The 71,401-nt window shown below is 37.3% G+C and overlaps 6 protein-coding genes and 2 pseudogenes across 8 annotated transcripts in view; 1 reads left to right on the top strand and 7 right to left on the bottom strand.

Annotated features, from left to right (window-relative positions):
* LOC114271140 (uncharacterized) overlaps positions 1-13 on the top strand; it is a 4,176-nt gene extending 4,163 nt beyond the window's left edge. Inside the window, exon 2 of the mRNA XM_082885582.1 lies at positions 1-13. This exon is cut by the window's left edge and continues 418 nt beyond it. Within this exon, the coding sequence (XP_082741708.1) occupies positions 1-13 (13 nt within the window).
* A 17,402-nt stretch (positions 14-17,415) lies between these two features.
* On the bottom strand, positions 17,416-18,766 carry LOC145798108 (EP1-like glycoprotein 4). Its single transcript, XM_082885581.1, has 2 exons — positions 18,118-18,766; positions 17,416-17,495 (listed from the first exon to the last, which is right to left on the bottom strand). The coding sequence occupies exons 1-2, from the start codon at positions 18,764-18,766 to the stop codon at positions 17,416-17,418; spliced, it is 729 nt and encodes a 242-aa protein (XP_082741707.1).
* Positions 18,767-20,203: 1,437 nt separating this feature from the next.
* LOC114315033 (pentatricopeptide repeat-containing protein At2g41080-like) lies at positions 20,204-31,822 on the bottom strand. Its single transcript, XM_082883580.1, has 2 exons — positions 31,091-31,822; positions 20,204-21,682 (listed from the first exon to the last, which is right to left on the bottom strand). Exons 1-2 carry the CDS (start codon positions 31,757-31,759, stop codon positions 20,357-20,359), a joined length of 1,995 nt encoding a protein of 664 aa, XP_082739706.1. The 5' UTR covers positions 31,760-31,822; the 3' UTR covers positions 20,204-20,356.
* A 1,108-nt stretch (positions 31,823-32,930) lies between these two features.
* On the bottom strand, positions 32,931-43,427 carry LOC145788905 (ATP-dependent zinc metalloprotease FTSH 2, chloroplastic-like; annotated as a pseudogene). The gene is made up of 5 exons (XR_014338318.1): positions 40,524-43,427; positions 35,247-36,458; positions 34,869-35,173; positions 33,842-34,083; positions 32,931-33,466 (listed from the first exon to the last, which is right to left on the bottom strand). The product of XR_014338318.1 is annotated as an ATP-dependent zinc metalloprotease FTSH 2, chloroplastic-like (transcript).
* On the bottom strand, positions 40,538-41,977 carry LOC145798107 (G-type lectin S-receptor-like serine/threonine-protein kinase SD2-5). The gene is made up of 3 exons (XM_082885580.1): positions 41,467-41,977; positions 41,205-41,424; positions 40,538-40,889 (listed from the first exon to the last, which is right to left on the bottom strand). Exons 1-3 carry the CDS (start codon positions 41,975-41,977, stop codon positions 40,538-40,540), a joined length of 1,083 nt encoding a protein of 360 aa, XP_082741706.1.
* Positions 43,428-44,357: 930 nt separating the features above from the next.
* On the bottom strand, positions 44,358-46,601 carry LOC114299582 (pentatricopeptide repeat-containing protein At2g41080 pseudogene; annotated as a pseudogene). The gene has a single exon (XR_014338319.1). The product of XR_014338319.1 is annotated as a pentatricopeptide repeat-containing protein At2g41080 pseudogene (transcript).
* A 6,966-nt stretch (positions 46,602-53,567) lies between these two features.
* LOC145798106 (cold-responsive protein kinase 1-like) lies at positions 53,568-54,023 on the bottom strand. The gene is made up of 2 exons (XM_082885579.1): positions 53,826-54,023; positions 53,568-53,741 (listed from the first exon to the last, which is right to left on the bottom strand). The coding sequence occupies exons 1-2, from the start codon at positions 54,021-54,023 to the stop codon at positions 53,568-53,570; spliced, it is 372 nt and encodes a 123-aa protein (XP_082741705.1).
* Positions 54,024-54,242: 219 nt separating this feature from the next.
* On the bottom strand, positions 54,243-58,681 carry LOC114282043 (G-type lectin S-receptor-like serine/threonine-protein kinase LECRK1). Its single transcript, XM_082885578.1, has 4 exons — positions 58,404-58,681; positions 57,858-58,084; positions 57,257-57,314; positions 54,243-54,588 (listed from the first exon to the last, which is right to left on the bottom strand). The coding sequence occupies exons 1-4, from the start codon at positions 58,679-58,681 to the stop codon at positions 54,243-54,245; spliced, it is 909 nt and encodes a 302-aa protein (XP_082741704.1).
* Positions 58,682-71,401: the final 12,720 nt, after the last annotated feature.

Here is a 71,401-nt window from a genome sequence, read left to right as displayed (position 1 = left end):
AATTACAGTGTGATCATAAGTAGGTATGACCCAATCACTTTCTTAGTAACTGAAGAATATACCTGCATTTATTACTGAAACTGTCGCAATTTTACACTAGGCCAACAAACTTTAGTTTGTCTTGTGGCATATAAATCATAACACCTTAGATATGCTATACTTCACCCAAATGACCACATTCTTAAACATTGACATTTTGAAGGCGACAAAAAATTAGTTATGGTTCCTGTCAAGCATGATGGTTTCATTACCGAATGGAAATTCTTTTTTTCTTTGGTTTTTTATTTTCTTTCCATCAAACCTATGGTCCTTCTGCAAACTTGAGCAAATAATTCAACTAGATTCACATTACCAATATGACTAAGAATAATACATAAGCAAAAATCAATCAATATTAAACAGCCTCTGTTGCCAAAATCTTATTCCACGATACTGGAACCTCAGCTCTCATAACTTCAGAGTTGCAAAGTTCTTTCCCCTATAATCCCCTACAACTTAAACTGGAAAAAAAATTTGGTTAGAAACTGGAAGCATTTGAATGTCTTGACATAACTATGGTGGTTAGTGCACTTTGTCTATACACATAACGGAATTGATGGAAATGTAACTTCAAGTTTTTAATCTGCATATGGCTAGGGTTGAAAAATATACCAACTGATGGAGTATTGTGCAACTACTCTGTTTTAATCCCTTGCAAAGCCTTAGAGGCTTATTTGTTCCTAAGGAGGGCAGCGTTGTTTAGATTGCACTAGTCGCCAAAAAAGAAAGACAAAAGGCAAACTGACATTTTGTTGCATGTATTATGGGTTACACTCATTCCATGAATTTTGCATTCAATTAAGCTCGAAACATAACACTAGATAAGGGCGAGTGTTGTTCTTTACTTCTATGTTTTTTCTTTTTCCTTTTATGATCTTATGAGTAATTGGTTTACAATAACATATTTGTATACCTTTTTTCAATAAGGTACCAAAAAAAACTGATTTTCAAGTTGCTTTAGCTTCTTTTTTGTGTCTTATTTTAATTGTTTATCATTTCTCATCATACTGTTTGAAGTTTTACTTAGTCATTTTTCTCTTGTCCTAGGTACTTGAGGTCTGATTGGAGTTCAAGATCTTTGTCGACTCAGCAACTATGTTATATTCTCCTATGCTTTAATTTCTTTTTGTTTTTTTCCCCCTTTGTTTATGTTTTTAGTTTGTCTCAAGCATGCACTTTTCTCATCTAAATGTACTTCAGGAAGACTATGGCTTGCAATGGCTATCTATCTTGTTTTATGCTCTAAAATAAGTTCATATGACTTGCAATGGTTCCAAACAAGCTGTTGCTGTAGAACTTATAATCTTTGTTGTGTTTGTTTGGAGGTATAAGAGAATGGGATTAGATTATATTCTAGCCAATCTTGAGGTCTGATTGGACTTAAAGATATTTGTCCAATCCACAACTATGTGATGCTGCAAATTATTGATTTGGCCGCGTGTTACATATATGATCCTATCCTTTAATTTCTTTTCTTTAATTTTTTTTTTTTTTTATGATTTTATGTTAGTCTCAAGCAGACATTCAACTTTTCTCATTTAAATGTACTTTTTTAGAAGGCTATCACTTGCAATGGCTATTCTGCCATTTACTCTAAAACAGGTTCCATAGTTAAGGATGTGACTTGCAATGGTCTAAACAAGAAATAACTGTAAAACTTCTCATAATCTATATATATGTGGTGCGATATAAACTAAGATATGGTTTGTATGCATTATGTTTGCTTGTAATAATTAGAGAAATGTGAAGAATACTATCTAAACTCAATTAGTTGGGATGAAAATTTTGTTTTTCTGATGATTTTTGTTGTGTTGAAGCTGTTATAGACTTGATTGTTTGTTGTCTATTTTTTTAGTTGGTAAGACTAGTTTGTCTATTTGCAAGTTTCAAGACCTGTTGATGTATCCTTTTTAAACTCTCTACTTGTTTGAAGTTTATATACTTTGGGCCAAATAGCCTAGATTTCCTTTTCAAAATTTATTGAATTTATTAAATACTTACAGAATTGCATTCAAGTGCATTGATATTCAGGATATGGCAAATCTGACATTACCTTGGTTTCTTACAGTTCATTTGGATTAAAAGGTTTGGTGAACGAACATGTTTTTACGTAATTGCATAAATTTAATCAAAACCAATTACACTGGTGCACAAGCAAATACCAATTATCTTACATCTACAGTTTAATGTCACCACACTAGTAATCCCATACATTATCCTAGTCAAGCTAATTTGATAATCAAACATAACTATAAGTTTAAAAGATTAAAGGAATAAAAACTGCTTGTTATTATTAGGATTTGGGACGAAAACTTCCAGCTTGGGCGCCAGTACTTTAGTTCCAATGAAAGTAAGTTTTGTTTACTCTCCAAAACCAGAGAATTCACACCCAATAACAGATCTATTAACTTAAAAACTAGAGAAATCAATTACGTTAATTACAAGAATCATCCTCTGAAGTCTAAAGTTTGAAAATCATTTTAAAATATATATATTGGTAGTTCATATATATATATATATGTTCAAGTTCTAATTGTTTTTAATCTGAGTATATATTTATCTTTGTCAGTAGTTGGAATGGAATTCCTTCCATTTGCTCATTCTAACAAATAATTAATGATTGCTTGTGGAAAAAGGGGAATGAGTTCAGACCATTTTACACCACTAAGTTACCAAGTTCATAATAGATATGATTAAGGAGTAAAAATATATATAATAGTGTTTTTAAAATTGATACCTCAAGAGCCATTGTTTATGGGATAAAGACTTGACTTATGGCAACCTGTTGCCGTCTTTTATCCAATCTAACTAAAATTTATTGACTGATGTCAACTTATACGAAAATACTATTTATATAGAATTTTTTAACAAAATGATATAGCAGTGACAATTTTTTGTATTACTAAATGTTATTTTGATAGAGATTTTTAATTTAAAATGATAAGTCACACTACAATCCTGTCATTTTAAATACAAATTCCGTAAATTTTTCATGTTTGTATACAAATTGTGTAAACTTCTAGAAAAATTTGAAATTAAGGGGGTTGGGTAGGATGACCATGAATGGACAATAGTGGATTTGGGGGCTTTAGTTATAATGACTCAAGACATTTAGGGTCTTTTATCATATATGAGATCATCTACCATTCTTAGTCTTATATTTTTTAATTATTGATGTGATGATGTAATACAAGATCGAAAAAAAAGTGAGACAGAAGATATGTACTCCGTTAATTGTAGAGAATAAAGTTTGAGAATAACAAATAAGATGGTGAAACGTTAGGGCAGAGAGGTTGTTGTTGTACTCACGAGGCACAGTTGTTTGTTGTACGGTCTTGTGTGGGCTTTTTTCGAGATTACTTTGATGATTCAAATCGTTTAAATTGTAAAAATTTTCAAGTAAATTATTCATGAAAAAAAATAGATCAATCGAACATTTGTAGTCACATAACATCACATGTATTTAAAAAAAATTAAACTGCAAGCGGAGGTGAAACTAAGATGATTGTGCAAGTAGAGATTAAATTTAAATTTACCTTACAACAAAAAAAGAAGAAGATAGTTTGCGCGTAAGTTTAAATTAATTTTTTAAATATACTCAAGGGTCTAATTGATGTTTTTTTGGATAGTTTGAAGGGTAAAGTGAAGTTTCAAATTACATTTCGGTGTCATATTAGCAACTTCTATTTGATTATACACGGTAGCTAACAGTGAGGGTGAAATTAATATAAAATCGAATAATTTAAGTATAAAATTATTATTAAAAAAACCTGGATTAAATTAATTTTTAAATGATAGTTTGGAGAGTAAAACGAAATTTCATTTGATTTTAAATTTAATAAAAAAAAGTTTAAGTTTATGTTTGGATTATAGATTTGGATAGGAATTTGAAAATTTAAAAAAAAAAACAAAAAAAAAAAAAAAAAAAAAAACAAAGATTTAGATTGTGGGGTGGAGATTGAATCAGTAGTGTGAGTTCTAGAATGAATTTAAACTATGGATTGATGGCAAGTGCATGATCTTGATCATGATCATGACTTTTTTCCTGCAGGACTGACTGACTTCATTGTTGGGTTCTTTGACTAAATGCAGTGAGAGATGGGATTGATCAAGAAACCATTAAACCTAAAAAATATAAAATAAATAAAATAAAATAAAAAAGTGATTTAGAACATTGAAGACAACACTATTTCCCCAGATGAGTTTAATATTAGTTTCAACAATGTCATGGACTTTGTTTCAGTTCGTGTTCATGTAGCCGGGAATGAGATGGATCGGCTAGCATTGCTCTCATTCAAGGCTCAAATAACCAGTGATCCATTTGGAGCTCTGAATTTGTGGAATGAATTTGTCCACTTCTGTCAATGGGCTGGCGTAACATGTGGCCGTTGCCACAAGAGGGTGACTCTGAATATAGACAGTATAGCGATCCCGGTTATCCCCTTACTGTTTTGTTGTTTTCCGGACGTAGTTCCGTGGAGTTGGTAGTTGTACCTATCGTGTTGTCAACCTTTAAACTCTTTTATTTGAGTTTTAGAATGTGTTGGGCTTGGTTGTTATAGGTTGGTAGAACTTTAGCTCCCTTTGTTGTTGTCCAGTTTTTGAATGGTCCGCTCAAGCGGGTCTTCTTGCGCTCGAGCGGGGTTTACACACGTCCAGTATTTCGTGCCTCTACAAAACTTCTGCAGATGTGTTTTCTACGCTCGAGCAGATTCCTTTACGCTCGAGCGGTAGAGCTCGAGCGGGCAGTCTGGCGCTCGAGCGGGTAGTACTTTTTGGTGTAAGTTCTGGGAGGAGGAAATCTACGCTCGAGCGGACTGGTTTCCGCGCTCGAGCGGATGTACTTTATTCTTGTGTCTTGGCGCTCGAGCGGGCCTTCTTGCGCTCGAGCGTACCTAGCTTTTTGTCCTTGACGCTCGAGCATTGTGTTCTCCGCTCGAGCGGGAGAGTCGTATATCAGTTGGCAGCTAGGCTATTTCAAATCACTTTTTACATTTCCTTTCTCTCTCTTACTTTACCAAAATCGATTTTTGAGAGCTCCTCACTCTAAAACCTAACTTCTCTCTAGGGTTTGATCTAGTAAGAGTGTTTTCCTCACCTTGAGCCTTTGTAAGAAGTGTGTTGATCATTGAGGGCTACATCTTGATCCGAAAAAAAATTGGAGTTTGGAGCACTTTGAGTTTGGTTCTTTCCTCCATTTGAGCTCTAACTTCGAGGTAGGGATATCCTACTCCATCTTATGAACTTTGTCTTTGAATTCTGGCATTTTGATATGATTGGAGTCGTTGGGTAATTTTGAGGAAGTTTTGGTTTTTGTGTAATTTTACAAAGTTGGGGTTATATTTATTATTACCTATGTGCATGTTGGGCATAGAGAAATGAGATGAAAGTTGGATTGTTGATAGAAACGAAACCTTAGGGTTATTTTGTTAATTATGGAAAATGCCCTAATTGCATTGTTAAATCAATTTGTGAAATAAATGTGAGAAATGAGAAATGGAATTGAAAATGTTGGAATTAGGAATGTATGGGATTAAAGGGTGCAGTTGGGTTAACCATCACTCACAAAAATTGAAATGTCAATATTTTATCCATTTGGCGCATTTATTCTCTGTTTAGAAATAACTGCCTGGAGCTATCGGTGGAGGATAGTTTGATTGTTGTAGACAATGCATGATGATTAGGTACATTAAAACTAATCGATTAAGTGTACTATTGAATATAGCGATTGGAATAATACCTTAACTTAATGTATTGATTTGTTATATATGATAACTGTTTGTATACATTATTTGTGTGGGAGAAGAAAAGGGCTGTACTCCACGGTTTATTGGAAGAAAGGGGCTGGACCTCTAAACCGGACGGTTTATTGGAAGAAAGGGGCTGGACCTCTAAACCAGAAGGTTTATTGGAAGAAAGGGGCTGGACCTCTAAACCGCAACTTGAAGTGTAGATACAGCTCATATGCTTATCTATTGAAGTGCAAATATAGCTCATATGCTTATCTATTGAAGTGCAGATACAGCTCATATGCTTATCTATTGAAGTGCAGATACAGCTAATATGCTTATTTGTTGATGTATTGATATAGCTTGTATGGTTACCTGTTGATGTATTGATATAGCTAGTACGCTTACCTATTGCGAAATGTAAATGCTTAATATGAGTGTTTGTCTCATATAGGTTGTTTGACCAGGCTTTGAGTCATAGTTATGAATTGAGAATTGGTTAAGAAACGGAAGGTGAATGTAATATGGGCATGATTGTCATTAAATTGTAACCAGTATAAATTGGAATATAAGTGCGGACCACCCATTGAACGCTATTATCTTAGTCATTGTTTATAGTTGGTTTAGTGTATTTCTACTGGGTTGTGGCTCACCCTATATGGGACACCATTTTCAGGTACAGGAAGCATGCCACTCCCAAGGGCGTAGTTTGGGAAGCAAGAGGCAGACAGACTGCCTTTGTTGTTTTGCTTTCTTTGATGTATTATATGTAAATTCAAGCCAAGGGCTTAAGATGTATTAAATTAGTACTTTTCTCTTTTTGTGACCAAGTGTTAACTTGGAAAGCTGTAAGCCCGTAGGGCATTTGTTGGTTAAGTAGCTTGTAATATTTCTGTAAGAACTACTCTGATTAATAGAAAGATATTTATTTCTCGTACATCATGGCATGTCTAAAATGATGGGTTTATGTAATATTTTGAGGGCGTGACAGACAGGCTCCATTTCGTCTCACATTGGAAATCTGAGCTTCCTTAGGGAACTGTGGTTTCATAACAATAGCTTCACTCATCCAATCCCCCCTGAACTCGGCCATCTACGAAGACTGCGAATATTGAAACTAGGCAATAATTCAATCACTGGTGAAATTCCCGCCAATATATCTGCTTGCTTTAACCTTGTTGCTCATGAATGTTATTGCAATAGGCTGGCCAGAAAAATTCCTGTGGAGCTTGGTTCTCTGTCTATGTTCAAGCGACTGTTTATTGACATCAATAAGCTAACAGGAGGCAAGATATTGTTTCCCATCATACTTTAAACAGTAAAGTTTGTCGTTCTCTAAACTTGTTTTCTACAAAGAATTATTTGTAGAAGGTACATTACTATTTGTTTATATGATTCTGACCAAGCATCTTTACAATTGTATTTACTTTGTATTATACATGAATTATAGGGTATGGTACGGGAAATGAGGTGATGACATTGGAGATGTTTACAAGAAAGAGATCTACTGATAACATGTTTAATGATAATCTGAGTCTCCATAACTTTGTTATGATGGCTTTACCTGAACAAGCATTGTTGATCCAACACTATTTCAACAAAGAGAAATTGGGGAGGCAAGCTCAAGCACCAACAATACTCGGAATCAGAGCTCTGCTACCAATCAAAAAAATCATGAGTGCTTGATTTCTCATTAATATTGGAATCACTTGTTTACAAGAACTACCAAGAGGTCAACCAGCCATTAATCATGTTGTTACTCAGTTGCATGTGATCAAGAACAGTTTTCTTGGAACTGATGGGTTCATGGAGGAAGAAGAGCTAGAATTGCAGTGTGATCATGAGTAGGTATGACCCTATCATTTTCTTAGTAAATGAAGAATATACCTGCATTTAGTACTGAAATTGTCGCAATTCTACACTTGGCCAACAAACTTTAGTTTGTCTTGCAGCTTTCATAAGGTCTTAGATCTACCATACTTCACCTAGATGATCACATTCTGCAACATTGACATTTTGAAGGTGATAAAAAATCAACTATGGTTTTCTATCAAGCATGATGGTTTTCATTATCAAATGCAAATTCATTTTTTGCTTTGGTTTTTTGTTTTCTTTCCCTCAAACTGGGATTCTTGAGTAAAGGAACTTAGCTATGTTAACGGTAGGAGCAAGTAGCATCAATTCAATTACTTCTCCACATAGACCTCTATAGCTATTCATAAGCCAACTAGATTCACATTACAAATACATTTAAGAATAATACAGTCAACCTCTATTGCCAAAATTTTATTCCAAGATAGATGAACCTCAGTTCTCATGACTTCAGAGTTGCAAACCCTTAATGTCCTGAAACAACTATGGTGGTCAGTGAACCTTGGCTATTTATATTTTTAAAATGGAATTAATGGAAATGTAATTTCAAGTTTTTTAATCTTCACATGGCTAGGGTTAAAAAATATACCAACTAATGGAGTTTTGTGCAACTACTCTGCTTAAATCCCTAGCAAAGCCTTAGAGGCTTATCTGTTTCGAACGAGAGCAGCATTGTAAACATTGCACTAGCTTCCCAAAAAGAAAGAAAAAGGCTAACTAACATTTTGTTGCATGTATTATGGGTTACACCCATTCCATGAATTTTGCAAGTAATTACGCTCGAAACATGACAATTTTTTTTTCCCTTGTTTTTTGATCTTATGAGCATTTGGTTTACAATAGCATATTTAGATACATTTATTCAATAAGGTACCATAAGAAATGATTTCAGGTGCTTCAGCTTCTTATTTGTGTCTTCTTTTAATTGTTTATCATCTCTCATCTTACTCTTTTGACATTTTAATTAGTTTTTCTCTTCTCCTAGGTACTTGAGGTCTGTTTGGACTTGCAGATCTTTGTCGACTCAACAACTATGTGATATTATTTTTCTCCCTTCTTTTATGTTTTTAGTTTGTCTCAAGCATGCATCCAACTGATGCAGAGTATTAAAAACTCAAGGAAGAATAAATTTAAAGAAATGGCTATATTTAGAAATTGACATACTTTAAAAGAAAAACAGATAGGAACCATTCATAATTATGTTTCTAGTATTATTTTAGAGTCTTATTTTATGATTATTTTATATTTTCTAGAATTTTTAAATCAGGAGTATTTTGCTAATTTTATAGTTGCTGACATAGGGGTCGCCCGTCTTAGGTTAAGTTATTTAATTAGATTTTATTTATATTTCTTATTTGGTCTTAAATTGGTTTTGGAAGTCAAAGATATTGTAGTAGCTTTTTTTTTTTTTTTTTTGTTCTAGTTGGTTTAGAAAGTCTCCTAGTTCTATATAAAGCCACGTAATGCTTATAATTTAGGATTTATTACACTCTATACCCCTCAACTATTGCTAATTTGTCTACTTAGTTTCTAAACTATCGATTGAGTCTATTAAGTCTCTAAAGTATATAGATTAAAGTTTATTGAGTCCCTAAACTATCAATTGTATCTAGTAAGTCCCTAAATTATTTAAATAAAACCTACATACTCCCTGAAAATGGTAAAAAAATAAAATATAAGCTCATAAGTGTTATAAATTAGTAAAAGACCCTATCTAATTAAAATTTTATTTCAAAAAAACCTTTAATTTTTATTCCGTCTTTAAAAGGTAGGCGTTAGCTCTTGTGGTGAATTTCCTTTAGAAGGGTAAAGATAATTATCTATAGTATTTTTACTTATATTATAAAATGACTATGTGTGCTCACCTTTATCTAGTATTATATGTTAGAAATAATTTCTAATTGATTGTTTTTAAGTTTTTTGCTAAGTTTTTTATATAATTTAATTAATATATTATTTTTTCTATTATTATTTGTAGCAAAATGTTATTATTTAAACTATCTAATTCTACTTTTTCAATATATCTAATACTCATATAATTTTATTAGTAATGCTAAGAAATCAGACTCTAATACTAATTTAAACACACAACGAAATAAAACACTATTTAAAGACAGTAAAAATTTTAAATTTTTTTGTAATAAAATTTTAATTAGTTAGGCCCCATTTGATAGGACTTAAGACTAGACTTGGTTTGGTTTGGTTTGGTTTGATTTGGTTGAAAATTTTAATTAGTTAGGGTCTTTTACTAATTTATAATACTTACGGGCATATATTTAAATTTTATAATTCTTTTAGGAAAGGTTTAAATTAAATATTGTAGGGATTTAATAGATTTAATTGATAGTTGAGAGACTAAATAGATTTTGATTCATATACTTTAGGAATTTACTAGATTCAATCGATAGTTCAGGGACTAAATAGACAATTTGACGATAGTTCAGGGATAGAAAGTGTAATAAACCCTATAATTTAATAGAGTTAATATTTTAGAGAATTTTAAAAACTTTTGAACCTTCTTCATGAATTGTGTGATGCAATCAAACCCTAGGTGTGATACTAAAGGATTTTAGGAGTGATTCCTAAACCTATCTTTTTCATTCTCTTCTCTTTCTTTCTTTTTTCAATTTACTATTTTCGGATTACTATTCACAGCCCTCTAAAAGTGCGCTTTTCAACCTCAAAACCCCATCCAATCACCGCCAAATCAACCCCAATCCCTTTCTCTACCTATTAGCCTTCAATTTAATCCTTAAAATCCTAAATTACTCATTGTTTAGGCCGTCAAATAACCTCTGTTTTCAAATTCCAGCATTGTCCCTACTCATCCTACATCAGCAACTTTTCTCATTTAAATGTACTTTAAGAAGGTTATGACTTGTAATGGCTATCCTGTTTTATATTCTAAAATAGGTTCATATGGTCCAAATAGGTTATAGTTGTAGAACTTATAATCTTCTTTGTGTTTGTTGTGAGGAATAAGAGTGTGGGACTGGATTATATATCCTGGTCAATACTGAATTTTCACGTTTAGATATAAAAGTGGACTTTTGGATTAACAGTCCTCCCAAACTATATATCCTCCATTTAAGGGACTATTGAGTCCCTCAAGGACGGTGGGATACAAAAATGGGGGATTGACGGGGGTCTAGATTTAGCGGTTAAAATATCAAAATATCCTCAAACTATAGTCAGCACACCATGTAATCCATGTCTAATGATTTCAAATAAACATGGGATATGATATGATTCTATTAATCGCTTCTTAATCCAAGAGCATTCCAGACATCGGATAGAACATATAATCCTAAAGGATTAGTAATCAAAGAACATTTAATCATGGACTAATAGTACCATGTAATCTAGTCCAACTTGTCCAAATAATCAAAATTCAGAACTGAGTTACATAAGTTACTTGGTTACCTTAATTTCTGCTTTCATCAAGGATTAGAAAGAACTAAAGCTGATGGTGTTGTGGAAGCATGGTTGTTGATTGTCGAAGAAGATGCGGTTGCATATGTAAAGTTGTAGTTGATGTTTGTATCCACCTCCATCAATCCCTCCAAAACCTTAACCACAAGAGACATGGAAGGCCTTCTCGACTGATCATTCTGCAAGCACCAAGCTCCAATCTTTATCATCCTGACCACCTCCTCGGCATGATATTGCTTGACTCCATCCATGTTTTCCACCATATAGTTGATACTCAGCTTTCTCCTTCAACACTTGAAGCAGATGTTTTCTAGATTCTGACTGTGCTGTCAAAGTTTCTCTGGCCACTAACTATCTCAAGAAGAACAATTCCAAAGCTATAAATATCAGCTTTGATGGTGACTCTTGTTGCTAGTCGCCACTCTGGAGCAATATATCCAGGAGTTCCTCTCACTGTGGTTAGAACATGGCTTTCGTCTCTATTTATCAACTTGGATAACCCAACATCAGAGATTTTTGGCATTAAAATCTCCATCCAAGAGAATGTTTTGTAGCTTTATATCGAGGTGAATTATTCTCTGCTGGCTTCATGCGGGTAAGCCAGCTCTTTGGCTATGTGAAGTATAATCTTCTTCCGAGCTTGCCAATTGAGGCAAGGTCTCTGGTTATTCCAGAAAATCCAGCTATCCAAAAGCCATTAGTCATATACTCGTATACTAGAAGCCTGCAAGCTTTTTTTGCACAAAACCCAATCAACCTCACAAGATTAGCATGGTGTATGTGTCCAAGTATCTCAACTTCAGCAAAGAATTCCCCCATCCCTTGGCCCAATTTATCCAAACGCTTCGCTGCAATCTGAGTGCCATCTTCCAACATCCCTTTGAACACAGACCTCCCAATCTCTCCTTAAAATCTTATGTTGCAACACATAGATGTTCATATGAAAACCTCACTAGACTTCCTGGAACTTGCTTCATACAGTCCTCCCCGTCCTCAGAGCAGCTTGGGCGCAACATCACAAAGCATGTAACAATTGTAACAAGAAAAAGTAAAAGGGCACCAGCACACGACAATGCCATTATTGCTTTTAAATTTCTTCGATTTCTTGAAAGTGAAGCAGGTGGAGAAGTGTCAGGCACAGTGCCTTTACTTGTCCGTTTGCTGCCTTATAGGGAATTTGACCTTGACAAATGTTGCAGATGCAAAACTGCGGTTTGGGATTTGCCCTTCTCTAATTGTCAATACCGTGGATGGGATATAACAATACCCATCTGCAACATTATTGTTGTACCTGAAAAAGACTGCACCACAGGAACAATTTAGCAAACAGATCTCTTTGCATCTCTCTATCACTGATATTTGGAAATACAGCATCTTCGTCGATGAGGTTGAAGCAGCTTACATTTCTAAGTTCAACAAGATAATGCTTCTGCTCAAAGGGTGGTGGGCAAGACAAAGAAGTAATCCTAAAGCAACCCATATAGGGTATTTGAAGCTAAGTCTGTTGCTGATGTTTTCCATTTTGGCTCTGTGTCTGCTCAAGATATCAAACCCAATTAATGCCTATGGGACAACTACACTGGCCTTGTCTGCATAAGCCATATTCACCACAGTGGCGAGGATGTTGACATTCACCTAAATCATGGGTAATCATATCAACAATTTCTCTCCACCCAATGGCATTACTATGATGGAATATCTTCAAATGCCCATCACTACCTAATTTTACGTATGCAGTGCTAACAGTGGAGGACAATTGATGGGATTTATTTTAAACATTGATTGAGATGTACCAAAATTCACAAGGAAACCTTGAAGCTTGAGTAATCAGCTTGAGGGTTTGATAGAATATCATTCCCTATTTATAAATGAAGATTAGGGTTTACAAGATGAGACAATTACATGTCGAGCCCTGAGGGCATAGAATAATTACAAACCAAAAAAAGGCTCAGATAATAATATAATATGCTAACACTCCCCCTCAAGCTAGTGCTAAGATATCTCTCATGCTCAACTTGCCTAATATGTCATGAAATGGTTTATTCCCAACCCCCTTGGTGAGAAAGTTAGCAAGTTGTTCACCAGACTGGACAAAAGGAGTACAAATGGTACCACTAGTGAGTTTCTCCTTAATGAAGTGACGATCAATCTCAATATGTTTTGTCCTATCGTGTTGAACTGGATTGTGAGCAATGTTGATGGCGACCTTATTATCACAGTATAAGCGCATGGAATCCGTCTGATCAAAACCTAGATCACTCAACAATAACTTGATCCATAAAAGTTCACACACCCTCTGTACCATAACTCTAAACTCAGCTTCTACACTTGACCTGGCAACCACATTCTGTTTCTTACTCCTCCAAATAACTAGGTTGCCTCCAACAAAGGTGCAATATCCTAAAGTCGATCTCCAATCAGTTACTGATCCAACCCAGTCAGCATCTGTATAGGCTTCCACACGAAGATGATCATACTTTGAAAAATAAACACCCTTACCAAGAGCAGACTTCAAGTATCTCAAGATTCTCATGACAGCCTCAAAGTGAATCTGATGAGGAGCATGCATAAACTGACTAACCACACTAACAGCAACAGCAATATCAGGAAGGGAGTGAGATAGGTAAATGAGCTTACCCACTAATCGCTGATAGCTCTCCCTATTAACAGCTTCTCCTCCTTTATCATCCCCCAATTTCTGATTGGGTTCCAGTGGAGTGGCACATGCCTTGCAGCCAAGCATCCCAGTTTCCTTCAATAGGTCAAGCACATATTTTCTCTGTGAGATAAATATCCCATCCTTAGAGTGAGCAACTTCAATTCCCAGAAAATACTTCAAGCTTCCCAAGTCTTTGATTTCAAACTCATTAGCTAAATATTTCTTCAACAGAGGTATTTCCCCACTATCATTGCCGGTAAGAACTATGTCATCTACATAAACAATAAGTGTTGTAGTCTTATCACGTGAGGAATGTTTCACAAACAAGGTGTGATCTGCCTGACTCTATTTGAAGCCATATTTGAACATAACCTGAGTAAATCTCTCAAACCAAGCCCTTGGAGACTGTTTGAGACCATATAATGACTTTCGAAGCTTGCATACTTTTCTTTCTGTCTGATGATCCTCAAAACCAGGAGGAATGTCCATATATACCTCTTCTTCGAGATCACCATGGAGAAAGGCATTCTTGACATCAACCTGATAAAGCGGCCAATCTAGATTAGCTGCTAGAGAGAGATGTACTCTGATTGAATTCATCTTAGCCACGGGTACGAAGGTCTCTTGATAATCAATGCCATATGCCTGAGTAAACCCTTTTGCCACAAGTCTTACCTTGTAACGCTCAATAGACCCATCTACTTTGTGTTTCACAGTATATACCCATTTACATCCCACAGGTCGTTTGCCCGTAGGTAACTCAGTCAATTCCCAAGTGCCATTCTTCCTAAGTGCTTTCATTTCCTCAATCATGGCTAGTTTCCACTCAGAGGTAGCAAGAGCATCCTAAAAATGGTTAGGAATGCTAACAGATGAAATATTGGACACAAACGCTCTATATGAGAATGACAAATGAAAGTAGGACACAAACTGTGAGATAGGATGTTGAGTACAAGATCTCACACCCTTCCTTTTGACAATAGGAACATCAAGATCAATGGACTCAAGAGATTCAAAGTTACCTAGACTCTCATCAGAAGCAGGAGATTGTAGTGAAGGAGCAGAAGTGGTCCCTTTTATCCAGTTAACTTGTTGTCTATCTATGTCCCGGACATAAACATGCCCGTCCTTATCCTTTGTGACATTGGGTTCTATAGTCCCAGTAGAAGAGGGTGGTGCAAGAACAATTAGTTCCACCATAGGAAGCACAGGACTCACTTCATACCAAGGCTCCCCCGAAAATGAGGACGGTGACACCGGAGAGGACAAGAAATAGGACTGGGACTCAAAGAAAGTAACATCCATGGACACAAACCACTTACGAGAAGAAGGGTGGTAACATTTATACCCCTTTTGAGTAGGAGAGTAACCAAGGAAAACATACTTGAGGGAGCAAGGGTCCAACTTACCACAAGAAGGAGAGTGATTATGAACAAAACAGACACAATCAAAAATTTTGGGAGGAATAGAAAACAAGGACTGAGAACCTAGGAAGACGTGAAGAGGAGCTTGTTTTTGCAAGACCTGGGTGGGGAGACGATTAATAAAATGGGCAGCGGTGAGAACAACGTCGCCCCAATAGGGCCGAGGCACACTCATAGAAAAACACATGCACCGAGCCATGTCAAGAAGATGTCGATTCTTGCGTTCTGCCACCCCATTTTGTTGAGGGGTATTGGTGCAAGAGGTCTGATGGATAATGCCATGAGAAGAGAAATATAGTCCTAACCCAGAATCTATGTATTCCCCGCCATTATCAGAACGAAATAGTTTGACAATGGCCCCAAACTGAGTACAAATCATCTTATGAAAATTGCGAAACACAGAAAAAACCTCACTCTTATCTTTCATGAGATACACACAAGTAGCACGAGAAAAATCATCAATAAATGTAACAAACCATCGATGACCTTTCGCAGACATAACACGAGAGGGACCCCAAATGTCAGAATGTATTAATGAAAAAGGAACTAAACTTTTATTCAAACTAGGAGCAAAGAAGCTCTGTGTTGTTTTCCAAGTTGACAAGACCCACAAAGAAAGTCCGACACATGATGATTTGCGAAACCAGATGGAAATAAATGCTTAAGTAAATAAATAAAAAAAAAGGATGCCCAAGACGCCGATGCCACAGCCATAAATTAGCGGGGGTAGTAGAAGACGTGGTGGAAGACTAAGCAAGTTTGTCTGGTTGATTTAGGAAGTAGAGACCATTTTCTGCACTACCACTACCACTACCAATCATCCTCCTCGTGACAAGGTCCTGAAAAAAACAATGATCAGGGAAAAACGTCACACTACAATTCAAATCCTGGGTAAGACGACTCAAGGATAACAGATTAACAGAAAATTTGGGAACATGGAGAACAGAAGATAAATGTATGGTAGGAGTGACTTAGACTAAACTTTTTCTAGAAATGGAAGAAACAGTACCATCTGCAATCCTAACTTTGTCCTGACCTTAAAAGGGTTTATAGACAGAGAAAAGATCAGAGGAGCCAGACATATGATCGGAGGCACCGGAATCAATAATCCAAGGCAAAGACTTATGACACAGGAAAACACAAGGAGAAGAGGCTAAGTTACCTGAGCGGGCAAAGGATGAGGAAGCTGTACTGAGAGCAGTAGAAGACCGGCGGTCCAACAATTGGCGCAAAGCATCCTCTAGCTCAGTATCAGAAGCTTGGCCAACAGAAGCAGAATTAGAATCAAATGTATCAACAGCACTAGACTGATGAGCCCGAGAATAGGAACCACGGCCTCTAGACTGGCCAGACCGACCTCCTCGAGAACCAGACCGATCACCTCGACCCCCGGATGGAGTCCCATGAAGCTTCCAACACGTCTCACGAGTGTGCCGCGACTTATTGCAATAACCACAGAATACAGACTCCTTAGCAGCAGACGGAGGGATGGGAGTCAGACTAAGGCCATCTCGAGGAGTAGACAGTAATGCTGAGCGGTCAGTAGAGACAGGGGACATCATAGCAGACCGGCGACTCTTCTCATTCTGTACATAGGCAAATGCCTCCTGAAGTGAAGGAAGAGTGTCCATATCCAGAATTCGACCCCTAACTGGATCATACTCCACATTTAGGCCTGCCAGAAATTTAAAGACCCGTTCCCGTGCGATGAACTTCTTGTACCCGACAGAATCAGCAAGGCAAATGGGCTTATAGTCTTCCAGGTGGTCAAGGCATTTCCAGCCGTTAGTGAGGAAAGTGAAATACTGAAGAACAGTCTGCTCCCCCTAAAGTGAGCTCTCAATAGAGCGGCGCAACTCAAATGCCTGTGAGAAATTCCCTTTGCGGGAATAGGTGGCAGCCACAGCATCCCAAACATCTTGGGCAGTCTCCATAGACAAGTAGCCCTCACCAATTTCAGGAACCATCGAATGAATAAGCCAACCCATAATCAAAGAGTTAGTAATCTCCCATTGGTCATAACCAGAGTCAGTGGTATTAGGTGCCTGTATCCTACCATCAACATATCCCATCTTCCCTCAGCTCTTCAAAAATATAGTCAAACTTTGAGATCATGCTAGGTAGTTCTGACCATTAAATAGAGAGGTGGTTATTTTCATACTAGGGTTGGGGTTCTCAGTCATGGTACTAGGTATAATGAGATTCTCACTCCTCAGTGTTTGAGAAGTAGGGGACACACTGGTGGAATCTGCCATGGGTACTATACTACTGAACCCACAACAAAACTAGTGGCAATCACAAACCCAGAAGGTGGTGATGAAAGAACAGGCACAATGACCACTATAAAAGCATAACAAAATTAAGAAATCATTTTTTTTTTTTTTGAGTTTTTTTTTTGTGTATTTATTTAGTTATTCATTTATATATGTATTGGTACGGTCTATATACACGACATAAGTATACCAAACAGTGATGAGAGTATACCAGAGAGAGATCGACGAACTGCTGGAAGATCGACTAAGGAGGTCGACAGGCTGAGACTGAGGAGGTCGACGAGCTGAGGAGATAGACCGAGGGAGGCGGCTGCGTGACGATCGCGACAGAGGAAGGCGGCTGAGTGACGATCGACTGAGAGATGGCTGAGTGGCGATTGACAGAGGAAGGCGACTGAGTGACGACGGCGAGCTGAAGATCGCAGCAGATGATCAACCTAGGTAAGTTTCGAACCCTAGAGTCGTTGGTGCAAAGGTTGACCAACAAGGGTGAGCCGAAACCCTAGAGGTTTTGCTTTGATACCATGAAGCTTGAGTAATCAGCTTGAGGGTTTGATAGAATATCATCCCCTATTTATAAATGAAGATTAGGGTTTATAAGATGAGACAATTACATATCGAGCCCTGAGGGCATAGAATAATTACAAACCAAAAAAAGGCTCAGATAATAATATAACATGCTAACAAACCTCGTTGATGCTCTGCATGGTATGGTCCTCTGCTAGTGGTAGAGGTTTGATCTGGCACCAACTGATAATACATTTGTGGTTGACCCTTACCTCCCATGTATGTAGCAAAACCGGTAGCCAATTTCAATGTGGCGAAGTACAAACCACGAGCCCATAAGTTTGAGGAACTTGAAATGAGTTTTTGATCCTCATATAACTGCAGCCCAACAAGCAATGTATTCGTGGGGTAATCAAAAGACTGCCAAACAATTGCTCCTTCGTTGTTGAATAGAACAAAATTACCCCATGCTGTCATGTTCATTCCCACCACAGACTTGCCTAATGTATTGGTTGACCACACGTGGTCTCCATCCGAATTTCGCAGCACTAATTCTCCATCTACTGTAAGTTGTAGTGCCACGCCTTCTTTCACAGGATGGCCTACATTTGTTGACCAAACTACACTGTGATTGCCTCCACCAACAATGGAAACTGAGAACAAGTAATAGGTGCAACTGCCGAAGCAGTAGAATCCACAAACAAACTCAACACCTCCCCTTCTTGAGAAGATTGCTCTCACGGTTGTTGAGTTGTCTTCACTGACGAGACTCCTACCATTAGAATCATTGTTGTACCAAATTGAGGGAAAACTTGAATTGAGGTAGAACATGGGACCAATGATGGAGGTAAGGAAGAAGATCCAGCCGCCTCAACAGAAGTTTGGGCAACATTTTGAGCTAAACACACACTGAAAACAAATGAGCAGAACAAAACTATGATTAATCCACCCATGATCTCTGATGAATTACTTTCTCGTTCTTTGGTTGTTAGCTTTATAAAGAGTTACCAGAGTAAACTTGGGGGTGGGAGAACAAAAGTCATCACAAGTCAAGTCTTATAAAGGATGTGGAGCAATTTTCTACAGGTTCTGTGGGCAGAGATTGACCAATGAACGCATGTGAATGTCAATGTGTATCATAACTTCCAGGTAAATGAGCATGCCTGTAGACAGAGAGGTACATATGTATACATTTGCGTAATGATGGATGGAATAAGTCTATGTACACCGAATTAAACCACAAAAAATAAATAAATAAATAATACACAATGGAGCTTACCTCTGGTGAAAATAATGAGGCTAAGGATACCTCTGATAGGCCTGATCATGCTAACGTGTACATTCGTGGTACTTTTATATGGTTTAATTCCATTATGGACCAAATTCTTAGTTTCTCACCCACCATTTGTCCATTATGCAAAAAAATAATACTAAAATAAAAATAAAATTAAATAGAAATTAAATAACACTCAGTTTAATGAATATGCAAGCCTTTAGAATTGAAACAATTCAAAAAATTCTGTTTTTAAATAAGAGAAGTTAAAATATGATTTACTTCCCAATTTTTCAACTAATATAGGTTTTCTTAATTTTGAATTTTGTTAATATACAAAATCTAAACAATCAGTTTAAAAGATAACTTTAAAGGTAAGACAAGTAGTATAGGATAGGAGATGGTGAGACCTTTTCTTCCCCACAAGACAAGTTTTGGATTCACCACTAAATGTAAATTGGTGAAGCATCTAAGTGTATTTAAGATAAAATTTTCAAAACCAATTTAGTCCTTGATTTCCTATTTTCTATTGTTGTTAAGAATTTTGACTGCAATCCCAATATTTAATGAAAATTTGAATGTCAAAACTTCCATCAGATTTTAATGCTTAACTGTCGTTGAAATTTTTAGGCTTCGGCTCTAAAGAATGAGAATCAACTATATGGCGAATGATAATTCCAAGTCTATTACTCTTCCTTTTGGCCGGCACTAATGGTCAATAGAAGCTATCAATAGTTCGTGTCATGTGGACCATACAACAAGAGAGAAAAATACAATACAAACTAATAAATCTTACAAACTTTTCTTACTGCCATGGCAATGTAGCGTGCAATCATGAAACTTTGTTAATTGAATGGCTCAAAAGGCCACTAGCTAGTACCTTTTTAAGTAAATTTTCCGAATCACACCACACCTTTGGCACAATGGAATGTTGTCGATGCAACTAAAATAATTATTCTGTTATTGTAAAACACATAAAAAATACTAACAAAAAGTTTCCAACAAGTCTGTATAAAAATAAATTCATCTCTTTCCATATATGAGATGAGTTAAAATCATGTTACATGAATAAATAAGAAAAATCCCATTGTTCAAAACATAAAACAAAGAATTGATGCCATAAACAGCCAAAGCAGTGTAAAATCTCCCTACCAGTAATCAGCACAAGAACATTTCCCATCTTTGAAATGGTGAAACCTACTAGCATCTCGTACAATAATTTCTCGGTTTTCTATCTCCGATATGTACTTGATAGCAACATGGCAATCACTGCAGACACGCAAATTCTTCATCACCCGGATTGGAACACCCTCTGGGGTGTTCATCAGAGCAAAAGCAATTGCAAACTTTTCGCTATGGTGTGCCAAGTTGTGTTCCTTCTCCTCAGCATCCATATCATGTAAAACAGAGCTGGTGTCAGGCACGTAACCCCACAGTTTCATTTCCCAAGTCAGTTCTTTCAAGTACATGTCAATCTCCATTGATTGTGGATGGGATTTGTCACCCATACAAAGCTGGTGAACCTGGTTCTTCACCTCAAACCAGCTGATACCTGGCTCCTTCTTCACCCTCCTATCTCTCATCACTTTCCTCACTTCTGAAACATCCTGCCATCTTTTAGCAGAGGCTTGAATATTCGACAGCAGCACATAAGGAACCGAATCCTGAGGATCAAGCCTAAGAACTTCTTCAGCAACCCTTTTAGCAATATCTGCGTTTTTATGGATTTTACAGGCAGATAATAAAGTCTTCCATATAATAGCGTCTTTCTTTACAGGCATAGTTCTTATAAAACCTTCTGCCTCCTCCAAACAGCCAGACCACCCAAGCAGATCAACCACACATGTACAATGTTCTAGCCGAGGCTCCAATCCACACTTTTCTATCATCAAATTAAACAATTGAAGTCCTTTATCTTTCAATCCACAATGACTACAAGCATAAAGCAAGCTTAAAAAAGTAATGTCGTTTGCATCCAACCCTACTTGATCCATTCGATTAAACAGCTCAATGGCTTCCTCTCCCTTCCCATGGAACCCATATGCAGCAATCATTGAACTCCACAAGACAACATCGGCTTCTTCCCTTTCCAAGAAAGCTTTTACAGATTCATCCAAACACCCACATCTAGAGTACATACTAATCAATGAACTAAAAACACCAACAACAGTACTTGCACCAGTTTTTATTGCCTCTGCATGAATCTGTTGGCCTTGTCCAAGTGTTGCTAACTCCGAACATGAACTGATTACACTCACAAACGTAATCTTGTCAGGCCTAAAACCTGCCATTTTCATCATATTATACTGATCCAAAGCACCCTCAGAGAACCCGTTTTGAGCTCTACCTGCAATAAGCGTGTTGCAAGCAACCACATTGCAAATTGGCATTGCTTTGATCACTCTCTCTACTTCTCCCAAACTTCCAGACTTCATGTACATGTGAGCCAAAGATATAGCGATCCCGGGTTTACCCTTGTTGTACAGTGATCCGGACATGTGTCCGTGGATGTTGGTAGTTGTTTATTTCCTAGTTTGCATCCTCTTTACTTTGTATTTTGAGTTATGGGATGTGTTGGGCAGGTTTGTTACAGGTTGGTTGTGCTTGGGAGCCTAGTGTTGCTGCCCAGATTTTTGGTCCTTCGCTCGAGCGAGGAGTTTGTCGCTCGAGCGAGAGTTGTGTTGCACCTGGTTTGGACCTGAGAGTTGTAGTTTCTGGCTCGAGCGAGCTTTTCGTGGCTCGAGCGGTCTGGGTTTTTCTTCGCTCGATCGAGAACTTCTTAGCTCGAGCGAGAGTTTTCTGTGTCTGGTCGCTCGAGCGACCAATCCTTCGCTCGAGCGAGAGTGTTTTATATCAGCGGACAGCAGCATCTTAAACATCACTTTTTCAGTCCCTTTCTTTGAGCAAAACCTAAATTCGACACTCACTCTTCCTAAACTTACACTCTCTCTAAGATTTGATCTCCCTAGGGTGTGAATTTAGCCTAGGGCCTTTGTTAAAAAGATAGAGGGTGTTGAGAGCTTCGACTTAATCTGAAAAAGTTTGGATTTGGAGCAAGTTGATCTTGGAGTCTTCATCTCCTTTTGGGCTAAAACTTCAAGGTAGAGATATCCTACTCCTCTCTATGGGTTTTGTCTTTGAATTTTGGTATTTTGAGATGTTGGGCTTGGTTTGGTAATTTTGTGAAAGTTTGGGGCTTTTGTGCAATTATACAAAAGTTGGGGTTTTATTCATAATAAACCTAGATGCATGTTAGGCATGAAAAAATGGAATGATTGTTGAATCATTGATGAAAATGGGACCTAAGGGTTGAAATGGTAATTATGGAAAATGGCCTAATTACATTGTTTAATTAATTGCGATAATTAATTGGTGAGAAATGAGGAAATGAAATGTTGATTGAATATCCATTTGTGCATTTATTTTCTGTTTTAGAAATAACTGCTTTGGGCTATCGGTGGAGGATAGTCGAGATTGTTGTAGACAATGCATGATGATTAGGTAAACGGAAACTAATCAATGGAATGTGTCATGGAACTTGACGGTTGATAGAATACATTAATTGTGTGTATTGTGTGATTGTATATAGAACCAATGTGTTTATATACGTTATGTGTAGAGGAGGAGATAGGGGATGTACTCCGCGGTTTAGGGGAAGATAGGGGATGTACCTCTAAACCGGATAGGTATTGGGAGGAGATAGGGGATGAACTCCGTAGACAGAGCTCATATGCTTGTCTAGAGAAGTGAAGATAGAGCTCATATGCTTATCTTTGTGAAGTGTGGATACAGCTTGTATGCTTATCTGTGGATATTGTTGATATACATATCTGTTGTAGAATGTGGATACAGCTTGTATGCTTATCTGTAGATATTGTTGATATACATATCTGTTGAGAATGTGAGATATAGTTTTTATACATATCTGTGGAAATGATAATAGAGCTAGCATGCTTATCTATTGAAAAGGGAAAATGAAAAGTAATTGGGACTTGTAAGTCGTTGACATAAATATGTAATTTTTGTGATTGTATCAGTGTTGACCAACTATCAATTGCTAATGTTTTAGCCATTGTCCATGGTTGGTTTAGTGTATTTCTACTGGGCTGTGGCTCACCCTATATGGGAATATCATTTTCAGGTACAGGAAGCATGCCACCTCCAAGGACATAGCTGGGAGGCTAGTGGCGGGCATAGTTTTGTCGTTTTACTTTTGATGTATTATATGTAATTTCAAGCCAAGGGCTTAATGTGTAACGAGTTAGAACTCTTTGTTGTAACCAAGTGTTAACTTGGAAAGCTGTAAGCCCGTAGGGCATTTTGTTATGAGGTTAACATGTAATACTTATGTCTTGGAATTCTAATGAATGAAAGGAATGCGGTTAGTTTATATGTAAATGCGTGTCTTATCTGATGGGTTTAATGTTATTATTTTGAGGGCGTTACAACTTGGTATCAGAGCGTACCGGGTTTGAATACTTTGGGTACGTGGGAAGTGATTAGGATCACAATGGGTTTGTCTCGCTTGATAGAGACTTAGATGTGGTATCGTATGCTATGTGCCTAATTGATAACATGCTTATGTGACTATGTGGGTATGGGATTTAATTTCTAGGATGTTGATTGGATCCTTGAGTTTCTGGGAGTCTTGTTGGAAAAGCACTTGATCAATGCTATTTCTAACCGGAACTCTAGTAACGCCTCGGGACTATCATTATCCGGAAATGAAATTCGTAAGTGCTTATGTGTTTATGTGCTTATGTGGAGTGAATTACAGTTGTCCACGCATTAGGACGTGAGTGTTTAGTTTCGGCACACCTATGAATGTGCTAACGTTCTGTGTTACCTTTATTAGGATGTCAGGACGAGGAAGAGGTGCTAGGCGTGGTAGACCTGCGAGGCAGGAAGTACCGTCACAGGGTGAGATTCCGGCTGTGCAGGAGGGAGTTGGGCAGGCCAATGTGGCCGAGCCAGTGGGTCAGCAGGCTATGGGTGCCTTGGCCAGAGAGATAGCAGGAGCTTTGGGTATTCTTAGAGCTGGGAATCAGGCAGCTGAGGCAGGGCCTTCTTTCTTGAAGAGGGAGTTCTTCCGGTGTAATCCGGACGAGTTTATCGGGGATCCTAAAGAGCCGCTTAAGGCAGATGAATGGCTCGAACAGACAACGAAGACGTTTGAGATGCTTGGCATCGAGGACGGAGCACTGAAAGTGACCTTGGCATCCTTTCAACTGAAGGGAGATGCGGGTCAATGGTGGAAGTACGAGAAAGCTCGTGTTGGTGGTACTTGGGAGGCGTTTGTGAATGCTTTTCAGGAAAGGTTTTTATCTGCAGCAGCTAGGGAGAAGCTGAGGGATCAGTTTAGCCGGCTTAATCAGCAGGGCTTGTCAGTGGCCGAGTTTGAGGCTACTTTTACCAGTCTGTCCAGGTTTGCACCTGAACTGGTGGCGTCTGAGGAACGCCGTTGCTATGAGTTTGAGCGGAAGTTGAGGCGGGGCCTCAAGTTGAGAGTTGGTGGGTCTTATATTCGAGAGTATAGACACCTAGTGGATGCTGCAGCTCATATGGAGCTTATGATGCAGGAGGAGGATGAGGGTCAGAGAGGCTCCAAGAGGAGCCAGGATAGTCAGAGTGATGGCAGGAGACAGAAGGGTAATAACCCTCAGCAGTCTCAGGGTGCAGTCTCTAGATCGACCTTTCCAGTGCCTAGTGTAGGCTCGGGGAGAGGCAGTCAGGGAGAATTCACTTGTTACAAGTGTGGCCAGCTGGGTCACAAGGTTTCGGTTTGCCCGCAGAAGGGTAGGGGTCAGAAAGCTGCTTCTTCTTCAGCTAGACCGCCGAGTCAGAGTTTGGGCAGGGGGCAGCTCTTGACTTGTTATCAGTGTGGACAACCTGGGCACATGAAGAGGTTTTGCCCACAGTTGGGTGCCACTTCGGGAGCGTCTGGTTCTAGGCAGACGCAGGGTTTTCAGCCAGCTCAGTCTGTGCAGGCCTCGAGGGCCAATCCGGGAGCTTCGTCATCCCAGTCTGTGCAGCAGTCTTTTGCTCCGAGAGGTGAGCAGGTAGACCAGGGGCCTACGGGGCGCGTGTATGCTGTTACCGCGCAGGATTTAGTACCAGCTCCATCAGTAGTGAGAGGTACTTTTCTGTTTTGCAACTCGGTTGCTAATGTGTTGATAGACACGGGTGCATCTCATTCTTTTGTATCTGCTGCATTTGCATCTGTTTTGGAATTGGAGTTAGCACAGTTAGCATCTCCTATTTGTGTGGTATCGCCTTTGGGCGGTGAGTTGATCCTGAAACAGGGTGTTAGAGGATGTGATATTGAGGTCGCCGATTATAGGCTTCCTTTTCCGTTTGTTGTCATGCCCATGAAGGGTTTTGATGTTATTTTGGGTATGGACTGGCTATCGTCATACCGGGCTGTTATTGATTGCTACCGCCAGAGGGTCACGTTATGTACCTTGAGCGGGGAGTGGTTCCATTTCTTGGGAGACCGGGTTGGTAGTGTTTTGCCACCGGGGTATGACTCGCGAGGGCGAAGTGAGCTTAGTAGTCTACTTGCCAGCTTTAAGAGTGGTGAGAGTGGTGAGACCCAGGTTGTGTTACCGAGGGTGGTTTGTGAGTATTCGGATGTCTTTCCCGAAGATCTTGTTAGTTTGCCACCTCACCGAGAGATAGAGTTCTCTATTGATTTAGTGCCTGGTACGGCGCCGATTTCTATGGCACCTTACCGTTTTGCTCCAGCAGAGTTGGTTGAGTTGAAAGTTCAGCTCCAGGAATTGCTCGATAAGGGCTTTGTTCGCCCTAGTGTTTCACCGTGGGGAGCACCGGCACTCTTTGTTAAAAAGAAAGATGGTGCCTTGAGATTGTGTATAGACTACCGGAAGTTGAATCGGGCTACGGTTAAGAATAAGTATCCTATGCCCCGTATAGATGATTTGTTTGACCAGTTGAAGGGTTCCCGTTGTTTCTCTAAGATAGACTTGAGATCGGGTTACCATCAGTTGAGGGTCAGGGAGGAAGATATTCCTAAGACGGCATTCCGTACGCGGTATGGCCATTACGAGTTTCTGGTGATGCCATTTGGGCTTACCAATGCACCGGCAGTCTTTATGGACTTGATGAACCGGATTTTCCGGGAGTTCTTAGACCGATTTGTGGTTGTTTTCGTGGACGATATCCTTATCTATTCGTCTTCTGAGAAGGAGCACGAGGCACACTTGAGAGTAGTGCTTGAGTTGCTTAGAGCTCATAGGTTGTATGCCAAGTTTGGGAAGTGTGAATTCTGGCTGAGGGAAGTCAAATTCTTAGGCCACGTGGTATCCGGGGAAGGGGTGTCTGTTGATACGTCCAAGGTTGAGGCAGTGCAAGGTTGGGCACAGCCTAAGAGTGTGTTTGAGATCCGCAGTTTTCTGGGATTAGCTGGGTATTACCGTCGGTTTGTGAAAGATTTCTCCAGGTTAGCGTCACCGTTGACTAGACTGACTCGGAAGGGAGTCAAGTTTGTGTGGAGTGAGACTTGTGAAAAGTCGTTCCAAGAGTTGAAAGTTAGATTGACCACCGCTCCGGTGTTGATTATTCCGGAGAGAGGGTTGGGTTATGCGGTTTATTGTGATGCCTCACGAGAGGGTTTGGGTTGTGTGTTGATGCAAGAGGGGAAAGTGGTAGCTTACGGCTCACGTCAGTTGAAAATACACGAGAAGAATTACCCCACACACGACCTAGAGTTAGCAGCAGTGATTTTTGCCTTGAAAATCTGGAGGCACTACCTTTATGGTGAGAGGTTCGAGGTATTCTCGGATCACAAAAGTTTGAAGTATCTGTTTACACAGAGAGACTTGAATCTGAGGCAGAGGAGATGGATGGAGTTCATCGAGGATTATGATTTTGAGTTACATTATCATCCGGGAAAGGCCAATGTTGTGGCCGATGCCCTTAGTAGGAAAACCATTAGTGATGTAGCTTGTATAGCCATCCGGGAATGGGAGATGTTGGGAGCACTTGGCGAGTTTGATTTGCTACTGGGCGAATCTGTTGAGGCTGCGGCCTTGTTTTCTGTTGTTGCGCAGCCTACACTTGTGACTAGAGTGTTAGAGGCACAGAGAGGTGACCTTGAGGTAGAATCCCTCCGAGAGAAGATCTCCAGTGGGAAAGTTGAGAAGGGTTTGACGGTGTATCCCGACCTGAGTGTGAGATACCGAGACCGTTTGTTTGTACCGGAGTCTTGCCGAGAGGAAGTACTCCGAGAATTTCACCATTCGCGCCTTGCGGTGCATCCTGGAGGTACTAAGATGTATCAGGATTTGGGTCGCCAGTTTTGGTGGCGGGGTATGAAAAGAGATGTGGCTGTTTTCATATCGAAGTGCCTTACTTGCCAGCAAGTGAAGGCCGAGCATCAGAGGCCAGCGGGTTTGTTGCAACCCTTGCCTATTGCCGAGTGGAAGTGGGAGCATGTCACTATGGACTTCGTTGTAGGTCTTCCGAGGACTCAGCGGGGTAGTGATGCTATTTGGGTGGTTGTAGACCGGTTGACTAAGTCGGCGCACTTTATTTCTATGCGCGTGAGAGATTCGGTAGATCATCTTGCCGATTTGTATATTCGGGATGTAGTGAGATTGCACGGGGTCCCAGTGACGATCGTCTCAGATAGAGATCCTCGTTTTACTGCTAGGTTGTGGCAGAGTTTGCAGAGTGCACTGGGCACTGAGCTGACCTTTAGTACGGCTTATCATCCTCAGACTGACGGGCAGTCCGAGCGTACTATTCAGATCCTCGAGGATATGCTTCGGGGTTGTGTCCTGGACTTCAGCGGGACGTGGGAGAGGCACTTGCCATTGGTAGAGTTTGCCTACAACAACAGTTTTCAGTTTAGCATCGGTATGGCACCGTTTGAGGCCTTGTATGGCCGACCGTGTAGGTCTCCAGTTTGTTGGGCCGAGGTGGGTGATGCACCTTTGTTGGGTCCGGAGTTGGTTAGGGAGACGACGGAGAAAGTTGAACTTATCCGTAGGAGGCTTGTTACAGCCCAGAGTCGACAAAAGAGTTATGCCGACCGTAGGAGGAGACCTTTGGCGTTTGAGGTAGGTGACCATGTCTTTCTGAAGATATCACCTAGGCGAGGCTTGATGAGATTTGGGAAGAGTGGGAAGTTATCCCCTCGGTTTATAGGTCCTTTTGAGATCCTTGAGAGGATAGGTGAGGTTGCTTATCGGTTAGCCTTACCGCCGCAGTTGTCCGGAGTGCATGACGTGTTTCATGTGAGTATGCTTCGGAAGTATGAGCCAGATCCATCACATGTGCTGGATTGGACCGATTTAGAGGTAGATGAGGATGCCTCGTATGAGGAGAGACCGGTTCGGGTCTTGGATAGGCGGGATCAGGTCCTGCGTGGCAAGACCATTCCTTTGGTGAAAGTCTTGTGGAAACATCACGGAGTGGAGGAAGCCACTTGGGAACGTGAGTTAGAAGTCCGAGAGAAATATTCGGACTTGTTTGTTGATATGTAATCTTATGTTTAAATTTTACATTTTGTTGAACTTAAGAGCTTGGATATATGTCTTAAGTTGTGAAACATTGAAAATGTTTTGGTTATTGGAAGTATGTTTTGGAACTTGCCTCATATGGAAGTTGAAAGTGACATTATATGTGTTAAATATATTGTTGAAATTGGAAAGTTAGTGCGTATTGTTGATGCATGTTGATAATACATATGTTGTTTACATATTGTGATATGTCTCTTGTTAAAGGGATGGGATGACCGGTAATGGGTCGAATTGTTGAATGTTAAATTGTAACATTGTTTAAAATGGAGGAAAATCTGTTTTTGAAAACTTGTGCTTAATTTCGGGGGCGAAATTCTTTAAGGGGGGGAGGTTATAGCGATCCCGGGTTTACCCTTGTTGTACAGTGATCCGGACATGTGTCCGTGGATGTTGGTAGTTGTTTATTTCCTAGTTTGCATCCTCTTTACTTTGTATTTTGAGTTATGGGATGTGTTGGGCAGGTTTGTTACAGGTTGGTTGTGCTTGGGAGCCTAGTGTTGCTGCCCAGATTTTTGGTCCTTCGCTCGAGCGAGGAGTTTGTCGCTCGAGCGAGAGTTGTGTTGCACCTGGTTTGGACCTGAGAGTTGTAGTTTCTGGCTCGAGCGAGCTTTTCGTGGCTCGAGCGGTCTGGGTTTTTCTTCGCTCGATCGAGAACTTCTTAGCTCGAGCGAGAGTTTTCTGTGTCTGGTCGCTCGAGCGACCAATCCTTCGCTCGAGCGAGAGTGTTTTATATCAGCGGACAGCAGCATCTTAAACATCACTTTTTCAGTCCCTTTCTTTGAGCAAAACCTAAATTCGACACTCACTCTTCCTAAACTTACACTCTCTCTAAGATTTGATCTCCCTAGGGTGTGAATTTAGCCTAGGGCCTTTGTTAAAAAGATAGAGGGTGTTGAGAGCTTCGACTTAATCTGAAAAAGTTTGGATTTGGAGCAAGTTGATCTTGGAGTCTTCATCTCCTTTTGGGCTAAAACTTCAAGGTAGGGATATCCTACTCCTCTCTATGGGTTTTGTCTTTGAATTTTGGTATTTTGAGATGTTGGGCTTGGTTTGGTAATTTTGTGAAAGTTTGGGGCTTTTGTGCAATTATACAAAAGTTGGGGTTTTATTCATAATAAACCTAGATGCATGTTAGGCATGAAAAAATGGAATGATTGTTGAATCATTGATGAAAATGGGACCTAAGGGTTGAAATGGTAATTATGGAAAATGGCCTAATTACATTGTTTAATTAATTGGGATAATTAATTGGTGAGAAATGAGGAAATGAAATGTTGATTGAATATCCATTTGTGCATTTATTTTCTGTTTTAGAAATAACTGCTTTGGGCTATCGGTGGAGGATAGTCGAGATTGTTGTAGACAATGCATGATGATTAGGTAAACGGAAACTAATCAATGGAATGTGTCATGGAACTTGACGGTTGATAGAATACATTAATTGTGTGTATTGTGTGATTGTATATAGAACCAATGTGTTTATATACGTTATGTGTAGAGGAGGAGATAGGGGATGTACTCCGCGGTTTAGGGGAAGATAGGGGATGTACCTCTAAACCGGATAGGTATTGGGAGGAGATAGGGGATGAACTCCGTAGACAGAGCTCATATGCTTGTCTAGAGAAGTGAAGATAGAGCTCATATGCTTATCTTTGTGAAGTGTGGATACAGCTTGTATGCTTATCTGTGGATATTGTTGATATACATATCTGTTGTACAATGTGGATACAGCTTGTATGCTTATCTGTGGATATTGTTGATATACATATCTGTTGAGAATGTGAGATATAGTTTTTATACATATCTGTGGAAATGATAATAGAGCTAGCATGCTTATCTATTGAAAAGGGAAAATGAAAAGTAATTGGGACTTGTAAGTCGTTGACATAAATATGTAATTTATGTGATTGTATCAGTGTTGACCAACTATCAATTGCTAATGTTTTAGCCATTGTCCATGGTTGGTTTAGTGTATTTCTACTGGGCTGTGGCTCACCCTATATGGGAATATCATTTTCAGGTACAGGAAGCATGCCACCTCCAAGGACATAGCTGGGAGGCTAGTGGCGGGCATAGTTTTGTCGTTTTACTTTTGATGTATTATATGTAATTTCAAGCCAAGGGCTTAATGTGTAACGAGTTAGAACTCTTTGTTGTAACCAAGTGTTAACTTGGAAAGCTGTAAGCCCGTAGGGCATTTTGTTATGAGGTTAACATGTAATACTTATGTCTTGGAATTCTAATGAATGAAAGGAATGCGGTTAGTTTATATGTAAATGCGTGTCTTATCTGATGGGTTTAATGTTATTATTTTGAGGGCGTTACAAAAGAACTCCCAACAACTAATAAATTGAACTCAAACCCAGATTTCACCACATACTCATGAACCTGCATGCCTGCATTCAAATCTTTCAAACCCGCACAACCTCGAAGAACACTACCCAAAGTGAACTCATCCAACATAAACCCCAAACCATGCATTTGGGAAAACAAACTCAACCCCTCCTCGTTAAACTCAAACTGGGTCATACCCGCAACCATCGCATTCCACGTCGCAACATTTCGTTCCGGCATTTCATCAAACACCTGACGTGCACTCTCTAAATCACCATTCTGAATGAACCCACCAATCAAAATGTTGCAAGACATGATGTTCTTCCTGGGCATTACGTCGAACAGTGTAACGGCGGTTGAAAGTTCTCCGATTTTGGCATAGACGTTGAGTAGGTGGTTGGATACGAACTTTTCTGAGGAAGACCCAGATGTGATGATCAGAGAATGGAGGTGTTTGAGGAGTGAGAGAGATTGGGTATGAATGCATCGTTGGAGGAGGTGAGAGAAGAGAGATGGGTCGGACCAAATCTCTGATGTGAATGATTCAAATGCTTCTTTGAGGCGGCCTTTGGAGCAGAGGTTGGTGAATTCGTTTGGAGTTTTGGAGGTGTTTGTGGAGAGAAAGCGAAGAGGGGTTGGAGTGAGAGGCCTAACACATGACTTTGACAGACCCATACATTTTGGTTGGCTTGGCTTAATGACCTGTGTGAGAAAACTGAAGTTCTGTCCTACTAGTATTTGGAGTCATTTATTCATTATATTTATTTTGTGACAAAAATATTTATTTAAGGCATGGTTTGGAAAGTGGATTAGTTTTTTGACTTTTTAATTTTTTTTGGCTGCTTTAACTTGGGATTAAAAAGTTTGATTTTGGAAGGACATTTGACTTTTTTGACTTTTTTGTAAGAGAAAGAATGTAATTATTATAGGTTAGATGTGATGTTTTGTCTTATTGGGCTAAAAAACTTATTTTGTTTTTTTGTGGCTATTTTAGCCAAAAAAAGCCCCCAAACCCTCTTCCCAAACCATGCATAATTTTGATTAAGCCGATGGCAAAAAATACAGACTATTTTTTAGGTCAATAAATAATTTTTCATTAATTTTTTTAAAAAAATCATAAATTAAAAGATTTCACTCTTGTAGATGAAGTCTTCAAAATCATTGAAAAATTATTAATAAATTTTAAAAAAAATAATTTTGATGATTTTTTAGATGTCTAGAATAGCGAAGATGGATGAACAATTTGAAACAAATGGAGTAATCAACTAGATTCAAAACACTAGTTTAGTTTCATCAATTGTGTAATTTTGCAGAGAAATGTATTTAATTTGCATGGTAACTTAGTAAATTGAGACACTTTGAGTTCTGATTTTTGTTGATTGTCATTACTTAGAATGATATATTTACGACTAAGTGATTTGCAAGTATTTAAATTTAATTGATAAGAGTGGGTCAACACATTGAGCTTAGTGATGGAACCACATATTTAAAAAAAAAAAAAAATTATATTTGATTTGGAGTATTATGTGTACCCTTATTAGGTGTGATGTCTAGATTTGAATCTTGTTTAATGTGTAATGTAGTTTTGCCTTCCCTCATTCTCTTCCTATGTAAAAAATTATAAATAATAAATAATAAAAAAATCGCAGGTAGAAATCTATATACATATAGCATTTACTCAGCCTGTAGAGCATTTATCACAGATATCCCAGTTAGCTAATAGCTAACTCAATGGAGCAAAAGTTAACCATAGTAATTAGTTCGTAGAACATAGTTAACAACAACAGTAGTTAGTTTGGGAAGTCAGAGGTAGTTAAAATTGGAAGAAGAAAGGCAAGCTCAAGAATTAAAGCAAGAAACATCAGATTAAACCATTTGGGTATTAATGTATAACATTGAAAATGGAGAGAGTATGATCAAATATAGAATTAGTGGCTATTCCTAATTACACATGATGAGGATTACAAAATTATACATTGAAACATATGAAGATGTATGAGAATTGTAAATTGCATTTGCATTATGACCTGTGCTACCTATACAGTGACTGTAGATGGTACAGGTGAAGGGACCCGATTTTCAGCTGGGATTTCAACGAATTCATAGCGAATCGCCCTGAATTCTTCACTGGTTATTGTTTCCTTCTCAAGAAGGATTTCCACAATTTTGTCAATAGCCTCACGGTTGTTCCTTATGTGGGTCAAGGCGATCTCATATGCTCTATCTGAAAGCCTCTTCACAGCAGTGTCAATGTCTTCGGCAAGCTTTTCAGACATTGAATTTCTTGCCATCATTCTCATAGTCACATCAGCACTCTGAGCTGAAGATTCCATTATTTAGTGACCATGGACCAATTTCAGACATTCCAAATGTGGTCACCATCTGCAGATATAGATCAATTAAACCCCTAAAATTTTCTAGAATTTTTTCAAGTGGATTAATCAAGGAAAACAATTGCTTTCTCGCTATTAGTTGAAAAAACAGATCACTGATTAGACTGGAATAAACTCTTACTGGAAGGTGTAAGTTTTTTTATTTATTTATTTATTTATTTATTTTTATTTATGTTGATATATATTTTGCCACCTCAAACTTTACTTGAAAAAAAAAATTAAACCCATTTTCTCCATAAACCCTGTAAAATATACGAAGTTTACGGATTTCATTTCAGTGTTTTGATGAGGATTGCTTTCAAATATGGCTGGGGTGAAATTGACGTTCATTTTGAAACTAAAAACCTCAGTTTAATGATTTTACCTGTTTGGCCAGACCAGTGATCTGTTGCAAATCACCGGCTGCACCTGTGGTCACATCAGGCTCACCAAAGATCACTTCCTCGGCAGCTCTTTCCACCAAGTCCACCAACAATTCTTGCAAATAGTCGTTGCTTTGAGATCAAGGTTGGGTCATCTGCAGGAATAAACCATGTAAGACCTCGGGCCTGACCTCGTGGAATAAGGGTGACTTTTTGAACGGGATCGTGCCCTGGAGTAAGGGTCCTGCATGGAAAAGAAACCAATCAATTAGCGAGAGTACTAGAATAACAAATTTCATTGCGAACCGAAAAAAATTACAAGAGAATGGCAGACAAGAAGTCCACCAAGGTAAACAAGAGAACTTTAAGTTATTCAGTGATGCCCATCCCCAGAGACTGTATCTCACTGGAGAAAACACAGAGATCCAACAGTGGCGGAGTAGATAAACAGAAAATGAAGACAACATAATGAAATCAACTATGAATAATGTCCACAAGAAACAATTTATGATATACATAAGTAGGTCATAAAACGTTATTATTGCTAGCATCAACGCACATTAAAACATTTTAAGCATTATAATTCTCCTAACCTCAGACTACAAAGACCAAACCTAGCAGAGTAGTAAAAACGTGTTGGCACGGCATTTGTAAGAAAGGGCCTGAAGGGATGGGACTGAGGGTTCAATAATTTATACACATTTCTCTGTACAAAGTATAAGTGCCCTGTGACAATGCCATCTTTATACCATTCAAAAAAAATTAAATCACAGGCACAAAAATGTTTTGCCACCATCGAAGTCAGAGAGAAGATCCCTTGCCAAAAGGGCTAGATGCAAGTCCAACAAACATGATGAGGATGAACCTTGCCAACTCACATTCATTTATATCATTAGCTGAATACTGAAGAATAAAGCACAATGATATCATAAAAACATTGTAAACAACCATGCTTTGGCTCGACCAAGAACCCTAAAATGAAGAACGTCCAGAATTACTGACAAAAGCAAAGGATATTTTGATACTAACCCACAAATTGCGTGGCCCACTTCATGGTATGCAACCAAGCTTTTGCTCTTCCCATCTGTCATAACCATTCCAGCCACAATCCTATCTATTGAATCATCAATCTCTTTAGATGAGATTGCAGATTTCCCACGTCGTCCCGCCAATATAGCTGCCTCATTCAAGAGGTTTGCAAGATCAGCCCCACTGAAACCAGGGGTTCTCATGGCTATCACTTCAAGAGACACATCTGCATCAAACTTCTTATTGCTACCATGAACCTTCAATATCTCTGTTCTACCCCGTATATCTGGAACATCAACTGTAACCTGCACAAAGCTTCAAATTAAGCATTCCCACAATATTAAAAGAGCAAATATGCAGTAAGTGATGTAGTGTTACCTGTCTGTCAAATCTTCCTGGCCTTAATAAGGCAGAGCCAAGAATATCTGCACGATTAGTTGCTGCAATTACAATGATACCAGTGTTTCCTTCAAAACCATCCATTTCTGTCAAAAGCTGGTTAAGGGTTTGTTCCCTTTCATCATTCCCTTCTCCAATTCCAGTTCCTCTTTGCCTGCCGACAGCATCAATTTCATCAACAAAGACAATGCAGGGAGCATTCTCCTTGGCCTTCTTGAAAAGATCACTGACTCGAGAGGCACCAACACCAACAAACATATCCAAAAACTCTGAACCTGAGATGGAGAAAAATGGGACGCCTGCTTCACCAGCAATTGCCTTGGAGAGAAGGGTCTTCCCAGTTCCTGGAGGACCAACAACAAGCACTCCTTTAGGGATACGAGCTCCAACTGCAGTGAACCTCTCAGGCTTCTTCAGAAACTCCACCACCTCCATGAAATCTTGCTTTGCTTCATCTACACCAGCAACATCATCAAATGTCACTCCAGTATTAGGTTCCATCTGAAACTTGGCTTTTGACTGACCAAAGGCAAGAGGAAATCCAGGTCCACCAGGACCTCCCATTCCTCCAGATGACCGCCTTGAAAGAAGGAACAGACCCCCAATTAAGATTAGTGGGAAGGCCAAATTTCCAATCAAGTTGAACAATAGAGAACCTGAGTCCTCTTGAGCATTGTGCACAGCAAAGTCAATGTTCTTCTCCCTGAATTTCTGAAGGAGCTCCTGGCTGAGTCCAGGGAGTTGGACCCAAACTCGTTGCACCCGATTCCCCAATTCTGGAGAAACAGCCTCAACAATAGCTATGGTTCCATTCTCAAATAAATCTACCTTTTTCACTTTGTCCTTGTCCAAGTACTCCAAGAACCTAGAATAAGACATCCTGGAGGAAGAAACCCCTTGGTCATCAGCATGTGCATTCCCACCACCAAGGCAGGTACACTAAGTCCCGCATTTCCGAGTAACAACTTCAAAAAGCCTCTTCTTCCTTCATGGTGCCTTTGGTCCAGAGATGCTGTTACATAATTTTTTTTTAATAACTTGCCCAATGACAGAAGGCTAGAGGAAGGAAAAAGGCGCCTGCCATAGATCTCTTTGCCCAAACTTGGTTTAGTACTGTGGGTAGATAAACCACTTCCCACTAGGCATGCTGATGATGCTGCCATCTACAGTATTATCACCTGGAACAAGGTGCTGGAAAGTGGACATGACAAATTAAGTGAAAGTGAATTAAAAATATACACATATGTATAAAGAACTTCGTTTAAAATTATTTCTGACAAAAACTACTGCTATCCACTACAAATTTTTTGCATTCAATGATTGTGTAGAATAAATAACGAATAGAAATCAGTTATAAATTGCAAAGTTTGAAGAGATAGGCAGAGTTACAGAGTAGATGAGTAGATATTTACACAGCTTATAATATCCAAACCAATTGTTTTGTTTTGTTTTTTTAATGTTTTATTTCCGTTGCCTCTCTCTTATTCTTCTTGTGGTGTGATGTCTGAAATATTCTTGTGCTATTATCATACAAAAGCAGGTCCGAAAAATAAAATATTTTTAATAGTGATAGCATTAAATGATATTTTAGATAGGTTGCGACCTAGCACGATGTTAAGTACCAACCCCCTCTAACATTATGGCGCTAGTTCAAATCACGGGAATCATCCTCACCATAAAAAAGTGGGTTAAGGCTACCTACTTACTCACTCCCCCGGACCATGTTGTAAATGGGAGCGAACTGAATGTCTTCTTACATCAAATGATATTTTAGGCAAACACCATCGTGACATTAAATATGGAACTAAATTGAAAGTTTATTTCTACCAATATTTTATATCTCTATTTTATTAATCAAGCGAGATTTCAAAATTTGAAAGGAGATGACTGTAAAAAGACCTTGAGATAAGGTCTTGCAAGCAGACAATATCCCTGGATAATTCAAACATATTAACAATCTCAACAGTAATGGAATTTCATCCTCAATTGTTTTTTAAGTATAGAGAGTTGGCATCATCAGAAAAGTCTTGACCTTATCACAGTGCAATAAATAAAGGAAGTTTAATCCAAAAGGACTGCGAATCTCATTGCATCTTACAGCAACAGAAAACCATTCCGATAACTTGAATAATAATCCAATCCACTAATCATATTTGACCTCCAATCATGTTTGACCACTGACTGAAGAGGAATGTCTGGGAACTGAGGAAAATTACATTTCATAAAGGAATGAAAAATGTATCTTGTGGTTTGTAATTATTCATTTGTAGCTTCGCAGTAGAAGCTTGGCATGTATTATTACATTGTTGTTTTCAATGAGAGAGAGAACATGTATTATTATGTTTCTATCACCCAAGGGTAATAGATATAAAAATTAAAAAAAAATGGGCCTAAATTACAAGCTTTGGTAATGTTTCCGATTAGTTAAAATGTTGGGGCGTGACAAAAAATTACTAATAAGTTAAAAAATATTGACAATTTTTTAGATGTCTAGAATAGTGAAAATGGATGAACAATTTGAAACGAATAAACTAATCAACTAGAATCGAAACACTAGTTTAGTTTTATCAATTGCATAATTTTGCAGAGAAACGTATATAATTTGCATGGTAACTTAGTAAATTAGGACATTTTAAGTTTTGATTTTTGTTGATTGTCATTACTTAAATGATATAATTATGACTAAGTGATTTGCAAGTATTTAAATTTAATTGATAAGAGTGGATCAACACATTGAGCTTAGTGATGGATCCACATATTAAAATATAAAAAAATATATATTTGATTTGGAGTATTATGTGTCCCGTCATTAGGTGTGATGTCTACATTTGTGTCTTCTTTTAATTGTTTATCATCTCTCATCTTACTCTTTGACATTTTAATTAGTTTTTCTCTTCTCCTAGGTACTTGAGGTCTGATGGACTTGCAGATCCTTGTCGACTCAACAACTATGTGATATTATCCCATGCTTTAATTACTCCCCCCCCCCCCCCTCTTCTTTAATGTTTTTAGTTTGTCTGAAGCATGCATGCAACTGATGTAGAGTATAAGAAACTCAAGGAAGAGTAAATTTAAAGAAGTGGCAATATTTAGAAATTGACATGCTTTAAAAGAAAAATTGATAGGAGCCATTTATAATTATGTTTCTGGTATTATTAGAGTCTTATTTTATGATTATTTTATATTGTTTTGAATTTTTAAATCAAGGGTATTTTAGTAATTTTATACTTACTGACATGAGTTGTAGGGTCGCCCATAAGTTGTCTTGTAGGTCAATTTATTTAATTAGATTTTATTTATATTTCTTATTTGGTCTTAAATTGATTTTGGAAGTCAAAGATATTGTAGTAGTTTTCTTTTTTTTTTTTTTTTTTTTTTTGTTTAGTTGGTTTAGAAAGTCTCCTAATTCTATATAAAGCCATGCAATGCTTGTAATTTAGGATTTATTACACTCTATACCCCTCAACTATCGCTAATTTGTCTACTTAGTTTATAAACTATCAATTAAGTCTATTAAGTTCCTAAAGCATATAGATTATTTAGTCCCTAAACTATCAATTGAATCTAGTAAGTCTCTAAATTATTTAAATCAAACCTATTTAGTCCCTGAAAATGTAACAAAAATAAAATATAAGCTCATAAACATTATAAATTAGTAAAAGACCCTACCTAGTTAAAATTTTATTTCAAAAAGCCTTCAATTTTTATTCCGTCTTTAAAAAGTAGGCATTAGCTCTTATGATGAATTTCCTTTATAAGGGTAAAGGTAATTATCTATAGTATTTTGTTAGTTATATTCTAAAATAGCCACGTGTGCTTACCTTTATCTGGTATTATATGTCAGAACTAATTTCTAATTGATTATTTTTAAGTTTTTCGCTAAGTTATTTTATATAAGTTAATTAATATATTATTTTTCCTATTATTATTTGTAACAAAATGTTATTATTTAAACTATCTAATTCTACTTTTTCAGTATATCTAATACTCATATAATTTTATAGGCAATACTGAGAAATTAGACTATAATACTAATTTAAACACACAACTAAATAAAATACTTTTTAAAAATAAAATAAAAAATTTAAATTTTTTTAATAAAATTTAAATTAGTTAGGGTTCTTTTACTAATTTATAATACTTACGGGCATATATTTTAATTTTATAATTTTTTCAGGGACTAAATAGACTTGAATTAAATATTTTAGAGACTTAATAAATTTAATCGACATATTTTGATTCATATATACTTTAGGGACTTAGTAGACTCAATCAATAGTTCACGGATAGAAAGTGTAATAAATCCTATAATTAGAGTTAATATTAAAGAGAATTTTAAAAGCTTTTGAAGCTTCTTCATGGATTGTGTGATGCAATCAAACCCCGAGTGTAATGCCTAAGGATTCTAAGAGTAATTTCTAGACCTATCCTTTTCATGTTTTTTTTTTTTTTCAATTTATTATTTTCGGATTACTATTTACAGCCCTCTGAAAGTGAGATTTTCAACCTCAAAACCCCATCCAATCATCCCCAAATCAACCCTAATCCCTTTCTCTACCTATTAGCCTTCAATTTAACCCTTCAAAACCCTAAATTGCTCATTGTTTAGGCCATCAAATAACCTATGTTTTCAAAATCCAGAGTTGTCTCGACTTATCCTACATCAACAACTTTTCTCATATTAATGTAATTTAAGAAGGCTATGACTTGTAATGGCTATCCTGTTTTATACTCTAAAATAGGTTCATATGACTAGCAATGGTCCAAACAGGTTGTAGCTGTAGAACTTCTTTGTTGTGTTTGTTCTGAGGAATAAGAGTGTTGGACTGGATTATATATCCTGGTCAATACTGAATTTTCACGTTAAGATATAAAAGTGGACTTTTGGATTAACAGTCCTCCCAGATTGTATATCCTCCATTTGAGGGACTATTGAGTCCCTAAAGGATGGTGGGATACAAAAACGGGGGATTGACAGGGGTCTAGAGTTAGCGGTTAAAATATCAAATATCCTCAAATTATAGTCATTACACCATGTAATCCATGTCTAGTGATTTCAAATGAACATGGGTTATGACATGATTCTATTAATCGCTTCTTAATCCAGGAGCATTCCAGACATGGGATAGAACATATAATCCTAAAGGATTGGTAATCAAAGAACATTTAATCATGGACTAATAGTCCCATGTAACCTAGTCCAACTTGTCCAAATAATCAAAATTCAGAACTGAATTACATAAGTTATTTGGTTACCTTAACTTCTGCTTTCATCGAGGATTAGAAAGAGCTGAAGCTGGTGGTGCTGTGGAAGCATGGTTGTTGACTGTCGAAGAAGATGCTGTTGCATATGTAAAGTTGTAGTTGATGTTTATATCCACCTCCATCAATCCCTCCAAAACCTTAACCACAATAGACATGGAAGGCCTTCTTGACTGATCAATCTGCAAACACCAAGCTCCAATCTTTATCATCCTGACCACCTCCTCGGCATGATATTGTTTGACTCCTTCATCCATGTTTTCCACCATGTCAAGTAGTTGATACTCAGCCCTCTCCTGCAACACGTGAAGCAGATGTTTTCTAGATTCTGACTGTGTGCTGTCAAAGTTTCGGCAGCCACTATCTCAGGAAGAACAACTCCAAAGCTATAAATATCAGCTTTGATGGTGACTCTTGCTTGTCGCACTCTGGAGCAATATATCCGACAGTTCCTCTCATTGTGGTCAGAACATGGCTTTCGTCTCTGTTTATCAACTTGGATAACCCAAAATCAGAGATTTTGGCACTAAATCTTCATCCAAGAGAATGTTTTGTGGCCTTATATGGAGGTGAATTATTCTCTGTCGGCATTCTTCATGCAGGTAAGCCAGCCTTTTGGCTATGTGAAGTATAATCTTCTTCCGACCTTTGCCAATTGAGCCATTAGTCACATACTCGTATACTAGAAGCCTGCAAGATTTTTCTGCACAAAACCCAATCAACCTCACAAGATTAACATGGTGTACATGTCCAAGTGTCTCCACTTCAGCAAAGAATTCCTTCATCCCTTGGCCCAATTTATCCAAACGCTTCGCTGCAATCTGAGTGCCATCTTCCAACATCCCTTTGAACACAGTTCCAAATGCTCCACCACCCAATCTCTCCTTAAAACCTTCTGTTGCAACACATAGCTATTCATATGAAAACCTCACTAGACTTCCCAGAACTTGCTTCATACAGTCCTCGTCCTCTGAGCAGCTTGGGCACAACTTCACAAAGCATGTAACAATTATAACAACAAAAATTAAAAGGGCACCAGCACACAACCTTCCTATTATTGCTTTTAAATTTCTTCGTGAAGCAGGTGGAGAAGTGTCAGGCACAGTGCCTTCTACTTGTCCGTTTGCTGGCTTGTAAGGAATTTGGACCTTGACAAATGTTGCAGATGCGAAGCTGTGGTTTGGGATTAGCCCTTCTCTAATTGTCAATACCGTGGATGGGATATAACAATACCCATCAGAAACATTATTTTTGTACCTGAAAAAGACTGCACCACAGGAACAATTTAGCAGACAGATCTCTCTGCATCTGTCTATGTCACTGATATTTGGAAATGCAGCATCTTCGTCGATGAGGTTGAAGTAGCTTACATTTCTAACTTCAACAAGATAGTGCCTCTGGTCAAAGGGACGTGGGCAAGACAAAGAAGTAATCCTAGAGCAACCCATATAGAGTATTTGAAGCCGAGTCTGTTGCAGATGTTTTCCATTTTGGCTGTGTGCCCAAAATATCAAACCCAATCAATGCCTATGGGACAACTACACTGGCTTTTTCTGCATAAGCCATATTCACCAGAGTGTGAGGATGTTGACATTCACCTAAATCATGGGTAATCATATCAACAATCTCCCTCAACCCAACCCAATCAATGCCTATGGGACAACTACACTGGCTTTTTCTGCATAAGCCATATTCACCACAGTGTGAGGATGTTGACATTCACCTAAATCATGGGTAATCATATCAACAATCTCCCTCAACCCATCGGCATTACTGTGACGGAATATCTTCAAATGCCCATCACTACCTAATTTTCTATATGCAGTGCTAACAGTGGAGGGAAAATTGATGGGAATTATTTTAAACATTGATTGAGACGTACCAAAATTCACAAGGAAACTTCCTTGTTGAAGCTCTGCATACCTCCTATGTATGTAACAAAACTGGTAGCCAATTTCAATGCGGCAAAGCACAAACCACAAGCCCATAAGTTTGAGGAACTTGAAATGAGTTTTTGATCCTCGTATAACTGCTGCCCAACAAGCAATGTGTTTGTAGGGTAATCAAAAGACTGCCAAACAATTGCTCCTTTGTTGTTGAATAGAACCAAATTTTCCCATTCTGTTCTGTTCATTCCCACCACAGACTTGCCTAATGTGTTGGTTGACCACACGTGGTCTCCATCCGAATTTTGCAGTTCTAATTCTCCATCTACTGTAAGCTGTAGCGTCGCGCCTTCTTTCACAGGATGGCCTACATTTGTTGACCAAACTACACTGTGATTGCCTCCACCAACAATGGCAACTGAGAACAAGTAATAGGTGCAACTGCCGAAGCAATAGAATCCACAAACAAACTCAACACTTTCCCTTCTTGAGAAGATTGCTCTCACAGTTGTTGAGCTGTCTTCACTGACAAGACTCCTACCATTAGAATCATTGTTGTTCCTAATTGAGGGAAAACTTGAATTGAAGTAGAACATGGGACCAAATGATGGGGTAAGGAAGAAGATCCAGCCGCCTCAACAGAAGTTTGGGCAACATTTTGAGGTAAACACACACTGAAAACAAATGAGCAGAACAAAAATATGATTAATCCAGCCATGATCTCTGATGAATTACTTTCTCGCTCTTTGGTTGCTAGCTTTATAAAGAGTTACCAGAGTAAACCTGGGGGTGGGAAAGCAAAAGTCATCACAAGTCAAGTCTTATAAAGGAGGTGGAGCAATTTTCTACAGGTTCTGTAGGCAGAGATTGACCAATGAGCCCATGTGAATGTCAATGTATATCATAACCTCCAGGTAAATGAGCATGCCTGTAGACAGAGAGGTACATATGTATACATGTGCATAATGATGGATGGAATAAGTCTCTATGTACACCGAATTAAACCACAAAAATAAATAAATAAATAATACACGATGGGGCTTACCTCTGGTGAAAATAATGAGGCTAATCTGATAGGCTTGATCATGCTAACGTGTACATTCTTTATACTTTTATGGTTTAATTCCATTTTGGAACAAATTCTTAGTTTCTCACCCACCATTTGTCCATTATGTAAAAAAATAATACTAAAATAAAAATAAAATTAAATAACACTCGGTTTAATGAATATGTAAGTCTTTAGAATTGAAACAATTCAAAAAATTCTGCTTTTAAATAAGAGAAGTTAAAATATGATTTACTTCCCAATTTTTCAACTAACATAGGTTTCTTAATTTTGAATTTTTTTAATATACAAAATCTAAACAATCAGTTTAAAATATAAATTTAAAGGTAAGACAAGTAGTTTAGGATAGGAGATGGTGAGACCTTTTCTTCCCCACAAGACAAGGTTTGGATTCACCACTAAATGTAAATTGGTGAAGCATCCAAGTGTATTAAGATAAAATTTTCAAAACCAATTTAGTCCTTGATTTCCTATTTTCTATTGTTGTTAAGAATTTTGACTGCAATCCCAATATTTAATGAAAATTTGAATCTCAAAACTTCCATCAGATTTTAATGCTTAACTGAACTAGAAATTTTTAGGCTTCGGCTCTAAAGAATGAGAATCAACTTTATGGCCAATGATAATTCAAGTCTATTACTCTTCCTTTTGGCCAAGCACTAATCGTCAATAGAAGCTATCAATAGTTCGTGTCATGTGGACCATATAACAAGAGAGAAAATAATAAATTTTACAAACTTTTCTTACTGGCGTGGCAATGTAGCATGCAATCATGAACCTTTGTTATTTGAATGGCTCTGAAGACCACTAGATAGTACCTTTTTAAGTAAATTTTCCGAATCACACCACACCTTTGACACAATGGAATGTTGTCGATGCAACTAAAATAATTATTCTGTTATTGTAAAACACATGAAAAATACTAACAAAAAGTTTCCAACAAGTCTGTATAAAAATAAATTCATCTCTTTACATATATGAGATGAGTTAGAATCATGTCACATGAATAAATGAGAAAAATCCCATTGTTCAAAACATAAAACAAAGAACTGATGGCATAAACAGCCAAAGCAGTGCAAAATCTCCCTACCAGTAATCAGCACAAGAACATTTCCCATCTTTGAAATGGTGAAACCTACTAGCATCTCGTACAATAATTTCTCGGTTTTCTGTCTCCGATATGTACTTGATAGCAACATGGCAATCACTGCAGAAACGCAAATTCTTCATCACCCGGATTGGAACACCCTCTGGGGTGTTCATCAGAGCAAAAGCAATTGCAAACTTTTCACTATGGTGTGCCAAGTTGTGTTCCTTCTCCTCAGCATCCATGTCATGTAAAACAGAGCCGGTGTCAGGCACGTAACCCAGCAGTTTCATTTCCCAAGTTATTTCTTTCAAGTACATATCAATCTCCATTGATTGTGGATGGGATTTGTCACCCATGCAAAACTGGTGAACCTGGTTCTTCACCTCAAACCAGCCGATACCTGGCTCCTTCTGCACCCTCCTATCTCTCGTCACTTTCCTCACTTCTGAAACATACTGCCATCTTTTAGCAGAGGCTTGAATATTCAACAGCAGCACATAAGGAGCCGAATCCTGAGGATCAAACCTAAGAACTTCTTCAGCAATCCTTTTAGCAATATCTGCGTTTTTATGGATTTTACAGGCAGATAATAAAGTCTTCCATATAATAGCATCTTTCTTTACAGGCATAGTTCTTATAAAACCTTCTGCCTCCTCCAAACGGCCAGACCGCCCAAGCAGATCAACCACACATGTATAATGTTCTAGCTGAGGCTCCAATCCATACTTTTCTATCATCAAATTAAAGAATTGAAGGCCTTTATCTTTCAATCCACAATGACTACAAGCATAAAGCAAGCTTAAAAAAGTAACGTCATTTGCATCCAACCCTACTTGATCCATCCGATTAAACAGCTCAATGGCTTCCTCTCCCTTCCCATGGAACCCATATGCAGCAATCATTGAAGTCCACAAGACCACATCGGCTTCTTCCCTTTCCAAGAAAGCTTTTACAGATTCATCCAAACACCCACATCTAGAGTACATACTAATCAGTGAACTAATAACACCAACAACAGTACTTGCACCAGTTTTTATTGCCTCCGCATGAATCTGTCGGCCTTGTCCAAGTGTTGCTAACTCCAAACATGAACTGATTACACTCACACGCGTAATCCTGTCAGGCCTAAAACCGGCCATCTTCATCATATTATACTGATCCAAAGCACCCTCAGAAAACCCGTTTTGAGCTCTACCCGCAATAAGCGTGTTGCAAGCAACCACATTGCGAATTGGCATTGCTTTGATCACTCTCTCTCCTTCTCCCAAACTTCCAGACTTCATGTACATGTGAGCCAAAGAACTCCCAACAACTAAATTGAACTCAAACCCAGATTTCACCACATACCCATGAACCTGCCTGCCTGCATTCAAATCTTTCAAACTCGCACAACCTCGAAGAACACTACCCAAAGTGAACTCATCCAACATAAACCCCAAACCATGCATTTGGGAAAACAAACTCAACCCCTCCTCGTTAAACTCAAACTTGGTCATACCCGCAACCATCGCATTCCACGTCACAACATTTCGTTCCGGCATTTCATCAAACACCTAACGTGTACTCTCTAAATCACCATTTTGAATGAACCCACCAATCAAAATGTTGCAAGACATGATGTTCTTCCTGGGCATTACGTCGAACAGTGTAACGGCGGTTGAAAGTTCTCCGATTTTGGAATAGGCGTTGAGTAGGTGGTTGGAGACGAACTTTTCTGAGGAAGACCCAGATGTGATGATCAGAGAATGGAGGTGTTTGAGGAGTGAGAGAGATTGGGTATGAATGCATTGTTGGAGGAGGTGAGAGACGAGAGATGGGTCGGACCAAATCTCTGATGTGAATGATTCGAATGCTTCTTTGAGGCGGCCTTTGGAGCAGAGGTTGGTGAATTCGTTTGGAGTTTTGGAGGTGTTTGTGGAGAGAAAGCGAAGAGGAGTTGGAGTGAGAGGCCTAAAACATGACTTTGACAAACCCATACATTTGGGTTGGCTTGGCTTAATGACCTGTGTAATAAAACTGAAGTTCTATTCTACTAGTATTTGGAGTAATTTAGATTCCTTATATTTTGAGAAAAAAATATTTATGTAAATAATTTTGATTAAGCCGGTGCCAAAAAATCCAGACTATTTTTTAGGTCTATAAATAATTTTTCATTAACTTTTGTAAAAAAAATCATAAATTAAAAGATTTCATTCTTATACATAAAGTCTTCAAAATCATGAAAAATTAATAAATTAAAAAATATTAACGATTTTTTTAGATGTCTAGAGTAGTGAAAATGGATGAACAATTTGAAATGAATAAAGTAATCAACTAGATTCAAAACACTAGTTTAGTTTTATCAATTGCGTAATTTTGCAGAGAAATGTATATAATTTGCATGGTAACTTAGTAAATTGGGACATTTTGAGTTTTGATTTTTGTTAATTGTGTCATTACTTGAATGATACACTTATGACTAAGTGATTTGCAAGTATTTAAATTTAATTGATAAGAGGGGATCAACACATTGTGGTTAGTGATGGATCCACATATTAAAATATAAAAAAAAAAAATTATATTTGATTTAGAGTATTATGTGTCCCCTCATTAGGTGTGATGTCTACATTTGTATCTTCTTTTAATTGTTTATCATCTCTCATCTACTCTTTGACATTTTAATTAGTTTTTCTCTTCTCCTAGGTACTTGAGGTTTGATTGGACTTGCAGATCTTTGTCGACTCAACAACTATATAACATTATCCCATGCTTTAATCACTTTCTCGCCCTGCCTCCCCGCCTTTTATGTTTTTAGTTTGTCTCAAGCATGCGATATTTAGAAATTGACATGCTTTTAAAAAAAAAAATTGATAGAAGTCATTCATAATTATATTTCTAGTATTATTATAATCTTATTTTATGATTATTTTATATTTTCTTGAATTTTTAAATCAGGGTATTTTAGTAATTTTTATACTTACTGACATGGGTTGTAGGGCTCACTCATAAATTATATTGTGGGTCAAGTTATTTAATTAAATTTTATTTGTATTTCTTATTTGGTCTTAATATGATTTTGGAAGTCAAAGATATTGTAGTAGTAGTAGTTTTTTTTTTAGTTGGTTTAGAAAATCTTTTGTATAAAGACATGTAATGCTTGTAATTTAGGGTTTATTATACTCTATACCCCTTAACTATCGCTAATTTGTCTACTTAGTCCATAAACTATCAATTAAGTCTATTAAGTTCCTAAAGTATACAAATTAAAGTTTGTTTAGTCCCTAAACTATCAATTGAATCTAGTAAGTCTCTAAATTATTTAAATCAAACCTATTTAGTCCTTGAAAATGTAACAAAAATAAAATATAAGCTCATAAATATTATAAATTAGTAAAAGACCCTATCTAGTTAAAATTTTATTTCAAAAAATCTTTAATTTTTATTCCATCTTTAAAAAGTAGGCATTAGCTCATAAATATTATTGGAAGTCAAAGATATTGTAGTAGTTTTCAACAACAACGCATCCGACATAACTTATAGAGGGATGAGGCGAATTACGTTCTGGTCATCACAACAAAGGTAATTATCTATAATATTTTGCTAGTTATATTCTAAAATGGCTACGTATGCTTACCTTTATTTAGTATTATATGTCAGAAATAATTTCTAATTGATTATTTTTAAGTTTTTTGCTAAGTTATTTTATATAATTTAATTAATATATTATTTTTCCTATTATTACTTGTAACAAAATGTTATTATTTAAACTATCTAACTCTACTTTTTCAGTATATCTAATACTCATATAATTTTATAGGCAATATTGAGAAATTACACTCTAATACTAATTTAAACACAACTAAATAAAATACTTTTTAAAGACAAAATAAAAAATTTAAATTTTTTTGTAGAAAAATTTAAATTTGTTTAAGAAAATTTTAATTAGTTTGGGCTTTTTTACTTATTTATAATACTTACGGACATATATTTTAATTTTATAATTCTTTCAAGGACTAAATAGATTTGAATTAAATATTTTTGGGACTTAATAAATTTAATCGATAGATTTTGATTCACATATACTTTAGGGACTTAATGGACTCAATCGATAGTTCACGGACGAAATAGACAATTTGACTATAATTCCGGGACAGAAAGTGTAATAAACCCTATAATTAGAGTTAATATTTTAGAGAATTTTAAAAGCTTGTGAAGCTTCTTCATGGATTGTATGATGCAATCAAACCCTGGATGTGATGCCTAAAGATTCTAAGAGTAATTTCTAGACCTATCTTGTAGCGCCCCAACATTTATACATAAGGAACATCCAATCACCCCTATTCCATACATTAATCCAAAATAAATCTTCATAGTATATGCATTTTATAAACGTGAGATTCAAACATGATAGTTCCACATGCGGTATACATTCAATGAGTTCTAACACCTGAATCTATAGCATGTAGAACATTCTAACAAAAATAAATAGAAAACGCCCTCAAGGGCTACAAGTTCCAAGGCTTAAGCCCGATTATACAAAATGGTTGTTCAAACCCAAAACAGATATAGCCCTTAGCTTGCAAAAGATAGTCATTACAAAATAAGAGCCTTTCTCTCCACATACACATCCACATTCTTAATTTGGCGGAATCATTACATTATTTCCTGCACCAAAAACCCCATAGGATGAGCATAAAGTCCAGTAGAAAACTCTTAACAAAGTATATACATTTTATACAATTCTCATGAATGAAATGCATATGCTACGCCATGCCCAAAGAAAATCACATCCTTATCTTTTTTTTAAAAAAATCTTCATGCTCAATGCAACATTGAAATTTTCCAACAAGTCATAAATTTTACATCAATTTCACGGGGTGATAAATACGACTCAGGTAATCCCTAGGTTGGTGTCTGCAAGCAGACATAACTAGCACTACCAAATCTCTACACTACCAGTAGCTAACCGGAAGGCACGTGATACCTACTCCGCGCGTGTTTTCGGTCTTTCACCCTGGACACTCAGGCCAACTTAATCAATCTCATCTACACCTCCTATCCGGACGTACCAACGTATTTACCCCAAACATTTCATAGAAATCAATTTTCTAATATTTCTTTTCTCAATGCAAAAGTTTCCGAATCTTAATACAAAATTTACAGCAACCAATGAATTGAGATGAAAATGTAACAATTTATCGTGAAATGAAATGTTCTTCCACTTTCAATCATCTCACACAATGTATTATCCATAATCATACTTCCTATTTCTCATTTCAATGCCTTCACACAAATAGCCATATATTCATTTCCATAATAATCACACTTCTAACAAGTTAGTCACTTCAAGACTATCTCAACGTTTTAGACAATAATTTCCAATATCAACACATATCATAGCCCATGAATTGCATCATTTACATATATATATGAAACAATAGAGTATTTTTCAATCATTTATTTATGGTAGTACATCATGGGTAACAAAACAAGATAAAATCCATAAATTTTCAACCCCCTTTTAAGAAAAATCCCAAATTTCTAGGTTTTACCATCAAAAGAGATATTCCCTCATTTTGTTTTTTGAAAGAATAACACCCAAATACCTCATTCCTCCTATAATGTGATTTTCACTCTCAAGAAATAGTTTTTAGAAAAGAGTATGGATTAAACCCACTTTTAAAACTCCTACCATCTTTGAGCCAAAAATCCATCTTTCAATATCAGCAAAGAAATCCCAAAATCAACACAAACTTGCAAAAATGTATATATAACTCAAAGAAATCCCTACCTCAAGTGTTGGAGAAGAAATAAGATGAAAGCCCTAAATCCAATGGTGTTAAAATTTGATCTCTACCACTCAAAATGTAGCTCTAGCTTACCCCTTTAAGATTTGTGAAGAATATTGGTCAAAATCCCAAAGATTTGCAAGAGATCAAGAGTTTAAAGAGTTTTGGTGTAGAAAAAGTAGAGAGAAGGGAGAGGAAATGATTTTTAGAGAGAGAGAGAGATAAGCAAAAAGTGATACACATACAGCCCCGAAAAGAAAAAAAAATAGAGATTTCAGATTGCCTAGAGGCCCGCACTTGCGGCGTCCACTCCCGCACGTACGGAGCGTTTTCCCTCACGTGCGGCCTTCATCCCAGTACGTGCGGTGGCCCCTTCCCGCACCTCACTTCACACCTGCCTTTTATGCAGTGTGTAAGCTGAGAAAGCCACACTTCCCCGCACGTACAGCCTCATCCCCCGCACGTGCGGTCCTCTCTTGCACGTATGACCCAAGGCCTCGCATGTACGGCCCTAGTTCTCTAGCCTATAATTTTTCTGGTTCGATTCCAGACACTCCGGACTCGATCGTGCACCCTCCGAAACAAATGACACTCAACCCGAAATAAACAAGGACCGAAATTTGAGAAAAAGCTTTCGAACACAACAAACCCAAAGAGGACAATAAGTGAAGTGACGTACAATGAAACTGGTCATCACAACTTCCTCACCATAGGAAATTTCGTCCCTGAAATTAGAATAAACTATCCAAACAAGATAAAAACGCCAAGTGGTCAAAACCATACGAGATGTTGTTTTCAATTCACAATAACTATTTTCAATCAAAATTCGTCATTCTCATCATAGTTTCCAAGCATCTAGACTCAAGGCTAACAACAACGGTTCATAATATCATATAAGCATGAAATATTTCGATCAACAACAATGGCCACACATATCAATCTCATACTCAAAACAACAATACTTATAATAACACATGATTAATATGCTTACTGTGTTTCTTTCAACACTAAGGAATATTACAAATTAAAACTACTTAAGCATTCACAAACAAATCTGAATACTTGGATCGGACCTCCGTTTCTCATTCCCAAGTTGCCTCCTCAACCCCGTGGTGTTTCCACAACACTTTTACCAACGATATAGTTTTGCCCCGTAGCACTTGCTCTCGGGTGTCTAAAATTTGAACCAGTCGCTCTTCGTAAGAGGCATCCTCATCTACCTCCAAATCAATCCAATCAAGCACATGTGAAGGGTCAGGTTCATACTTTCTAAGCATAGACACATGAAACACATTGTGAACCCCCGAAAGTTATGGCGATAAGGCTGACCGATATGCCACTTCCCAAACTCGCTTCAAAATCTCAAAAGGCCCAATGAACCTTGGAGATAATTTATCACTCTTACCAAATCTCATTAATTTATCACTCTTACCAAATCTCATTAAACCCCGTCTAGGTGAGATTTTAAGGAACACATGGTCACTAACCTCGAAGGATAAGGATAGTCTCCTTTTATCAGCATAACTCTTTTGTCGGCTTTGAGCCGTAGCTAACCTCTTTCGAATGAAGGCAACTTTCTCGGTTGTCTCTCTAACCATCTCCGGACCCAATAACGGTGCATCACCCACCTCAGCCCAACAAACTGGCGATTTACAAGGCCGACCATACAAGGCCTCAAATGGTGCCATCTCAGTGTTAGCTTGGTAACTATTGTTATAGGCAAACTCAATCAATGGTAGGTACCTCTCCCAAGATCCCTTGAAATCAAGGACGCAAGCTGTAAGCATGTCCTCTAAAATTTGGATGGTACGCTCTGACTGCCCATCGGTTTGAAGATGATAAGCAGTGCTAAAGGTCAACTTAGTTCCTAACGCCTCTTGAAGGCTTTGCCACAACCGGGCCGTAAAATGAGGATCTCTATCCGATACTATGGCCACAGGGACCCCATGAAGTCGAACTATCTCTCTAATGTACAACTCTGCCAAATGCTCAATTGAATCACCGGTGCGCATTGGAATGAAATGCGCTGACTTAGTCAACCTATTGACAATCACCCAAATGGCATCATTACCCCGTTGCGTTCTAGGAGGTCCAACTACGAAATCCATGGTGACGTGTTCCCATTTCTACTCGACTATCAATAGGGGTTGTAACAAACCCGTTGAATTCTGGTGTTCGACCTTCACTTGTTGACAAGTAAGGCACTTCGATACAAATAAAGCAACATCTCGTTTCATACCCCTCCACCAAAACTGACGACTAAGATCATGATACATTTTGGTGCCTCCCAGATGTACCGCAAGGCGTGAGTGATGGAATTCTCAAAGCACCTCCTCTCTACAAGACTCTGGTACAAACAAGCAATCTAAATAACGTACACTTAGATCCGGGTGAATGTTCAAACCCCTCTCTTCTTTCTTGTTGGAGATCCTCTCACGGATTAACTCCACCTCGCGGTCACCCTGTTGTGCCTCTATGACTCGACTAATCAAAGTAGGTTGAACAACCAGTGTAGACAAGGTAGCACCCCCGCTAAACTCACCCAAGTGCAAGCTGAGAAAGCACGAGTCAAATAACCTATGTTTTCAAAATCTAGCGTTGTCCCTACTCATCCTACATTAGTAACTTTTCTCATATTAATGTAATTTAAGAAGGCTATGACTTGTAATGGCTATCCTGTTTTATACTCTAAAATAGGTTCATAAGACTTGCAATGGTCCAAGCAGGTTATAGCTGTAGAACTTAATCTTTGTTGTGTTTGTTCTGAGGAATAAGAGTATGAGACTAGATTATATATCCTAGTCAATATTGAATTTTCATGTTTAGATATAAAAGTGGACTTTTGGATTAACAGTCCTCCTAAACTGTATATCCTCCATTTGAGGGATTATTGAGTCCCTCAAGGACGGTGGGATATGAAAATAGGGGATTGATGAGGGTCTAGATTTAGCAGTTAAAATATCAAATAACCTCAAACTATAGTCATTACACCATGTAATCCATGTCTAGTGATTTCAAATAAACATGGGTTATGGCATGATTCTATTAATCGCTTCTTAATCCAAGGGCATTCCAGACATAGAATAGAACATATAATCCTAAATGATTGATAATCAAAGAACATTTAATCATGGACTAATAGTCCCATGTAATCTAGTCCAACTTGTCCAAATAATCAAAATTCATAACTGAATTACATAAGTTATTTTGTTACCTTAACTTTTGCTTTCATTGAGGATTAGAAAGAACTGAAGCTAGTGGTGTTGTGGAAGCATGGTTATTGACTGTCGAAGAAAATGCTGTTGCATATGTAAAGTTGTAGTTGATGTTTGTTTCCACCTCTATCAATCCCTCCAATTCCTTAACCACAATAGACATGGAAGGCCTTCTTGATTGATCAATCTACAAACACCAAGCTCCAATCTTTATCATCCTGACCACCTCCTTATCATGATATTGTTTGACTCCTTCATCCATGTTTTCCACCATGTCAAGTAGTTCATACTCAGCCCTCTCCCACAACACTTGAAGCAGATGTTTTCTAGATTCTGATTGTGTGCTGTCAAAGTTTCGGCGGCCACTAACTATCTCAAGAAGAACAATTCCAAAGCTATAAATATCAGCTTTGATGGTGACTCTTGCTTGTCGCCACTCTGGAGCAATAAATCCAAGAGTTTTTCTCATTGTGGTCAGAACATGGCTTTCATCTCTGTTTATCAACTTGGATAACCCAAAATTAGAGATTTTGGCACTAAATCTTCATCCAAGAGAATGTTTTGTGGCTTTATATGGAGGTGAATTATTCTCTGTCGGCATTTTTAATCCAGGTAAGCCAGCCCATTGGCTATATGAAGTATAATCTTCTTCTGACCTTTGCCAATTGAGGCAAGGTCTCTGGTTATTCTAGAAAATCCAGTTATCCAAAGAGCCATTAGTCATATACTCGTATACTAGAAGCCTACAAGATTTTTTTGTACAAAACCCAATCAACCTCACAAGATTAACATGGTGTATATGTCCAAATGTCTCAACTTCAACAAAGAATTCCTTTATCTCTTGGCCCAATTTATCCAAACGCTTCGCTGCAATCTGAGTGCCTTCTTCCAACATCTCTTTGAACACAGTTCCAAATGCTCCACCTCCCAATCTTTCCTTAAAATCTTCTGTTGTAACACATAGTTGTTCATATGAAAACCTCACTAGACTTCCTGGAACTTGCTTCATACAGTCCTCCTCGTTCTTTGAGCAGCTGGAGCACAACATCACAAAGCATGTAACAATTGTAACAACAAAAATTAAAAAGGCACCGTAGATTGCTTTTCGTGCTCCTTTCGTATATGACTAGCCCTACAGTTCGGACTCCCGTGATTCTGAATCTGATTCCACAAGTGCAATGTGAAATAGGAAATAGATAAACACAAATGAGTCCAAATCCGACAATTCTTTTGGAAAGTCGATTTAGAATCAAAATGCCAAAAATGGACTGCTTTGCCAGATTATAGAGTCGCCACCTAAATATTTTTGAGAAATTTAGGAAATCCGAGACTTGTGCCAAAGGCACTTATCCATTATCACCAAAGTGTCTCGACTCGGGAACTTATGTATGAGAGGGGAATGTCATGAATTGAGCACCCCACTCACCTGATCAAAGATCGGGCTCTACTAATCATGATGTAAATCTTATGTACATTATATGCTCTTATTTCGATTATTAGGCTAATTTACTATGTGATGCACACAAGTATAGACTAATTTGCAAAAGTTGGAACATTTTGATTTTATGTTTGTTTGAAAAGTGTTTTGAATATGTACCACTTGAAAAAGTGATCTCATATGTACATTCATCAAGTATCCCAATTCAAGCAATTAGCCTTTATCCACAGGCATCCAAACAAGTATATCAATTAAACACTTAGCCTCATGGCAATCATGCTTGACATGTCAACAATCACATGCATGCGATATGCTAAAGCAATAAGTGCTCACCTAGTACTCCGAAGCAAGCCAAACAAAGCAAAAGAATTAGAAAAGCATGCATGCCTCTAACTAATGCAATATGACTAATGCAACACATGCAACACAACTTTAAATAGACTCAGCTACTAACATGGCATGTGAATCAATTTGATAGCATGCGGTTCAAGCACGTTTTCAAAGAAGTAATAATTAACAATGTGAGTTAGAATGATGAGCCGAACTTTTATGTATACAAGACACATGGATGTAAAGCATGAAAAATGCTAAACGAAATATGATGTACTACACTATCCATCATAAGCAAGTAAATAAAAAGGAGAAAGAATGGGGGTTGGAAGACATACACAAATTATTACATATTTGCCCTCGCACAAGACGGTTTGAATAAATGTCCTAGTTAATTACTACGAATTAAGTAACTATTACAATACCCAAAATAAATGAATCAACTATTCTATCTAATTATTTACAAGTTAGAACCAATTAATTAATTATAACACAAAATTAATTAACTAAGCTATTACAAGTTCGAAGGAATTACACTTAATTAATTACAAGATACTAATTAACGAGCCACAAGGAGGAAGTGCTTATACATGAAATGCAGATTTGCCACCTGAAAATGCCCCTGTTTGGCTGCCAGAATGATGTTGTTTTGCAATCAAAAATTTGCACTGTTTTTCACCTCAGCCTCTGCTCTGTTCTACAAAAAAAAAAAAAGAAACTACCTGGCTGAAAAAGGTGGCCGACCAGCCAGAAGAAGTGGTCGGCCATATAGTAAGGTGGGCGACTAGCCACTAATGTTTGGCAATGTTCTACTGTAACAGATATGAAACAGAGCACAAACAGAGTATTTTCAAGGGATGTTTGTCCACCCTGTCTCTTCCTATCATCAAACAGATCAAATGAGGGGTAGGCTTGATTCACAAGCCATCAATCGACTCAAACTCATTGCATGATGGTCTATGAATCAAGGGATAAAAGCTTAATAAATGAAGCTAAAAGACCAACAAAGACTTCTCCATGTCATGATATTGATCAAGGGAAGTGGTCGACTTGATATTTTGAACCATTATCATCACAAGAGAGTATGAAATGGCTCAAAACTCAATGGGTTCAATTAACATCCGATTGAACCCCAAACCATTTTATTATTTTGTTACCTCTTAGTCCAATTTTATTACCTCTTTTAATTACCTTTCCATTCATTAGTCATTTTAGTTCAAAAATGAGCATTAAGTCCACTAATGGAGAGAAATGTCAAACAAAGGGTTATTTTAGGCATGAGAGAGATGTCATACCTTTGGTAATGAACCTCCAAAGAGATTAAACCATTAAGCACAAGGATCTCTATCTCAAGCTTAAACACACAATCGGTTAAAACGACTCTCAAGGAAAAAACAAATCAAGAAATGAGGGAGTTTGCAGAGGTGATTAGAGGTGAACACAAGTATGGAAAACTTGAAATAAAGGCTATCAACTCAAATAGGTTGGTGTCTAATGCCTAAAACACCAAACCTATGAGGACTATTACACCACAACTATACTATACAAAGCATAAATGAAATGAACAACATAAAATTGTCCTAAAATAGTTAAAAATAGTTCTGGAATTAAGGTAAAAACAGTTTAAAAAGCAAGCTAAAATAATGAAGCAATTAAGCTAGCAAACAAGCCAAAAGAGGGGTCGCTAACCCCTCCATTTTTTGGACTTTAAAATAGCATTTTTAGCCTCTGAAAATCAATGGGAAAAAGTTAAAAAAAAGTTGGGAAACATAAGGGTAAAAGCTTAGGAAATAAGGTTCAAAGAGGGGTGATTCACCCCTCTACCTTTAATAGCTTTTAACCACAAGCCTTAGCCCATAAACACAATTGAAAAATAGCCCAAAGACAGCAAATGAAGATGGGAAGTAAGTAAGGGAAAGAAGCTAGGAGTATACCTCTTGAAGAGGAGTAATCCCTTAGAGTTATAAACCACCAATTTCTCACCCTCAAGAGCTAATATGCAAGCTCAATAACCTCAACAAAGAACTCTTAAAGTTTGATTTAGGAAGTCTAGGTGAGGTGTGTATAGGTTGCAAGGAAGAGAGAGATATTTTTTTCAAGAATTTTGCTCCACCAAAATTTTTCTAACCCCATTTTATGAGAGGGGGTCAAGTATATATAGAAAATTATGTTACTCCCTCGAAAATATTAGTATAGAAACAGCTGGTGCAGTGCATGCACCTGTGAAGATAGCAGGCACAACTGGCAGAAAATATCCGTTTTGCCTGAACAAGTGGCCAGCCGGCCACTAAGGGGACGGTCGTACACTTATTTGTGGTCAGCCGGCTACTAAGTGGCCTACAGGCTTCTGGGTGGTCAGGCTTGGAAAAATGTTGTTTTGGTCCCAAAAGTGGGGCAAGGTTCGTAGGTTTTTGAGGATCAAAACCGAGGATTTCTACTGAGGAAATCGAGCATTTGACAAGTGCGAAACATCATCATTCGATAATCAATCGATGGCGCCCAAGTCTTAAGAGTGGTCAAAAATTGGGTGTCTACTGGCACCAGCACACGACCTTGCTATTATTGCTTTTAAATTTCTTCGTGAAGTAGGTGGAGAAGTGTCAGGCACAGTGCCTTTTGCTTGTCCGTTTGCTGCCTTATAGGGAATTTGGACCTTAACAAATGTTGCAAATGCGAAACTGTGGTTTGGGATTAGCCCTTCTCTAATTGTCAATACCGTGGATGGGGTATAACAATACCCATCTGAAACATTATTGTTGTACCTGAAAAAGACTACACCATAGGAACAATTTAGCAGACAAATTTCTTCGCATCTGTCTATGTCACTGATATTTGGAAATGCAACATCTTCGTTGACGAGGATGAAGTAGCTTACATTTCTAACTTCAACAAGATAGTGCTTCTGGTCAAAGGGAGGTGGGCAAGACAAAGAAGTAATCCTAGAGCGACCCACATAGGGTATTTGAATCTGAGTCTGTTGCTGATGTTTTCCATTTTGGTTCTGTGTCTGCCCAAAATATTGAACCCAATCAATGCCTATGGGGCAACTACACTGGCTTTTTCTGCATAAGCCATATTCACCACGGGTGAGGATGTTGACATTCACCTAAATCATGGGTAATCATATCAACAATCTCCCTCAACCCATTGGCATTACTGTGATGGAATATCTTCAAATGCCCATCACTACCTAATTTTATATATGCAGTGTTAACAGTGGAGGGAAAATTGATGGGAATTATTTTAAACATTGATTGAGATGTACCAAAATTCACCAGAAAACTTCCTTGTTGAAGCTCTGCATAGTATGATCCTCTGCTAGTGGTTGAGGTTTGATCTGGCACCAGCTGATAATACATTTGTGGTTGACGCTTACCTCCTACGTATGTAACAAAATCGGTAGCCAATTTCAATCGGTAGCCAATTTCAATGTGGCAAAGTACAAACCACGAGCCCATAAGTTTGAGGAACTTGAAATGAGTTTTTGATCCTCGTATAACTGCTGCCCAACAAGCAATGTGTTTGTAGGGTAATCAAAAGACTGCCAAACAATTGCTCTTTTGTTGTTGAATAGAACCAAATTTTCCCATTCTGTTGTGTTCATTCCCACCACAGACTTGCCTAATGTGTTGGTTGACCACACGTGGTCTCCATCCGAATTTTGCAGTTCTAATTCTCCATCTACTGTAAGTTGTAGCGTCGCGCCTTCTTTTACAGGATGGCCTACATTTGTTGACCAAACTACACTGATTGCCTCCACCAACAATGGCAACTGAGAACAAGTAATAGGTGCAACTGCCGAAGCAGTAGAATCCACAAACAAACTCTACACCTCCCCTTCTTGAGAAGATTTCTCTCACGGTTGTTGAGCTGTCTTCACTGACGAGACTCCTACCATTAGAATCATTGTTGTACCAAATTGAGGGAAAACTTGAATTGAGGTAGAACATGGGACCAAATGATGAGGGTAAGGAAGAAGATCCAGCCGCCTCAATAGAAGTTTGGGCAACATTTTGAGCTAAGCACACAGTGAAAACAAATGAGCAGAACAAAAATATGATTAATCCAGCCATGATCTCTGATGAATTACTTTCTCGCTCTTTGGTTGCTAGCTTTATAAAGAGTTACCAGAGTAAACTTGGGGGTGGGAGAGCAAAAGTCATCACAAGTCAAGTCTTATAAAGGAGGTGGAGCAATTTTCTACAGGTTCTGTGGCAGACATTGACTAATGAACCCATGAGAATGCCAATGTGTATCATAACTTCCAGGTAAATAAGCATGCCTGTAGACAGAGAGGTACATATGTATACATGTGGGTAATGATGGATGGAATAAGTCTATGTACACTGAATTAAACCACAAATAAATAAATAAATAAATAAATGATACACAATGGGGCTTACCTCTAGTGAAAATAATGAGGCTAAGTATACCTCTGATAGGCCCGATCATGCTAACGTGTACATTCTTGGTACTTTTATATGGTTTAATTCCATGTGTGTGGTGATATTTGTATTTTTGGAACAAATTATTAGTTCCTCACCCACCATTTGTCCATTATGCAAACAAATAATACTAAAATAAAAATAAAATTAAATAACACTCGGTTTAATGAATAAGTAAATTTATAGAATTGAAACAACTCAAAAAATTCTGTTTTTAAAAAACAGAAGTTAAAATATGATTTACTTTCCAATTTCTCAACTAATATAGGTTTTCTTAATTTTGAATTTTGTTAATATACAAAATCTAAACAATCAGTTTAAAAGATAATTTTGAAGGTAAGACAAGTAGTTTAGGATAGGAGACAGTGAGACCTTTTCTTCCCCACAAGACAAGTTTTGGATTCACCACTAAATGTAAATTGATAAAGCATCTGAGTGTAATTAAGATAGAATTTTCAAAACCAATTTGGTTCTTGATTTCCTATTTTCTATTGTTGTTAAGAATTTTGACTGCAATCCCAATATTTAATGAAAATTTGAATCTCAAAACTTCCATCAGATTTTAATGCTTAACTGTCCTCGAAATTTTTAGGCTTTGGCTCTAAAGAATGAGAATCAATTATATGGCCAATGATAATTCCAAGTCTATTACTCTCCTCTTTATTGATGTATGTTTCCATACTCTGTATGTTTTTCTATTAATAAAGTTTTCTTTTGCTGATCAAAAAAAAAAATAGTTCGTGTCATGTGGACCATATAACAAGAGAGAAAATACAATACAAACTAATAAATCTTACGGACTTTTCTTACTGGGGTGGCAATGTAGCATGCAATCATGAAACTTTGTAATTTGAATGGAATTTGTCACCCATACAAAACTGGTGAACTTGGTTCTTCACCTCAAACCAGCTAATACCTGACTCCTTCTTCACCCTCCTATCTCTCATCACATTCCTCACTTCTGAAACACCCTGCCATCTTTTAGAAGAGGCTTGGACATTCAACAGCAGCACATAAGGAGCCAAATCCTGAGGATCAAGCCTAAGAACTGCTTCAGCAATTATTTTTGCAATATCTGCGTTTTTATGGATTTTACAGGCAGATAATAAAGTCTTCCATATAATAGCATCTTCCGCATGAATCTGTTGGCCTTGTCCAAGTGAAAATTTATATTTTAAATATAATTATTTATTAAGGTACTGCATTTATCAAATTATTTGTGAAACATCGCTCCTTAAAAGGATAAATTACACACTACGTTACTTTGAAATTTGAAGAAAATATAATAAATTTTATAATTTTGACATAGCTTTATTAAGTTTACTTAAACTGTCAATTTATATAACATTTTACTTAATTTTTATCAATAATTTGTTAGTTATATACATAAAAAATGATATTAGCTTTTCTTTTACATAAAAATATATATTATATGTTGTTAATTTTTATATTTTTTTAACTATTTGTATTTATTTGAATTCATTAAATTTTCCTAAAAAGATAAAAATAAAAAATTATATAATTATTATATATTTTTTTAAAATTTCAGAATTGGTCAATATAACTTATCCTTAAAGGGAAATTTTAATATACACACACTTGAAAAGAATAAAGGGAAATTCTAATATACACACACTTGAAAAGAATATACTGTATGTGTCTCTAGTTATGTTATTTTCTTATTTGATTATAACATTACTTTAGTTACGACCAAAGAATTCTTTAGTTATATTTCATGTTGTATTTAATTATAATAATTTTTTTTTCTAATTATTACTTAGAAAGTATGAAATTATATTATTATTTTTTAATTATAAAATATATATAATATATACCATTTAAAAAATGCGTACTTTTTCACCCTTAAAATATTGAGTAGTAGTCAAAATGTTATGATGGGAGTCAAATGCCAGCTTGATGTCATACCTAACATGATACTCTTAAAATTACAAAGACACAGTTTTTCTTCAAATCTTTAAAAATAAAAAAAAATAAAAATAAAAATCTTAAAAATCTCAAGTTGAGCGTAAATCATAACTATAAATAGCAAGTTTAATTTACAAATCTTTTTTTCTTAGTATTTTTTTGTGCTATAATTTTTAGGGGTTTTTTTTTTAAGGTCCCTGGTATTATCATTTTATAGCATAAAGGACATCAAATATTTTTATAATGTCTAAGGTCCCTCAACAATATTTTCATAATGTCTAAGGTCCCTCAACCTTGATCCAGAGAAATTTTAGTCCAGAGAAATTTCAGTCCAGAGAAATTTGGTCCAGAGAAATTTCAGTGCAGAGAAAATTGGTCAGAGAAATTCTGGCCCAGAGAAATTTCTCTGGACCAAATTTCTCTGGATGAGTTTCTCTACTTTTCTTCTCATTCACATCCAAATCATTGTGATTCATTAGGTAAGCAACATTGTTCAACTGAATTCAACTGGAACCAGAGAAATTTGGTCCAGAGAAATTTCAGTGCAAAGAAAATTGGTCAGAGAAATTCTAGCCCAGAGAAATTTCTCTGGACCAAATTTCTCTGGATGAGTTTCTCTACTTTTCTTCTCATTCACATCCAAATCATTGTGATTCATTAGGTAAGCAACATTGTTCAACTGAATTCAACTGGAAAAATTCTACATTGTAATATGTAAGCAACATTAGAATGGGATAACAATGGCAACTTACCAGAACCAGAGAAAATTTGGAAAAATCTGGGTTTGATCCTTCATCATTGTTGCTACTGTTGTTACCATCTCCACTGCCACTCGACTCCGGAGACCCAAATGCCCCAACTGTGGCACAAGTCTTTATGTAGGAATGCTTCCCTATATTAAAACTATGAAGCTTTTTATCAGCTTCCAAATCAAATTTCCAGAGAAAATTCTATCCATAAAATTTCTCTAGACATCACAGAGAAAATTTCAAATTTCTCTGAACAAATCACATAAAAAATTTCAGAAAAAATTTCAAAATTCTATCCACTATAGAACCAATCGATTTTGCAGTGACTTGGATATATATTCACAGAGAAAATCCCATCACCAAAGAATTTCTCTGGATTTAAAACCAGAGAAATTTTCTGCATCACCAAAAAAAAAAAAAAAAAAACAACAACAACAACAACCCAGAGAAATTATGTTTTTGGTCTTTGAAATTTCTCTGGACACTTCAATCCAGAGAAATTCAATTGGGTTGATCCAAAGAAATTATCTGGTTTGTCTTGATAATTTCTTATTCTTATTTGCTAGTGTCCTAATTTTTGCAGAGATAGTCAAGGAAATACTAAAAGAACGCCTATCAAACTTGAAAAAAAATGCAATCATTTTCATTATCATCAAATAATTTTCAATAACATACACTGCAAATAACTGAAACAGCAAGTCATAGACATTCGAAAGCAAAAGAATATGTTTAACTGGGGAGACATTAACAATTGATTCTATAAAATACACAAAATTATGAAGAAATCTACTCACTTTAGCATGGGAGATAAAAGAAAAATATCAACACAATCTCTTAAAAACACCCAATTGCACACTATCTGCAATATCAAGAGATGAGGGTAAAAAAAAAATTAACAAAAATAATAAAGCTGAATTCTTATGAATCTCATCTACTAATCACTGAACGGTGATGATGATGAGTTTTCACCCGTCTGATTGTGGCTTGGGCTTTCTCTCTCATGTTTGATTGATGGAACGAGTGCCTTGTTCTTCTGGAAGATTTGTTCTAGTGTGACTTTGTTCTTCTGGAATCAGATCTCGGAGAGCTTCGTACATGTCTAGGTATTTGAAAAGCTTCTCCGCCAATCGATTGGTTTGAACCACCGCGTCGACGAAGTTGAGGAGTTGGATGACGACGGCGCGTGCGAGGTTGCTGAAGAGGTAGACGGCGATGGATGGATTCTCGGAGAAGAAGGAATCGCAGAGCTTGCGTTCGCCAGGGAAGAGCACGGCGGCGCAGTGCTTCACGACTTTGATCCACGTCGTGATCTCTCCTTCCAGCGTTTCCCATTGCATTTTCTTCACATCTTCGACGCTTTTGATCTCGAATTCGAGGCTTTTGATGGCTTCGTTGAAGACATTGGCAAAGCGATAATCAAAAACTTCGATCGAGAATTTCACAGTCGATCGATCTTCGAGTTGTTGAAAATAATCGAGAAAAAATCGTCCAACAGGGAGAGAGAGAGGGGTGTCAATGGGTTTGACTGAAATTTGTCTGATATATGTTTAGGACCTTAGACATCAAAAAATAATTTTGTGGACCTCTTCCATTACGAAAAGTGGAAGAGGGACCCTAGACCGATTTTCCCTAATTTTTAATCCTTAACATTACTGATTATACACAAAATCGATAAAACTAGGTTAAATTACTATACACGTTTTTATTGCCAAATTCTAAAAATTCAACAAAAAGTGAACTTAAGGTAGACAAATAGAGTCTATAGTTTTTTGCTTGTAAAGCAACAAGATTAGAATACAAGTAATTATGGAAGAGGAAATATTGATATATTGACTGTAGTTTATACGTTTAGGTTATTTCTTTAGTGTTTTTATTTTTCGTTAAAGCATTTTATTTTTTAAGTTCATTCAGACTAGATAATCTTTCAAATTAAAAAAATATATATATCAGTAAAGACAAAAATAGTTCAATTTTTTTAATTATAAATTTTACTCATTTTTGTCTTTAGTAAAAAAAATTAAACAAAATTGATTTTTTTTTTTTAATTATCAATATCATAGTCTGGACAAACTTAACAAGCAAAAATTATGACATAATTTAGAAAAAAAAAAAAAAAAGGTTTACTAAACACTAAAAGGGCATTCAAGTTTAGGTAAACTATCAATAGGTGTTAATAATTTAACTTAATTCTCATCAAGTCCTATTGAAAATAAGTGTTAATAAAATCATCGTTAAAAATATACTTTATGACAATTTTTTGCATACGTCGCTAAAAATTGACAATAGTGACTTTTTTTGTCACGGTTTTTATAAATTGTCACTAAAACTTATAATTAGTGATATTTTTTTATGACGAATTTTTCAAACTGTCGTTGATAGTTAAAACTTAGTAATTTTTTTTTTTTTTTTGCAACGATTTTTTTAAACTGTTACTAAAACTTATATTAGTGACATTTTTTATAACAAAATTTTCAAATATCGCTAAAAATTAACAATTAATGACATTTTTTAATAGTGTTTGATGAAAAACGTCATTAATTATCATAGAATCTATTAGATAATAAGTTTACCTATTAGGATCTATACGTAAGTCTCTCTTTAATTTATTTAGTAATTAAATAATATAAAATTAAAATAAATATTTATAAAACTCCTTTTCCAAGCACTTTGGCACTATGGATTACATGTTTTTCTAAGCATTTAAAATATCGGGTTGAGAGGGCCATCTAACCCATGTCCACCCCGGGAAATTATTCAATACTCCCGGAGCACCACGTGTCCATACTCCAAACCAATCACCAATTAGTTATCCCCATGTTGTCTCCCCATCTCCAACATAAATCGTGGGCCCTTGTGTCTCTCCACCAATCAAAACATTATGGAGCACCACGTGTCCATACTCCGGGAGTACTGAATAATCACCCGTCCACCCCTAACTGCATCGATCTATTAGTAAGGATTTTTTTTCATTAAACTTATTGGGTGTTCTTATATTTTACTCATGTATTTATTTATTTAATGTATTATCGATAGTGCTAGAACCTTTATTTATCAATTGAACCTTTGTTTAATCCAAGATTTTGTTTGGTTGCAAACAAAAAGAACCAATGAATTCACAAAGTAGTTAACCTGATTCATTCATCAAAGTGGGAAAATAGATTGAAAATTCTTTAAAACAGTGCAAAATACAACAGACTTTCAAACTCAATTTGGAGTTTCCAATACCCAGATGGGTTCAATAGTGCCATGGCCTATCTTTCTGTTGATGCATTTTGTTGTTCTCATCTGCTCTGTTTTGTGGTGGGAATGAGACTGACTGGCTAGCCTTGCTTGCATTTAAGTTTGAAATAACCAGTGATCCATTCGGTGCTCTCAACTCGGGAAATGAATTAATCCACTTCTGTCAATGGTTTGGTACATGTGGCTGCTCCAACCAGAGGCTGTTTGTGTTGAACTTGGATCATCGAAAATTAACAGGCTCCATTTCACCTCACAGTGGAAATCTAAGCTTTCTAAACGAACTATCCTTGAGTAACAATAGTCCTAGTCACAAAATTCCCCCATAACTCAGTCGTTTTCCTAGACTGCAGAAGTTGTCGCTGCTCAATAATTCAATTAGCGGTGAAATTCCCGCCAATATATCTGCTTGCTCTAATCTTGTTGTCCTTGAATTTTCTGGCAACCCAGAAAATTCAAGTGGAGCTGGGTTCTCTGTCTAAGTTAAAGAGACTGTACATTGGGAGAAACAATCTAACGGGTAGTGTGCCTTTTTCTTTTGGGAATCTATCAGCTCTTACTGAATTTGTCGTAGAAGAAAATAGTAATGGTGGTGACATACCTAATGATCTGGGTCAATTGACAAAATTGGAAGTTTTTCTGTTGAGGGTAAATAGGTTGGTTGGTACCATTCCTGTCTCAATCTTTAATCTCTCGTCCATTACATAATTTAATGTTGTAATGAACCAAAGTCAAGGGAGCCTTCCCTGGGACCTAGGAATTACTATTCCCAATCTTAGTGTCTTTGAAGTTGGTATGAACTCGTTTACTAGATCCATTCCTATTTTAATGTCTAATGCCACCAAACTACATCACCTTGGCTTGGCCGGTAATAAATTTACTGGAAAAGTTCCTCCTTCGGACTTCCACGGAAATGGTTTAGGAACTGGGGAAGTTGATGACTTGAGCTTTCTCCGTTCTTTGACCAATGCGACAAATTTGTATGTTCTAGATCTGAGCAACAACAATTTTGGAAGATTGTTGCCTGAATCAATTGGCAATTTATCCACTCATCTTAGCAAACTAATATTGAGCAACAATGAAATAGTTGGGATCATCCCAACCGGGATAGGGAATTTGATCAATTTGCAGATTCTTGACTTGTCAAACAACAATTTCACAGGTAACATTCTTGCGGCTATTGGAAAGCTTCAAAAGCTATAGAAATTGGAACTCTCAGGTAATATGATTTACGAAGATATCCCATTGTCTTTTGGAAATTTAACTGTGTTGGCAAATCTTATGTTATGCAACAATAATCTTCGTGGCAGAATCCCTTCAAGTCTGGGGAAATGCCAAATGTTACAGGAAGTAAGACTTATTCAAAACAATCTTAGTGGTTCCATACCTAGTGAAGTTCTCAGTCTCTCATCGTTATTGTATCTATACATATCTCGTAATGATTTGACAAGTTTCCTTCCAACGGAAATTGGAATTTTAAAAAATCTAGAAGAACTTGATGTTTCCGAGAACATGTTTCCAAGCACTCTTGGTAGTTGCCAAAAATTGAGATTACTACATATAGAGAGCAACAAATTTTGAGGAATCCTTCCTTCATATTTAAGTAATTTGAGAGGTATGGAGGAGTTAAATCTTTTTCACAATAATTTCTCTGGAAAAATCGCAGACTATTGGAGGACTTTCCCATCTAAAAAAATTAAATCTACCATTCAATGATTTTGAGGGTGCAGTACCAGAAAGTGGCATATTTCAAAATGTAACATCTATTTCTGTCAAGGGAAATGACAAGCTTTGTGGGGGTATACCTGAATTACAGCTGTACAGTTGCGACTTCAAGGGGCTCCAAAGGGAAAATTTTTCTTGAAGCTTGAAATTAATAATCCTCGTAATATGTTTCCTATATCTTTGCCGGTGTAGAAAGACTAAAAAAGTACCTTCTTTCAAATATTTAGAGCTCTCATTTTTTAAATTGTCATACCAAAGTCTACTTAAAGCTACTGATGGGTTTTCTCCATTCAATTTGGTCTGTGTGGTTAGTTTTGGTTCTATGTACAAAGGAGTTCTTGGTGAAGGTGAAAATGTTGTAGCAGTGGAAGTACTAAACCTTCAATGCCTTGGAGCTTCCTAGAGTTTCTTCATCGAGTGTGAGACCTTGAGGCACTTAAAACATCAAAATCTTCTCAAGGTTCTCACAGCATGTTCAATTGTTGACTATCATGGTAACAATTTCAAAGCTCGTGTTTATGAGTTTATGGTTACTGGTAGCCTAGAGGATTGGTTACATGCAAATGAGAATGAAGATGAGGTGCATAAATACTCGAGGAATTTAGACCTTGTACAGAGGTTGCCATTGATATTACTTCTACACTTGATTATCTTCACAATCATTGCTCAGAACCAATCGTTCACTGTGATCTCAAGCTGAACAATGTTCTTCTAGACAATGAAATGACTACTCCTGTAGGTGACTTTGGATTAGCAAGATTCCTTCCAGAAGCTAACTATGACTGTTCAGCAAACCAATCAAGTTCTGTTGGCATAAGAGGATCTGTCGGTGTACGGGGAGCAAATATTCAGGCAAGCCCGTATTCTTTTCTTCCAAGTTCCTGTCTGTCCAATCGACCTGCGAGCACAACGGCGGTGAGCTACCCAGCGGTGTGTGGCCGGAAAACCCCTCCGACGGTCAAGTTAGCACACACCTTAGGATAAAGAGAAAGAGAGAGGAGTGTTAGAGTGTAGGAGTTCCTTACAAAGTGTTCGTCCCCTCGTATGGGGGCGCAGACATGCTTATATACCCTTCTGCATCCCAAACCTGCTCCCAATGATCTCTCGACACGTGGCTCTACTATCCCATCTGTCAGCACAAATCCTGCTGAGCGTCACCTAATCTCAACTGCCCGCTGACTCTATTGGGAGCTCGGCAGCCGAGCTGCACCATCTTGTCCTCCAACGGTCGTGCTGCGCTTCATGTCCAAGCATTCCACTAGCTAAGCTTAATGAGGACCGGGTTAGGCAACATCTCGGCAAAGCCGAGCAAACAGGTACCTCGGCTGACCACGCCTTTCCGGACGCCGGTCACTTAACTTGCCTGGCTTCGCCTCCGCCAAACATGTAGCTCGGTCCAACCAAGTGTTGCCTTAACCGAGCAACTTCTTTCCAAACTGGGCCACACATCCTCGGCCCAACACTTGCCCGACCCAAATCTGTCCGGCAAAACTCTGTCTGGCCTAGATCTGTCCGGCCCAGTACCAGATCATTAATCTCCCTCTCAGTCGGTTATGCTACTGCTGGTAAATATACCTCTCAGGTTCTTTGTTTTCCTTTGTTCTGTTGGCACTTGGTTGTTTTAATCTGATTGTTTGATCTGACCCTTTTTGAGGATATAAATTGGTACACGCATGTTTTTCTATCCATAGTCAATGAAACAGAGTTGATGGTTTTTTGTTTTTGTTCCTCACAATACACTATAATAAATATTTCGTTGATTGTTTTCAGTGTATTTCTCTCACATACAGTACAATGGATGGATGGATGAATGACTTTCAAAACTATAACTTTTTATTTTATTAAATATTTTTTTCCCCTCATGTTAGGGCATTAGTTTACTTGAATTTGTGATTATTTTGTGCCATCAATGGGTGGATGTACCAATATCAGCAAATCGTAGTCCCTAACATAATAATGCATGAATTGCAGAATATGGCATGGGAAATGAGCAGTCAACATTTTGTGATGTATATAGTTATGGCATCCTTTTATTGGAGATGTTCACGGGGAAGAGACCTACAGATAACATATTGTTAGGTTTTATTATTGGCAATCCCGTTTGACAAGGATTTCTTCAAGAAGTTGATTTTCTTCCAAAACTATGATTACTTTTGGATTCTTATAAGTAATTGGATTTCTTCCAAAACTAGGATTACTTTTGGATTTTCTATAAATAGTTGGTTTTCTCCCAAAACTATTTAATTCCTCCAGATCTTCTTTTTGGTTCTTAAGGTTTATATCTGGGGATATTTTGTTAGTTTTCTTTGATGTTTTGATTGAGTATTCAACTCATGTTTTAAAGAGTATACATCAAAGGTTTTGTTTGTTCTACAAAAGAGAGAGTTGTTCTTAGGTGGATTCTGAAGAATTCGAGCCTGAAACTTTGGTGGATTCCGGAGTGGCTCATTGTAAAGACAATTCCGAGGTGAAGACGGGTTGGAAGAGGCACATAGAGATTGGTTCAATTAGGCGTGGATTCGCTAGGTAATTGAGAGTATACTTGTGTAATTCCTTTAAATCTTCTTAGTGGATTGTTTTGTGGCTGTTGCCCGTGGTTTTTAATCACAGTTGGAGGTGTCCAATTGTGGTTTTTTCCACGTTAAAATCGTTGTGTTGATTTGTCTTGATTGTTTGATTGGGATTGTTATATACTGCTTAAAATTGTTACATAATCACAAATCAATATCTAGGGGATTTCTAAATTTTTCAATTGGTATCAGAGCGGGTCGTTCTATTTTTTTTTTTTTTAAAAAAATTATATATCTTTTAGAACAAGATCTTGTTTGATTTGTGATAATGGATTCAATTCGTGAGGGAAATTCTATGGTTCGACCACTCCTACTTGACGGATCCAATTATTCGTTTTAGAAAGCTCGGATGAGATCGTTTTTAAAATCTATTGATGAAAAAGTTTGGCAATCTGTCATGTATGGGTGGACTGAACCGACAATTTGCCGTTGATGGAGTAACTTTTCCCAAACCAATTGAAAAGTGGGACACAATTGATTATCAAAATAGTAGCTAGAATAGTAAAGCTATCAATTCTCTCTTTTGCGCTGTCACACCTGAAGAGTTTAGTCGAATTTGCAATTGTGAAGTCGCAAAAGAGGCTTGGGATATCTTACAAACTATTCATGAGAGCACTCCTTCTGTTAAACGCTCAAAACTTCAAAGGCTCACGTCTAGTTTCGAAAACCTTTCAATGAAAGATAGTGAGACCTTTGATGAATTTTATGCGAAGTTGAGTGACATTGTAAATTCCAGCTTTAATTTAGGTGAAAAAATACCAGAATCCAAAGTTGTGGGAAAAATTTTGAGATCCTTGCCCGATCGGTTCCAACCAAAAGTTACGGCTATTGAGGAGGCTCAAGATGTTGACAACCTCAAGTTGGATCAGTTGGTTGGAAATCTCCAAACTTATGAGGCACATAGGAATTTCAAAAAGAAACAAAAAGATATTGCTTTTAGTAGTGCTCATAACGTTAGAGAGGATTCTGATGAGAATTATGAGATAGATTCCAAGATTACGACTGCTTTTGTTAAACAATTTAAAAAATCTTTTTTGAAAAAGAATCCTAATCTTTTGGAATCTACTCATACTCATAAATCTAAAGGCAAAGATAAACTCAAAATTAATTCTATAGCCAAGAAAGAGGAAGGAAAGATACAAGGGAACTCTGAAAGACTCCAATGCTATGAATGCCAAGGATTTGGCCACTTTGCATCAGAATGCCCCACTCGTTTGAAGAAGAAGAAAGCCCTCGCCATCACTTGGGATGATGAATCAGAATCTGATGAAGATGAAAGTGACAACGAAGATCAAGGCGAAGAGGGGCATAAACAATTCCTTGCTTTCATAGTGGCTTCTGAAACTGAAGGACGAACAGAGTATCCGAAGAGCCCGGTTGAGAATGCCACTGATGATGAATCCTCGGGAAGTGATGATGAAGAGCTT

The sequence above is a fragment of the Camellia sinensis genome, chromosome 8, assembly GCF_055761805.1.
Source record: "Camellia sinensis isolate YWXY chromosome 8, ASM5576180v1, whole genome shotgun sequence".
Classification (NCBI taxonomy): domain Eukaryota; kingdom Viridiplantae; phylum Streptophyta; class Magnoliopsida; order Ericales; family Theaceae; genus Camellia; species Camellia sinensis.
The sequence above is the reverse complement of the archived record's forward strand: the minus strand, read 5'-3'. Positions and strand labels throughout refer to the sequence as shown.

What these genes read in the sequence shown, in the direction of transcription:
- LOC145798108 (XM_082885581.1), bottom strand. Translation starts at nt 18,766, where the DNA reads ATGTTCTACCTCAATTCAAGTTTTCCCTCAATTTGGTACAACAATGAT. An exon ending in CCATGCAGAGCATCAACGAG is followed by an intron (nt 17,496 to 18,117) that starts GTTTGTTAGCAT and finishes ATGCTTTTATAG; the next exon opens with TGGTCATTGTGCCTGTTCTT.
- LOC114315033 (XM_082883580.1), bottom strand. Translation starts at nt 31,759, where the DNA reads ATGGGTCTGTCAAAGTCATGTGTTAGGCCTCTCACTCCAACCCCTCTT. An exon ending in TTGAGTTCAATTTATTAGTT is followed by an intron (nt 21,683 to 31,090) that starts GTTGGGAGTTCT and finishes CTGTACAACAAG; the next exon opens with GGTAAACCCGGGATCGCTAT.
- LOC145798107 (XM_082885580.1), bottom strand. Translation starts at nt 41,977, where the DNA reads ATGGGTTGCTCTAGGATTACTTCTTTGTCTTGCCCACGTCCCTTTGAC. An exon ending in TATGAAGCAAGTTCTGGGAA is followed by an intron (nt 41,425 to 41,466) that starts GTCTAGTGAGGT and finishes GTGTTGCAACAG; the next exon opens with AAGGTTTTAAGGAGAGATTG. An exon ending in TGCAGGCTTCTAGTATACGA is followed by an intron (nt 40,890 to 41,204) that starts GTATGTGACTAA and finishes TTCCTGAGATAG; the next exon opens with TGGCTGCCGAAACTTTGACA.
- LOC145798106 (XM_082885579.1), bottom strand. Translation starts at nt 54,023, where the DNA reads ATGAGAAAAACTCTTGGATTTATTGCTCCAGAGTGGCGACAAGCAAGA. An exon ending in AGTATGAACTACTTGACATG is followed by an intron (nt 53,742 to 53,825) that starts GTGGAAAACATG and finishes TGGTGTTTGTAG; the next exon opens with ATTGATCAATCAAGAAGGCC.
- LOC114282043 (XM_082885578.1), bottom strand. Translation starts at nt 58,681, where the DNA reads ATGTATTATCAGCTGGTGCCAGATCAAACCTCAACCACTAGCAGAGGA. An exon ending in TGTCAACATCCTCACCCGTG is followed by an intron (nt 58,085 to 58,403) that starts GTGAATATGGCT and finishes AGTCTTTTTCAG; the next exon opens with GTACAACAATAATGTTTCAG. An exon ending in AAGGTCGTGTGCTGGTGCCA is followed by an intron (nt 57,315 to 57,857) that starts GTAGACACCCAA and finishes CTTGCATATTAG; the next exon opens with CTCTTGAGGGTGAGAAATTG.